The 72,089-nt window shown below is 53.8% G+C and overlaps 1 long non-coding RNA gene across 1 annotated transcript; it reads right to left on the bottom strand.

Moving 5' to 3' along the window:
* Nucleotides 1–24,018: 24,018 nt before the first annotated feature.
* Nucleotides 24,019–51,578, bottom strand: LOC144738123 (uncharacterized). Its single transcript, XR_013589141.1, has 3 exons — nucleotides 51,526–51,578; nucleotides 48,676–48,801; nucleotides 24,019–24,858 (listed from the first exon to the last, which is right to left on the bottom strand). It is a non-coding gene; the product is annotated as an uncharacterized LOC144738123 (long non-coding RNA).
* Between the last annotated feature and the right edge of the window lie 20,511 nt (nucleotides 51,579–72,089).

Genomic DNA, 72,089 nt, shown 5'->3' with positions numbered 1-72,089 from the left:
CTCCGCTCGCCTCGAGGTCGACGCTCGCGCCTCGTCCCTCTCCTCTGCGAGTCTCCCTCCTCCAGGCCGTCTCATCGCACCATCCTCCGCCTCTTGGCTCACCACCCCAGATCGCTTGGTCGCCATGGCCCTGAGGGCCTGCGAGGCTGCCACTGGCCAGGCAGCCAGGGAGCCGAGACTAGACACGACACCAGCAGAGACACAGTAGATACAAACCAGCCGCAGCCGTGGCCCTCCTCATCGGGCAATTCGCCAGAATGGTGAGGCTCTGCTCTTGCTCCCGGTCTTAAATAGAGCAGCAGCAGGAGTGACGTCATCATTTAACTCATCAGGTGCAACGCTTTGAGGCAGAGGGGGGCATTGTAATTATATACTGGATTAGTAATCAGGCAATTGTTACCATGTGAGTTGTAGATTAGTAATCAGTTGTAATGTGTGTTATTGTAATTATAAGCTACGTTAGTAATCAGTTAATTAGCATTTGTTTCCCCTAATAAGGAATTGTAATATGTATTATTTAATAATACGCTTCCAGGCTGCACAGCCTGTAGCTGTCAGAGCGATTAAATGTATTTCTGCTTCTCTCAATTTCAATAGATTTTCTAATTAGTCTTTGCCAGTAGTAATTCATTTTACACCACTTCAACGTTATCAAAATCAATTGAGTGTCCCTGTTGGCAGGCATGTTCTGCCACTGCCGACAGTTGTGTTTGAGAATATTTAATATTTATTTGGTGTTCTTACGCTGATGTTACGCCCCGTCTGTCCAATATAGCATTTGCCACATAAACAATTAGGTAATTCGTCTTTAGTGCAAGTTACTAGTTTTTGAATTTTGTGTACTGTACCAAATCTTACTGTAATGTTTTGCTTTTGCAAAACACAGCCTAATTTGTCAGTTACTCCTGAGATATATGGTATTTTAATTGATTTAGCAATCTGATCACTATCAGCAGTGTTGCTTTGCGATCGTAATTTGGCATTTAGTGCTCTGTTAATTTGAGCATCATTGTAGCCATTCTGTTGTAATGCTTCTTTAACATGTTTAATCTCTCACTAGACTTTCACCATCTAACACTGTTTTTGCTCGATGTATGAGCGTCTTGATAAGAGAGGATTTCTGACCTGGGTGATGCTGCAAATCTGCATTCAGATATGCATCGGTGTGCATTTGCTTTCTGTAAACGCTGTGTTATTTTACCATTTAGGCCATGTCGAAGTAAAATATCCAGGAACTGGGAGTGTGTTATTCACCTCTATTTCCATGGAGAACTGGATGGCCGGGTTTTGTGCATTGAGATGATTTAGAAAATCGTTAAGTGTATCTTTACCATGTGGCCAGACAACCAAAGTGTCATCCACATATCTAAACCAAAAGGATGGTTTTAATGTGCTCTAGGCAAGTGCTCTTGTTTCAAAGTTTTCCATGTGTAAGTAATAAAGGTCACGGAGGCAACTTCTGGAATCAGTGTTGTTTATTAGCTTTCTTCCACAGCTCTCATCGTACGGGCTCCTCTCCTATCTGACTCCTTCACGCTGTTGGCTGACAGCATGAGAGGGAGGGATAGAGAGTGAGAGAGATGACTGTCGCGGCCACGTGGCAGGCTCTGGACCCCGCGCTCCCGCGTGGCTTCCCCCTTCATTCGTTCCAGCTCTGACCACGTGTTGCCTGTCTCCACCCCTTTTAATCCCTGGGTCACGTGGTGCCTCTCAGCCAGTCCTGGGTAACCTCCCTGGAATCTTCCAGATCCCATCCTACGGTCCCAGGACCACGCCCCTATCTCGTCCCCCCATTGGCTGTGGCTGAAGCCAGCAGGCCCAATCCTCTCCTTCCAGGTGTCACCTTCGCATTACGTCAGGGCCACGACCCTACTCTCCCCATTGGTTATGGGCCTGGACCGGTAGAGTCGATCATTATCAATGAGGTGTGACCACTTAATCACCCAGGTGTACCCTCGCATTACACGTGTAAGTAGGTTCAATGAGACTTGGACGACGTAGTCGGAGGCACACTTATTTATTAAACGTTTCACTCAATACAGGCCAAGGTATACAACACTCGAAGGGGTATCGGCCCCTTCACCCGTCTAACAGGGAGATCCCACTAGCTCTGGCCAAGCTAGGATCACGGCACCCTTAGTCACCAGACCGGCTCTTACAAGAGCATAGGCTCTGGCTCTCGGGGTCACCCCACTGGCTTGCCCTGGTCGGTCCTTAGAAGGACAGCGATCCAGGGGAGTCCCAGGGCCTATCTAGCCGGTCTTCCTTTTTCACTGGCTTAAGCTAAACACTCAACCCCGAACCCACCGGCTCGCCACCTTTATATAGCAACTCCCGCCCCCCCCCCCCCCCCGAGGGGTGGGGCCGTGGGGGATCACAGCGCCGTTTCAGCCCCTAGGCTAAACTATGCGGACGTGGATGTAAGCATCCTTCCGCGTGCGGGCATAACCACCCCTGGTGTGTTTGTTCGCCCTCCCGTAACACCTCTACACACGTGTAGTGGTGATACGCGCTGGGTGTATACGTCGTGTGCCAGCGCGTATGTACGGGTGTGTGTGTGGTGACGCGCGCTGACGGGGAGGAGCAGGCGTCAGTGCGCGGGTGGGGGTAGTGCTGCTGATTGGCTGTGTGCCGGTGACGCGCTGAGAGGGAGTGATCGGGTGGCAGCGCGGTGTGATTGGTCGGGGAGTGGAAACACGCGCTGGGCGGAAACGGATCGTAGAGATAGCGCGTGGTGATTGGGTAACTGAGGAGCGGTGCCGACGTTGAGGTCCGCATCCGCTCCGTCTCCCGGGAAGACGAGATATATAAGGTGATGCACAGAGGAGTAGGGGGCAGAAGTGGAACCATCTAAGAATGAAGACGAAGGTGCAGAGATAGAGCCCGGAGAGGAGAGTAATGGAGAGGAGAGGAGAGTAATGGAGAGTAGAGGAGAGGAAGGTATAAGTGTGTAGCCAGAGAGAGAGAACGGTCTACACGAGCTGAGTAATGTATAGTGTGTAGCCAGAGAGAGAGAACGGTCTACACGAGTTGAGTAATGTATAGTGTGTAGCCAGAGAGAGAGAAAGGTCTACACGAGCCGAGTATGCATACGGTGTAGCCAGAGAGAGAGAAGGTCTACACGAGCCGAGTATGCATACGGTATAGCCAGAGAGAGATGCAAAGTCTACACGAGGCGAGTGGAGAGTGTAGCAGAGGCGCAGAGTCTACACGAGACGAGAGAAGAGTGTAGCCGAGGCGCGGAGTCTACACGAGGCACAGAGAGCCAGCAGCACAGAATCTAAGAGAGTCAAGAGAAGCGTAGGGCGGAGAGAAGAGGTCACGAGTTGTACCGCTGTATGGTGACCGCATTGTGAAGAAGAGAGGCCACGCGTTGTATCGTTACAAGTCAAGATTTAATAAAAGAAGTGTGTTCCCGTCAAGGAGTTTCCTGCCGTCATTTTCCAATACTTCATCTGGCGTCAGAAGTGAAACGGGCTTCCAAGCATGGAGACAAGGAAGACCCGTAGGACCCACGGGATTGACCGCGAGGAAAACCTGGACGACTCGGGGCCGCTGGTGGCGGGGGGTGAGGAGGAGGACTTGCCCACGCTACAGGATCCGTCGACGGCGCCGGCCGAGCGACCGGGGACCGACGCCGGGCTTCGTGAGGCGCACTCCCGACTGGCGGAGCTGCTGCTCGCCGCCGCGTCCATCTTGGCGGAGATCAGCTCGTCGGGAGGAGCGGGGACGGTGGGGGACATTTTACAAGGTCGCCCCGCAGATTCCCGCCAAAACGAATGGGGGATTCCCGCCATTGCGCCTGGGCCTACTTTTGGCGGGAACGGCGAGCGCCACGTGGTGGTGGGTTCCCAAGCGCGCGCATCGACGTCATCAGCGCGCGAGGGGGTCCGCCATTTTACGTCTGCTGCTGGAGCCGCCATCTTACACACCGACGGAGAGGCGGAGAGGAACCACGAGGCGGATGACTTCATTTTTCAGCAGCGCCTGCCCACGTTGTCAGCCTTCAAGGCGGAAGGCGGAGACTGGGGCCAATTTCAGCGAAGGTTTTTGGCGCATCAAGAGATGTCAGCGTGGTCCGATGCTACGGCGCTGCGGGCGTTGCCCGCCATGCTGGACGACGATGCGCTCGCGGCCTTCAGGGCTGCACGGAAGTCGGACCGCTCCACGCTGAAGGATGCGCTGGGTTTGTTGGCCAGGGTCTACGGACCTCCCTCGGCGTGCCGCCATCATTTCTACGCAAGATGGAAAGCGGCCACGGAGACCGCGCTGGCCTATCGCACGGCGTTGCTGGCTCTTGCTGATGCTGCGTTCCCTCGGATGGACGAGGAGGGCCAAGACGCGATGGTTTTGGAGCAGCTGCTTAAGTTGGCGCAGGACCTGGGGGTCCCTATCAACACAGCTGACGAGATTGATATTTCTTCTTTGAGAGTCGCCACGAGTATTCAAGCGCACGAGGCCCTACAACGGAAACAAGGCGTTGGTTGCAACGCTGCTGTCGTCGCAGCCCCGGGTTTGGTGGTCGCCGAACCCCAAGTCGTCAGCCCACGAGAGGAGGCGTTCGCCACGGGACGACCAGGGGACTGGAGGCCGGGGGCCCGGTCGCCTCTGCGATCGGGCCGAAAGTCGGAGCAACCAAGATCTACTCCGACCCTCGTCACGTGCTATAACTGCGGCCTCCGGGGCCACGTGGCGTCCGGGTGCCGCGCTCCGCGGCAGCGCGCCATGGGAGCTCGGCTGGACGACGACCGAGAGCCCAAGTCATCTCTACAATCCCCGGCAAGTCGCGGCACCTCACACGCTCGGCCTGTTTATTCGGCACACATGGGACGCCGCGTTGCGGCGGAGGAGGGCCGGTTAAGGTTCGGGGATTCGGTTCGGCGAGGGGGGTTCGGCCGGGACCAGGGAGACATTGAATGGGCGGAATTGGGGCATAGAATTGTGGCTGCTTCGGCGGGTTCGTCCGTTGTTACGGGATCTATTGATGGGGTTGAGATTAGGGTGTTAGTGGACACGGGGGCATCGGCAACTATTATATCGGACCTCATTTATAATATTCTTCCAGTCCAATGTCGTCCGCTGCTTCCAGTGGATGTGCCATTTTACGCCGCTAATGGGGGATCGTTGGGCATTATCGGTCAGGTTAGGGCGTCCATTTGCATTGGAGATATCAAATTGTCGGGGCCCGTTTTCGTTTCGTCTTCTTTGGCAGTTCCGTGTCTTTTGGGCACTGATTTTTTGGCTAAAATGCCTATTAAAATTCTTATCGATCAACGATGCATTGAACTGCCATCGGGTCGCCGGATTTCATTTTTGACGGGCCCTACTGACATTCGGACGGCGTGCGCTACGATACAAGCGGTGGCGACGCAGACCGTGCAAGTGCCCCCGGGTTCACAGATGTTGATTCCCCTCCGGTTGCGGAAACCATGGGTGAGGGAGGCTTCGGGACAAAGTATGCTTTTGGGTCCTTCTAACAAGGCTGTCGGGGGTCTTGATTTATCGGTGGCTCACACTTTGGTGCGGGCTGACAGGGATCCGTTTGTGATGGTTTTGAACGCGGGGTCGCGACCAGCTGTCATTCCGCAGGGCACCGTGCTGGCTCACGCGGCGCGGGTCCCTGTGGATGATGGGTTGGTTGCGCAGGTGGGCTCGAGCCCCGCGCGGAACGTTGAGCCAAGGGAAGACCTTGAGTGGGTCCATTCGCTATGCGCCGCCTCGGACGATTTGTCGGCGGCGCAGTTGGGTGCGCTGCGCGAGTTGCTCATTGAATTCTCTGATGTATTCAGTAAACATAAGTATGACATTGGGTGCACGGATTTGTTGCACCATCACATTGAAACGGGCGATGCGGCGCCGGTCAGGCTAAATCCCTTCCGACTGAGTCCCGTGGAGAAGGAACATGTTCAGTCGGCTGTTAACGAAATGCTAGAAGCCGATATTATTTCGCCCTCCTCTAGCCCGTGGGGAGCGCCTATTGTGCTGGTTAAGAAGCAGGACGGGTCCCTGCAATTCTGCGTTGATTTCCGTCGCCTGAATAAGATCTCTGTGGCTGACGCGTATCCGCTCCCCAGGATGGATGAGTCCCTCGATGCATTGTCTGGTGCGCGATATTTTTCGACTCTTGATTTGTTATCGGGGTTTTGGCAGTTGCCGCTCGACGAAGAGTCGAAACCTAAGACAGCATTTCGGACTCCAGGGGGGCTGTTCCAGTTTAACCGGTTACCCATGGGACTTCACTCCTCTCCAGCGACGTTTCAGCGACTTATGGAGCTGGTTTTGTCGGGCTTGCAGTGGGATACATGCTTGATTTATATGGACGATGTCATTGTTTTCAGTAAAACGTTTGAAGAACACCTCCAGCGATTGAGAGGGGTGTTCTTGCGAATGCGATCGGCTAAGTTGAAATTTAAACCGGCCAAATGTCACCTCCTTCGTAGGTCGGTTAGATACTTGGGTCACATTGTCGATTCTTCGGGGATCTCCACCGATCCCGCGAAGACGGATTGTGTCGGTTCGTGGCCGACACCTACGTCCGTTTCCGACGTGCGTAGTTTCATCGGGTTTGCTTCTTATTATCGGCGGTTCGTTGAGCACTTCGCCACTATTGCAAAACCCTTGCACGCTCTAACGGCGAAGGGAGTGAAGTTCAAATGGGGACCGGAGGAGGAGGCCGCGTTTCGCTCCCTCCGGGACGCCTTGGTGGGTGCCCCACCCTTGTGTTATCCCGATTTTGCCAGTCCCTTTTTGCTGGACACGGATGCTAGCAACACGGGCATTGGGGGGGTGCTATCCCAAGTCGTTGGGGGTGTCGAAAGAGTTGTCGCCTACGGTAGTAGGGTGTTGTCTCCGGCGGAGCAGCGCTACTGCGTCACCCGTCGCGAGCTGCTTGCCATTGTCTTTTTTGTGCAGCAGTTTAGGCCATATCTCTATGGTCGTCACTTTACGGTCCGAACGGACCACGCGGCGCTACAGTATTCATTGAGGGTCGCCCAGCCCTCGGGCCAGTTGTCGCGTTGGTTGGAAGTCCTCCAGGACTATCAGTTTACGACTACGTACCGTAAGGGGTTGCGACACACAAATGCCGATTGCTTGTCGCGGTTGTTGCCTTGTGATGAATGCGCGTGTTTGTCGGGATCGGCGTGCTGTAAACCGACGCTTGCGGGGGAGATGGGGGCACTGACTGCGACAGCGGGCGCACCGATCGTGGATGATTCCACTGCCTCTCAGGGTCGGGACTCGCTGCTCTCGCTGTCGCTCAGCGAATGGGGCCGCCTCCAGATGGCGGACAGCTCGCTGCTAGCATTGCGCCGCAAGGTTGGGGGTCCCGAGGGGGACCAGGAGCGTACCGGCTCCTATGTACTTGAGCAGGGCATGTTATTGAGATGGGACAGTTTGTCCCGGCGGAACGCACTCGTGGTGCCTTCCGCTGTGAGGGGGAGGGTTGTCTTGGCGGCACACGAACGCCTCTTGCACTTGGGAGTTAACAAGACACTTGCCCTGCTTCAGCGTGACTATTACTGGCCGGGAATGGGAAGTGATGTGGTAAATATTCTGAAGGGGTGCGTTGAGTGCGCCAGGCGTAAACCACCGCCCGTGGCAGCTAATCCACCGCTGCAATCTATTCAGGTCTCGCGTACCAACGAGCTCGTTGCACTCGATATTTTGGGGCCCTTCCCAGTCACGCCGAGAGGGAATAAATATTTGTTAGTGGGGGTCGAATACTTTACCCGATGGCCTATGGCGTGGCCTCTCGCTAACCAGTCGGCAGCGGCTGTGACGGATGCCTTCGTCCAGGGCTATGTCCTGGACAAGGGGGCTCCCGAACGCCTGCTGACCGACCAAGGTAAAAATTTTTCGAGTAAATTGTTGCAAGAGGTGTGCGATCTGTTGGGTACCAAGAAGGTGCGTACCTCCCCGTACCACCCGCAGACAGACGGGATGGTGGAGAGACTCCACAAAACTTTGACTTCCATGCTGTGCCAGCAGGTGTGCGAGGCACATGTAGATTGGGACCTGCAGGTCCCGGGAGTCCTTGCCGCGTATAGAATGGCCCCCCATGCAGCTACGGGGTTTTCCCCATTCTATTTGATGTACGGTCGGGAAGCTGACCCGCCAATGGAAACGCAACTTGGCCTGTCCGCTCCACGAACTAATTCTAATTTGGCAGAACATATTAAGTTTAATATTCACAAGCTGACAGAGGCGAGGGAGGCCGCACGGCTTAATTCGCGGGCTCGCCAAATTGCTAATGAACGGTTGCGGGCACGGAAGGTGTCCATGCACGAATGGAAACCAGGTGACAGGGCCTGGCTGCATTGCCCTCAGGCACCCTTGGCTACGTCGCCTAAATTGTTGAGACCGTGGAGGGGACCCGTGGAGGTCGTGCGCGTTGCACGGCCCCAGTGCGTTCAGATAAAGTGGGGAAAGCGCCGTTGGTACGTTCACCCCTCCCGACTGAAACCGTTCTCGCCTCCATATGGCCTCCCCTTGTGTCGTGATGGCCGGGCGTGTGACGTGACCGGCGACCCAGAGGGGGAAATGTCTCTGCCTGATCCACACGTATTTTCGCCTGATCTGCTCCCAGGTGTCTCGGAACTGACAGCTGCCGATCACCGGCGGCCGGATCTCCGCGGCGGGGCCGGCCCTTTCAGACCCGTTCCGCGCCGTCTGGAGCAGCCGGAACCGCCGGACGGTCGTCAGTGTCCCGCCCCATACGACGGACCAGCCAGACGGACTCGCGCCAGGTCGTGCTACTTTGCATGACCTGCCTCGTGAGGAGTCGGGGCAGTTGGAGCGCCTCGTCACTGCGTGTAGTCGCAGGGACGTGGGGCGCGTTCGTTTTTTGGAATTTGCTTGTATCGTGTTATTGTTGACTTTTCGTGTTCATTGTCAATCTGTACATAGTTATTCTTGTTGTTGTTGTTGTTATGTTACGGGGCACACTGGGGGGGTTACGGGTTTTTTTTTGTTGGTTGTCGTCTTATCGTTGCGGTTGGTTGTTGTTAGCAGCCGGGCCGGCTGCGAGCTATGTGGGAGGGGGTGATGTAGTGGTGATACGCGCTGGGTGTATACGTCGTGTGCCAGCGCGTATGTACGGGTGTGTGTGTGGTGACGCGCGCTGACGGGGAGGAGCAGGCGTCAGTGCGCGGGTGGGGGTAGTGCTGCTGATTGGCTGTGTGCCGGTGACGCGCTGAGAGGGAGTGATCGGGTGGCAGCGCGGTGTGATTGGTCGGGGAGTGGAAACACGCGCTGGGCGGAAACGGATCGTAGAGATAGCGCGTGGTGATTGGGTAACTGAGGAGCGGTGCCGACGTTGAGGTCCGCATCCGCTCCGTCTCCCGGGAAGAAGAGATATATAAGGTGATGCACAGAGGAGTAGGGGGCAGAAGTGGAACCATCTAAGAATGAAGACGAAGGTGCAGAGATAGAGCCCGGAGAGGAGAGTAATGGAGAGGAGAGGAGAGTAATGGAGAGTAGAGGAGAGTAAGGTATAAGTGTGTAGCCAGAGAGAGAGAACGGTCTACACGAGCTGAGTAATGTATAGTGTGTAGCCAGAGAGAGAGAACGGTCTACACGAGTTGAGTAATGTATAGTGTGTAGCCAGAGAGAGAGAAAGGTCTACACGAGCCGAGTATGCATACGGTGTAGCCAGAGAGAGAGAAGGTCTACACGAGCCGAGTATGCATACGGTGTAGCCAGAGAGAGATGCAAAGTCTACACGAGGCGAGTGGAGAGTGTAGCAGAGGCGCAGAGTCTACACGAGACGAGAGAAGAGTGTAGCCGAGGCGCGGAGTCTACACGAGGCACAGAGAGCCAGCAGCACAGAATCTAAGAGAGTCAAGAGAAGCGTAGGGCGGAGAGGAGAGGTCACGAGTTGTACCGCTGTATGGTGACCGCATTGTGAAGAAGAGAGGCCACGCGTTGTATCGTTACAAGTCAAGATTTAATAAAAGAAGTGTGTTCCCGTCAAGGAGTTTCCTGCCGTCATTTTCCAATACTTCACATGTACAGATTTGCTATAGCAGGAGATGAAGGAGAGCCTATTGCTGCTCCTTCCCTTTGTTTAAAGAAATCGCCTCTCCATAAGAAGTAAGTGTTATTTAAACAATGGTCAGCGAGTTTCGGAATATCTTTTGGTAAACCTGTATTCTTTAACAGTGTATCAAGTAATTTAAGCGACTCGCTCACTGGAACCTTAGTGAATAGCGAAATAACATCAAAACTCACCAAAAGATCATTAGGGTTACGTTTAATATATGTAATCACATTCACAAGATGTTCTGAATTTCTTATGAATGAAGATGTCATACCGATGTAGGTCTGTATTTGTTTAGTTATATATTTAGCTAATTTATATGTGGCAGAGCCAATTGTACTGACTATGGGTCATAATGGGATGCCGATTTTATTAATCTTTGGTAGCCCATACAGTCTAGGTGTTTTTGAAGCCCTTGGCTTAATTAGGAATTGCTCATTCTTCGGGATTAATGAATTTACAATGATTGTAGTAGTCTTGCGTTCCAAAGTATTAGTTGGATCTCGTTTAATTTTAATGTAGGTACTTTCCTGTAATAAATCTTTAATTTAATTATCATAATCGGCTCGGGACATCACTACAGAAGTGCGGCCCTTCCTCATCTGCCAGGATTTGAATATCTTTATTTAAACGGAGCTCTCTTAAGGCTTTTGCCTCGTTCGAGCTAATATTTACTTTTGGTACTTTACTATTCTCAATTATTTTGGCAACCTCGTGTCTAGTCATCTCTGCCTCATTATGTGGAAGGAGTCTTACTGCTGATTCTATCTCAGTAATGATCTCATCCACTGGAATTGTGCGTGGGGTAACGGCAAAGTTAAGGCCTGTAGAAAGGACAGAAATTATGTCACTGGTTAAATCAGTGTTAGTCAAGTTCATTACCGTTTTCTTTTTAAATTGTTCGTTTTTAGTAGGGATTTGTTTATTTTTCGATTTAAAGCTTTCGTGACTGCAGGGATTCATCTTCTTGGTTCTTTCGGTAAAGTCACGTCGAAGGGAAATAATAAAATACAAATAATAAAACATAATACAATAATTCTCACGACGTTTCGACCACAACGCAAACAGCCGTCCTCAGGTGAAGAATGAAACGCCACCAAGCTTGGAGCGTATATTTAAGCTGGGTTGGAGGGGGAAGAAGAGCGCCTTGACAAAATAATTTGCATATCAATAGGAATTTAGCATATTTATGGGAAATGCGTAGGAGGTGGGCGGGGGGTTTCAAAGTCATATTATGCCCGTGCATTATGCAGGTTTAGCAGCATCAAAGGGAGGGGATAGGGGTTAGCATTAACAAAGGGAAGGAATGTTAATAGTATGTAGCTGCAGTTACTAAACCACCACGTAAAAAAAACTCAAGTAGAAATAAGCTGAGCTATTAACAGTAAGTAATACATTACAATTCTATGTCGCTAAAAATATAATATGCTTCCAGCTAAACGTTTTTCTCTTACATCACACGGGTCTACCCCGTACTATATACAGTGATCCCTCGTTTATCGTGGTTAATGGGGACCGGAACCCCTCGCAATAGGTGAAAATCCGCGAAGTAGGATTGGCCCCCCTAGGAATTTCCGTATATGTGTGTGTGGGTACCAGAATGTTTAAAATATGTATATGTATACTTTATATATGCCAGCCAACCTCAGGCACATTCTCACAGAGTGTAAAACAAGCCTCACCCAAGGACGCTACACTTGGCGTCACAACCAAGTCCTTAAAAACCTTGCGTCCGCCCTGGAGGATAAGCGAGCTGCCACCAACTCCCTACCACCCCCAGCAGCATCACACCCCTTACCGACGACCTTTGTCCGCGAAGGGGCTAAACCACCGAAGAGCGGCTCTACAACATTAGAGCGAGACCAGCTGCGCTTGGCCCGCGACTGGAAAATGCTAGCTGACATTGGCCGGCAACTTGTGTTTCCTCCGGAGATCGCAACCACCACCCTAAGACCTGACATGGTGCTCTGGTCCCGTTCGCTCAAGAAGGTCTTCATCATTGAGCTCACAGTACCCTGGGAGGACTCAGTAGATGAGGCTTATGAGCGAAAACATCTGCGCTATGCCGATCTAGCAGCCGAAGCACGGTATCATGGCTGGAACACAGAAGTCCGACCAGTGGAGGTGGGCTGCAGAGGTTTTGTGGCAACATCTACAACCAGACTGCTTAGAGACCTGGGAATTAAGGGCCAGAGCCAGCGTTCGGCAATCAGAGCTGTATCGGAGGTGGCAGAAGGCAGCAGTCAGTGGCTCTGGATGAAGAGGAAAGACCCCAGCTGGGCCCCAAAGTGAGAGGGCCAGGAGGTATGCAGTCAACAATGCTTGACTCAGGGAGGAGGACGCCCCTGCCATGCATAGTCCCATGGGATGTTGACTATCACAACAACGCAACTCCTATGACTAATTGAGAATGGGACGCAAGCATAGGATTGATCACCCTGTCGCTGGCCGCCTTTGGGGAAGGTGTATAGTATGAAAGGCCGAAACACCCTAGGAACCAAAGGTTCACTACTGACGATGCGCTCCCCAAATTTCACCAAGCTCACTGTTCATGAACTCTTGGAAGTGCTTGCACAAAGGATAGTAACATCTCATCCTGTGTTCTTTGGAATCTTCCACGAAGAACTTGATAACAACAATCATTATGTCTACTTATAACATAACTACAATAATAAGTTGATACTTATAACGTGAACAAGCAGGCCTCGAGGTGCGAGGAACCACGAATAATCAGGATGGAAGCCATGTGGTGAGCTGGCACCATCGATTGCCCAAGCTCTGTGGCCCTATTGTTAAGTTGTTATTGACCAGATAGCGAGCGTTACGTTGGGGGGGAAACCGGAGCTCCCGGAGTAACCCCACAAGTGCCAGTAGGCAACACTCTACCCCATGCACGTGGAACAAGTGAAGTCCACATTTTCTTGCCACACTGTATTCCCCTCCCTGTCTATGGTTCCTCGCAGCCCATTCCCATTACAAGATCACATTATTATAAATTTTAACATTTTAATAATCTTATTCCATGATTACAACTCCCCCCCCATCCGCCCACTTTGGTGCCTCCATGGTCCAATAGTTGGTCTTCTTGGCGCCATGGTCCCAGGCCCCTAAAAGTTCTTCATGGAGCGAATCACGGCTGGGTCATTGCCTTGTCAGGGCTCATTCGCTGCTCCGGATCCCACATGAAAATGCCAGGCACAGACCCCCACATAATTAAAGCCACCTTCTGAATGATGCCATGGGTGCATTGATCCTAGACAATTCTAACTAATCAACTTTTTTTTACTCTTACCAGGCAAGGCCCACTCAGTTATACAACTCTCTTTACGAAGCAGAAATAATTACAGCTCAACAACTCGCACGAACCAGTGGTCAATAACCCTCCCAATGACCCAAATGGCACGAGGAAGCTTTCATTCAGCAGTGGGTTGGGAAAATACTTCTTCTTCCTCGTATGGCTGATGCAGGCAGACAGCCACAACTATTGTTTTACAATGAGGCAGTTAAACATTGAGGTAGTTAAACACTCACTCCCCCAACCATCCACTCAGCCACATACCCATTCACCTACTCACACTTGCCCACTCACTCAAAAACCTATCCACTAACTTAACAACCCACCCACCAAATCACCGCCCACTCACCGACTAAATCACTCACCCACTCACTCAAAACATGCAACCACTCACCCACTCACTCAGCTCAATCAAATCCCACTCATTAACCCACCTACTCACCCACCCACTCTCTCACCCCGATAATTCACACCCAACCCACCCACAGCCTCACTCACCAACCCGCTTACTCATCCACACACTTACCCACTTAAACTAGCACACTCACCCACCCACTCACCAACCCACCCTTTCATCCAACCATTCAATAACCCATCCAAACACCCACTCAACATCTCTCACCCCTACGCTCACCCACTCAATCACACAACCACCCACTCAATCTCTAACCTGCCCACCCATCCACCTACGCACTCACTCCCTCAATCACCAACCCACCCAGTCATCCAAAAATCCACTCACCCATCCACTCACCCCCTCAAACTCCTACACTCATCTACTCACCCACACACGAAAGAACTCAATGACACACACCCACTAACTCACTCACCCAACCATCCACTCAGTCACGCACCCATTCACCCACTTGTTCACCCCATGTACTCAACAATTCACCTACTCACTTAAAATCCATCCACTCACTCAACCCACCCACTCACTCACTCTCGAACCCACCCTCTCTCCACCCAATCACCATCCACTCAGACGATCTACGCAACCTCTCGATCTCTCACTCATTGAACCCACTTCCCACCCAATCATCGACGACCCACGCAATGAATCACCCACTCACCGACCCACCCAATCGCTAACGGACACACCCACTCACTCACGCACACACCCACACCCTCACTAACTCACCCATTCACTCACACAATCCCTCACTCACACACTCAACCTACCACACTCATCCACTCACCCACCCACTAACTCAGCCACACACAACCACTCAATAACTCACCCCTCTGCTCACCGACTCAAATCACACAACCATCCACGCAATCTCTAACACACCCGCTCACTGACGAGCATAGCAAACCACCCATCCACTAACTCAATCTTGAACCAAATAACTCACACACGCACAAACTCACCCACTCACTCACCCGCCCAGCCAGCCAGTCACTCAGTCACCCACTCAATCACCTTAATCATTAACTCGCCCACTGAACAACCCATCCACTCGCTCAACAACCCACTCACCCGCGCAACCACTACCTCACTCCCCCACCGACCCAACCACCCACACATTCACTCACTCACTCACACCCACACACATTCAGCCACACTCACCCATCCATTCACCCCCACCTCCCACTCATCCATATACCCATCCAATAACTCAAAACCCCACCGAGTCGCCAGCATACCCACTGTTGTATATATTGGGTCTTTAAAAATGTATACAAAATAATAACAATTAAATGAAAATTGTAAAATGTGTAATTATCCCAAATTATGCTGTGTGATTATGCAAATAACTCATGTTAATTAGGAAGGTGTACTTGTATTACGTTATGCAAGTATATGTAATTATGCTAATGTATGTTATTATAAATTTTAATAACATTTTAATAATCTTATTCCATGATTACACCCCTCCCCCCATCCGCCCACTTTGGTGCTTTTATGGTCCAATAGTTGGTTGTTATTGTTTGACTTGCATCACACTGGGATTTTGACACGCAGCTTTTTTTTTGAAGATTTGCTGGTTTATCCAGGATGTTTCTGTTGCGCGTCGTTGCTTGAAGATGTTCTCCGTTCATATTTTGTTTATTGCGGTTGCACCCGAATTAAGAGCCGCATGACTCACAGGGCTATACCAAATAAATTAAACTTGAAACTTGAGAGGACTTGCCGATGACTGGTACCAGCGGTGTCAAGATCGGCCTCTGTGAAGGAGGCTCATGAAGGACGCTACTGGGCAGTTGGAGGCAGTCGCCTTCCAACAACAACAGAGGGCAGAGGAGCGACGCTCACAACAACGAGCGGAGCACCGGGTGGCTAAAGCACAGAAAGTTGGCACAGTAGGGGGCACAGGTGGTGCATCAGCCAGTCATCTCAGTCATCTGTCAGTCGACCCGTGGCACCTGGGTCTGCCCCGTGACCTGCCAGCGGGCATTCGACACTTGACGTGGCCTAAAGGTGCACATGGCTTGGCACAAGCATCATGGTGACGTCACCGCCACTTAGTGGCAAATGGCGGTTGTTGTTTTAAGTCCCTGAGTGTCTTAGTCGATGTGTCTTTGTAAGTCCATATGTGTGTGTGTGTGTAGGTTCATGTGTGTGTCAGTCTATGTACCATCGGACACTCCACCCCCACAACTCCCAATTGGTGATGGAGCAGTTGTGGAGAGAGTGGAGAGTTTCCCATACATTGCCAGTGTGCTAATGACCAGCTCCGGTTTAACAGCAGAGGTCTCACTCCGAATAAGTCGAGCGGACCATTATCTTTTCATCGGTCGCGTAACGCTGTGTGGAAGCTACCTGGTCCATCACTCCGCACAAAGCTTCAGGTCTTCTCGGCCACGGTCATTCCCTCCCTTCACTACGCTCGCAAAACTTGGACCCTCTTAATGGAACATCTTCGCCGGTTAGAAACATTTAGGCTGGCCTGCCTACGATCCATCCTGAGTTTAACCAGGCTGGATTGTGTGAGGAGCTCACAAATCCTTGAAAGATGTGGACAAAGTCCCATCGGTGAGCTCCTCCAGCAGGCAAGTCTGCGTTGGCTGGGTCATGTAGCCCGCATGCCCAGCCACCGCATGCCTAAACAGCTTTTGTTTGGCCAGATCCAGGGGGCTAAAGAGGCACAACATGGGATAGAGAAGAGATGGAGTGATGTGGTACAGGAGGACGTGGAGCTGAGTGGACTTGCCGATGACTGGTACCAACAGTGTCAAGATCGGCCTCTGTGGAGGAGGCTCGTGAAGGATGCTACTGGGCAGTTGGAGGCAGTCGCCCTCCAACAACAACGGAGGGCGGAGGAGCGACGCTCACAATGAGCAGAGCGCCGGGTGGCTAAAGCACAGCAAGTTGGCACAGTAGGAGGCACAGGTGGTGCATTAACCAGTCATCTCAGTCAGTCGACCTGTGGCATCTCGCTCTGCCCCGTGACCTGCCAGCGGGCGTTCGACACTTCACGTGGCCTCAAGGTGCACAAAGCCTCCCACAAGCGTTGTGGTGACGTCACCGCCACTTAGTGGCGAATGGCGGTTGTTGTTGTATGTATGTGTGAGTCGAAATGTGTGTGTAACTACATGTGTGTCTAAAGTCGATGTCTGTGTGTGTGTAAGTCGATGTGTTTTAATGTGTGTGGGTCGATGTCTGTGTGTAAGTCCATGTGTGTCTGCCTTTTTCGCCCGGGCAATGCCGGGTATTTACCTCTAATATATATGTAGGGCTTGAGAAACACGCGTCACGCACTGAGGTGAGATGCGTACACGTGGCGAACAGTGAGGGCAAACGGGGACACAGGGCGATGAGCGACTTACTGTTGTCATTGTACCAATTAAGGTGGCATGATAGTTAAGGGGGGCTGCAGGTGGCCGGGGGTAATTGAGGACGCAGGCCGGTGATTGGACGAGAGGTATGGGTGTCTGGAATTGGTGCCGCGGTTTCTACAACAACGCCACGTGGCACTGGGGGCTGGGGGCCAGTGGCGAAGCGGGGGATGATCCAATTAATTAAGGGGAATTGGTTCAGGGATAAAGGCGGAGAGCGTGAAGAGAAATGGGAGATGGTGCCTGGGACGAGTGACAAACGGATGGAGGAACGGAGCAGCGGATAGAGGGGGTATAGTATAAGGTAGCAGTGGAAAAAGATAATACAGTGTACGGTAGCAGTGGACAAAGAGAATACAGTGTACGATAGCAGTGGATAGAGAGAATACAGATAGAGTAGCAATGGAAGGAGCGAGTACAGCGTAGGATAGCAGCGGAGTAACGGACCTTGGTGGAGAGAGCTACGACGGAGTGGGATGACAGTTAACAAAGAGCGACCGAGCTGGAGAGAGAGCAGAGAGGAGGGTCGCTGGAGGAGCAGAAGAAGAGCGAGCGAAGCCAGCGGAGCGGAGCGAGCGAGCGAGCGGAGGGACATTGAGTGATGTTGATGGGGAGTTGTGAGTTGAAGTGTACGGAGGGACATTGAGTGATGCCGACAGAGATGTGAAACTATGAGTTAATAAAGAACCGAGAAAGACAAGAAGCTGTCGCGTCAGTACGAGTCCTACATATAAAAGGGAAATGTGTGGATACGTGTGTCTGTTCGAAATGTTTAGCATACTTCCCAACATGCTACACACTTGAAATTTGGCATGTAGGTTCCATACTGTACACAATGTAAAAAGTATAAAAATAGACTTCTGTATTTGGGCGGGGGGGGGGGGGGAAGAAATGACCATGAAGTGTGTGCCATTAACCCGCAACACACCTTAGTTAAGCGCTCTGCAATACTTAGAGCTGTTAACAGCGTGACGGAAGATTTTAGGTGGCGCTTCGCTACTGGCCGATGAAGCCATTGGCTTCTCGGAGTTTCAATACGTATCTGTGCGAAGAACGGGTACAACTGCTATCTTAAATATGAAGCAGAAATTACATCTGTTTGTTTGTGTAAAGCAGCAAAACCTCTCCAACGCTGAGCTCTGGCGTCAGAGTGAACATCGCCATGCATCCAGAGTGAACACCGCCACACATCTAGAATGAACACCGCCACGCGTTGTCATTCACAACGCACGGGTCATTGCATGTTGTTGTCACGGTCAAAATTAGGGTAATTCCAAACATCCAGAAACTACACAACGGAGATGGCGCATCAATGATCGCCCCCTACTGACAGACTCCTGTCCATGTGCAGGCCGGTGCAGGGCCACCCTGTGGCACACAGCGCCAGCTGCCACTGTCACGTTGCCTAATCAGGACTGATGGTTGGGGTGTATCGCGCTGTGCTGGTGTTCGACCACTCAGAGCCCTGGCTGTTAGGGATGTCAGCTTTTTATTACTCCCCAAGCTGACACCGACCACCCCAGGCAGAGGAGTTATAGCCATGGAGCAGACTACCACAAAGAAAATCAACCAAATAAGAATCAACACAGGATCACCCACACACCCACGGTCCCTACCGCTTTCCCGAGACACACACAGAAGCTTTTGGGGGGGTGGGGAGAAAAAGGGGGGTCGTCCACCTCCCCTACGCAACTCTGCTTCAGAGTTCCCATGTTCCTCCCTCAGGGGTTTTCCTCTCCCCTATGCAACTCTGCTTCGCAGAGTACTCCTCTTCCAGGGTTTCCAGCTCCCCTATGCAACTCTGCTTCATAGAGTTCCCGTCCTTGGACAGTGAGAGATGTCCACGGGCAGCCCAAGCGGCCACCCTGGTAACCCGATGGCACCCGACTTCGCTCTCGGCCAGTGCCAGGCTGCAGCTCACTTGCTTCCCTGCGCCTGACGCTCCTGGCATGCCTCTTGGGGGTCTCAGACGTCCCACCGGCCCTGGTTCACTCCCCAGGTCGGCCGCTGGAAACATAACAATAATCATACTGCCACCTAATGTTTCCGATATCTATTCTATCGAGTTGGGGACAGCACTCAGCTCCTACTTACAGAGACGATCCCCTGGTCCTCACTCGTGTTGCGCCTTCAGGGTGGGAGCTCGCCCAGCCACTCCTGCTGCCGCCGCTACCGCTGCTGCTGCTTCTGAGTTGCGCGCCCCCACACTGCCTATTCGGCTCTCCTTTTATAGGGCTGCGCAGCCCATTGTTCGGTCCCTGGGCCAATCTCGTGAGAGGGGTCCGTCGATAAATAGCCTATGTTGCCTTAGAACTGGTTGGCCTGTTCTCTCCCAAAAACCGTTCCAACACTGGTCTGACCACACTCTCTCCAGCTCACGGGGTAGGCTTCACACACTATGCCACACCCGCTTTGGTGGAAAGTAAAGGTGCGGTACGGCAATATTTAAATGATGGGTGATGTTCCCACGAATGTAACAAAACGATATACGAAATGCAAATGGGATGTAGCTAAGAAAGTCCAACGTATTTAGCAGTATAACATATTAATCAGCATCACAGTACTACGTATCAGTAAATAGCGTGATGTGCGCAATCGAAACAATAGAAATTAATGGAAAAAATAAGCCGAAATAAGTGTAAATTAAAGAGCAGCAGTACGCACAGGTAAATTGAGAAGCAGGCTACAGTCTAGATTATAGATTGCCAGTACGCCGACTCAATGACATAAGCATTGCAACAGTCGACATAAAAAGCTGGTAATACGGTCAGCAGCTGAAAAAGCAGGATACAGTCGACATGAAAGGCTGGCTGTACACTGAGTGATGTAAAGAAGCAGGCAACAGATTATAAACTGGCATACACTAAATGCCCAAAAGCAAAATTAGCAGTATAGATAACAGAGTGCCAGTGCACTGACGTTAATTAATGAGCAGGCAGCAGGCAACAGCACAGACTGGCAGTACACCATCTTGGCGTCATAAAAACAAAGCTAAAAAAAAAAATTAGCAACCAAATCATGAAATATTCGTTTTCTACACACAAACATTATTGTAATATTTGCCAACTTATTTGTTTCATAATAGTTCTTAGCAAAAGATTAAATAAAATTGTACTTCACATTGCTGTGGTGAGGCCTAGTCCCATGCAGAGCCCAGCCGGAGGTGACATATTGCCAGGCTGTGGGCTGGGCCGCTCTCCCCACCCGCGCTGCAATAATGCTAAGGGCTCTAATATTACTATCTACGAACTTTATAGCAGTAACTGCACGCATTGGGGTGGGGGGGACGTAAGACTGTAAAGAATGAACCTCAGCGTTGTGTGTATATTCTTTAAGCATTGTTAATGCGAATGAAATTTTTCAGCGATCGTGTGTGGGTTGCTAGGTGCGCAGTTGTGTGCTGTGTCCCGTGGCAGGTGGCAAAACTACATAAATAAATAACGAAATATCGCAAAAAATCGCTAATTAAACTAATTTAAAGGTGATAGATGTGAAAAAGGAATAGTGCTTTCCAACCACGGGGCTTACGGCGTGGTACCTGGCAATTTTTTTTGACGTAAACCCCACCGTTAGAGAGACAAATCCCTCGCAAGCGCGTGAACACACAGACAGACAAAAATTACCTTTATATATAACGCACTACTTTATCTATCTGTGATGAACGCTGAACTTTCCGTCGTTTTTATGCAGGGGGCGCTGTAAACCTACGTGCCCCCTGCATGAACGATGGAGGCGTAGGGACAGATGTTCGATCACGTTGGAATCGATCTGCAGATGGCGGTCTTCTGGCACGGCCAGCTCTATGTCGCCTTATCTCGATCCCGCGATCCCAACCAGGTGAAAGTCCGCATCGAACCGAATCCCTGGCAAGGCCATCTACTTCACGACGAGAGAAAATTCACACGACATGTCGTTTTCAATGAAGTCTTCCAGATGTTAAATGATATGAAGAAATACAATTATCTAATTCAACACATAATACAATTCACAGTTGTTTAATTTTCAAACTTCAAAACGGAGCATCGGAAGCTTGAGTGGATGCGTCGTTCGTGTGCAATTTTTTCGTGACTTTCCTGGCCCAAGGCCGTAAATGGTTGTGAGGGGCACCGCAGGCTGTCAGCCTTGCGTGAACATCCAGACGTTAATCAGCAAGGAGCATTTCTAGTCCTAGATCGACAAAATTTATGTCAACACGTAATATAAAATTAGAATTAATGTTGTAGAGAATGTACCTCCTATACGTGTAACTTTTGAGTGGTATGCCTTGTAACTGATGAATGATCCGAGTGTGCTCCCTATTTCAAAGACAATGAGTTGCTCCAGAGGCAGACGCTTCCTGAAAACACTAAAATACCCTTTGACCTGTATCACAAGAACAACGTGTCTCACCCGAGTTATCTGTACAGGTTACTCCCAAAACACACTTTGTCCTAACATCACGTATCCAATGTTTGACCCTTATAGACACAATGTTACATGTACGTACACAATCAGGCAAGTATTCATTCTAATTATTGACGATAATTTTTACTAAATTAAATAAAATTTCGATTTAAAGTTTTCGTTACTGCAGGGATTCATATTATTGGTTCGTTCGGTAAAGTCACGTAGAAAGGAAATAATAAAAGAATACAAATAAAACAATGAAATTATCACGACGTTTCGGCCACAACGCAAGCAGCCGTCCTCAGGTGAAGAAACAGAGCTGCTAAGCTTGGCAGCGTATTTTAAGCTGGGTGGGAGGAGGAGAGCGCCTTGACAAAGGAGTTTACATATCAACAGAGGAATTTAGCATATTGATGACAAATGCAGATATGGGATTAGTCACTCCTTGTGGAATGTGTAGGCGGTGGGGGGATCGCAGTCATATTATGCTAGTGTATTATGTAGGATTAGCAGTAATAAAGGGAGGGAAATTTTAATAAAGAACTGCAACAGCCCAAACCACCGCGTATCAAGCTAGTGCATTATGTGGAAAACAAAAAAGGAGTTTCTAAAGAAATACACATACCCTACTACCATACAATAAACCGATGTGAAAAAACTAAATATAAACTACATCAATATAATCAATGTACTCAATATACTCTCCAATAAGCTGAGATACTAACAATAAGTCATTATACATTACACTTCTATGTCGAAAAAAGTGGCGGTTGTTTTCTTTAACATTAGCACCACCACGGAAAGCGGCGAGCGTTGTTCAGACGGACGAGTCCATCTATGCTCGGAACGGAGGAGGGAGGAGATAGAGTGAAACAACCACGGTGCGCTACTCTGTCCTGTGCTGCGTTATAACTATGCTATAAACTAGACTACTATACATTACAATATTATACCTTCCAATGTAAACTGCACTGTATGATATCGTATACACAGCCCAACATTATGCATTATATTGATATGCCTCCAACTAAATTTTTTTTTCTGGCTCAGCAATCATTGGAAGGACGTGATAAACCATTTCGGGTCTTGATTGATTGTGTTCACGTTCACGGTCTTTCAGACCACATTCCATTCGCTGGGAGTTGACTATATAGCTTTTTTATTCTCTTCACGGATCGGAGTCTGCTCCACTGCAAGTTTCCTGCTACCACTCTCCCACTGACATATTTATTTGCTTGCTCTTAGTACCTTTCACGTGACAGTCAATGGTATGGTGTATAGTATAATAATAAATAGTATAATAGTGTAATGTTTAATATAATCTATAATATAATATATAGTATCGTAATTGTAAGAGTGAATATACAGCAGTGTGGTATACAGTAGTGTTTATAGAATAATACATAGTGTAATATTACAATGTATAGTCTAAGGTGTATAGTAACGCAGTGTATAATTCAATGTTGGGGTTTGTTTATGGCAGTGTATATGTACGGTGTATAGTCGTGTGATGTAACAAAAAAAGTTTAGTTGGAGGCATATCAATATAATGCATAATGTTAGAGCTTATATTGGGCTGTGTATACGATATCATACAGTGTAGTTTAGATTGGAAGGTATAATATTGTAATGTATAGTAGTCTAGTTTATAGCATAGTTATAACGCAGCGCAGGACAGAGTAACGCACCGTGGTTGTTTCTCTCTATTAGGACGCTGCCTTTCCGACAGCTGTTTCTTCACCTGAGGACGGCTGCTTGCGTTGTGGCCGAAATGTCATGAGAATTTTATTTTATTTTTTATTTGTATTATTTTATTATTTCCCTTCTACGTGACTTTACCGAAAGAACCAATAATATATATTAAATTACTGCAGTGAAATATACGGAATCAGGTTACATCGTATTAACAAGAATCTATAAAAAAAAATATGCACCGTCTGCTTAACAGTGCGTGTACAACATACTATTGTGTCATTCAAAACAAGTAGGCCATTGCATGCTGGCGTCTGGGTCAAAATTGATTAAATACTATACATTACCTACAAACTCCACAACTGAGATGCCACATCAAACATCGCCCCCTACTTGACCGGCTCTTGTCCACATGCAGGCCGGTGCAGGGCCACCACCTTGTGCCACAAAGGGGCAGCTGCTACTTGGGGATGCTCTTCGAGTCTTTGAGACGAGATACAATACAAAACTCGGAATTGCCAGAGGCGATTAAGCAAGCACCATATAAATGCAATTGTTAACATAGCGAATGCTTGAGAGCTTATTGGCTCTCGCTCCTGGTTAGAGATCTACCCAACCCACAGGTCCATAAAGACTGGCCACTCTTACCCTGCAGGTTGAACCTAGGAATTGAGTGTTCAACTTCATATTATTGTCATTAAAGGCCTGTGACAAAGGTGAATCTATTGGAGCGACATCGTCTCTGGCTTACACATCTAACGGGTCTCCATTTGACTTTGTATTGTCTCGGAGGAAGTCCACCCACACCTCCACTTCCACAAACTGCTGGGAGTTGCCTCGCTCTGCCTCACAGTCAGAATTCTCCTGCTTCACGTTGCCTCCATCGATGTGAAAGTCCCATTTTGGAGTTGAATCCTCTTCACATTTTACCTCCACTTCTTCGCTCTTCACCATCACTTCTTCACATTTCACCTTCACCTCTTCAAATTTCACCTCGATACCTTTAAAAGTGTCCAAGCTGGGATTTTCTTCCGGTTCTTGTTTCATGAGGGATGGGCTCATTGCGGCACTTTGACTTTCACAAGCTGATTTCAGACTCCACTCCTTGGGGATCTTCTGATGCTTGTGTGTTCTCTGGTGTCTTTGAAGATTTGGTGAACGTGCAAACGCCTTCCCACACACAATGCACTTGAAGGGTTTCTCTCCTGTGTGTGTTCTCTGGTGTTTTGCAAGAGTAGATGAATGTGCAAATGCCTTTCCACACACACTGCACTTGAAGGGTTTCTCTCCCGTGTGTGTTCTCTGGTGACTTCGAAGATGTGTTGACCGTGCAAACGCCTTCCCACACACAATGCACTTGAAGGATTTCTCTCCCGTGTGTGTTCTCTGGTGTTTTACAAGAGTAGATGAATGTGTAAACGCCTTCCCACACACACTGCACTTGAATGGTTTCTCTCCCGTGTGTGTTCTCTGGTGTTTTTTAAGAGTAGATGAATGTGCCAACGCCTTCCCACACACACTGCACTTGAAGGGTTTCTCTCCTGTGTGAGTTCTCTGGTGCCGTGTCAAATGTCCAGGACGATTCGTGCTGTATGGACAAAGGTCGCATTGTTGCCTTGTTGTACCGAGCTGCGCCAAGTGTCTTTGCTCCATCAGACCAATTCTGCAGAGGAAGCGACAAAGGAAGCGACAGCTGCAGACAGAAAAAACTTACATCCACACCATCTACACATCAGTATCGAGGCACAGAGGAATGCATATACACAGTCACACGTGACTTACACGTCTATACTTATTCATATATTCATGATATAGTGGAAAAGTTTCCCAACTTCATCACACAGGCTGTTATGGCACACAATGAGAGGGCGAATGGCCACAATATGCCTGGAAGCCCTAGTATCTTCAAAATGAATGTTAACCCAAAACTCCGAGCACACAATTTCGGCTGTCTGGCTACAGAAGGGATATTTATAAAAGTTAAATTCAGTTGACATAGCAAGGTGTTGAAAATAATACTATTTGTGTTATGCAGAAATGAATAAATGAATGTTCAATCACAACTTAGTTGTGTGAAGCCAGCCAGGCACACAATGTCCTTGAATGCTGGGATGAACAGATCTGACTTCAGCTGCATGTGTGCGCTGTGTTAACTTCTTGACTGTTTCCATTATTACAAAGAGTTCCACAGGAAAACAAAACAAAATATTGTTTTGATATAACCTCCGTTTTCAATAGAGTTAATAGACTATACTGCAAACACAAACTTTACACTGTCACACACTGGCATGGTTAACAGGTGGTGGTGTGTCCAGACTCATGCCTGGCCACCTTCATCCGCTCAGTATCAATGCTTCCTTACTCCACCAAGTAATTCATTGAGGATGAATCAACATCCCCGAGGCTGCGTGTCTCTCTCTATCTCCCCGTGGTGAGATGTTAACTACCTCTCCTGGCATACAGGATGTCGTGGGTTCGATCCCGACCCTGACGCCTGCTGTATATTTGGAGTTTGCGTGTCTCTCTCTCTCCCCGTGGTCGCGTGGATTTCCCTCCAGATGGCCCGGTTGTCCCCACTCCACATGCAGAGAGTGAACACCGCCACGTGTTCAGAGCGAACGCCGCCACGCGTCCAGAGAGTGAACACCGCCACGCGTCCATAGAGTGAACACCGCCACACATCCAGAGAGTGAACAGCGCCACACGTCCAGAGCGAACACCGCCACGCATCCAGAGAGTGAACACCGCCACGCGTCCAGAGCGAACACCGCCACGCGTCCAGAGAGTGAACACCGCCACGCGTCCAGAGCGAACACCGCCACGCGTCCAGATCGAACACCGCCACGTGTCCAGAGACTGAACACCGCCACGCATCCAGAGAGTGAACACCACCACGCGTCCAGAGAGTGAACATCGCCACGCCTCCAAAGCGAACACCGCCACGGGTCTGGAGCAAACACCGACACGCGTCCAGAGCGAACACCGCCACGCGTCCAGAGAGTGAACACCGCCACGCGTCCAGAGTGAACACCGCCACGCGTCCAGAGCGAACACCGCCACGTGTCCAGAGAGTGAACACCGCCATGCGTCCGGAGCAAACACCGCCACGCGTCCAGAAGGAACACTGCCACGCGTCTAGAGCGAACACCGCTACGCATCCAGAGCGAACACCGCTACGCGTCCGGAGCGAACACCGCCACGCGTCCGGAGCGAACACCGCCACGCGTCCGGAGCGAACACCGCCACGCGTCCAGAGCAAACACCGCCACGCGTCCAGAGCGAACACCGCCACGCGTCCAAAGCGAACACCGCCACGTGTCCAGAGACTGAACACCGCCACGCATCCAGAGAGTGAACACCGCCACGCGTCCCGAGTGAACACCGCCACACGTTCAGAGCGAACAGCGCCACGCGTCCAGAGAGTGAACACCGCCACGCGTCCAGAGTGAACACCGCCACGCGTCCAGAGCGAACACCGCCACGGGTCTAGAGCAAACACCGCCACGCGTCCAGAGTGAACACCGCCACGCGTCCAGAGCGAACACCACCACGTGTCCAGAGTGAACGCCGCCACGCGTCCAGAGAGTGAACACCGCCACGCGTTCAGAGCGAAAGCTGCCACGCGTCTAGAGTGAACACCGCCACGCGACCAGAGCGAACACCGCCACGCGTCCAGAGCGATCACCGCCACCGTCCAGAGCGAACACCGCCATGTGTCCAGAGACTGAACACCGCCACGCCTAAAAAGTGAAAACCGCCACGGGTCTGGAGCAAACACCGCCACGCGTCCAGAGCGAACACTGCCACGCGTCCAGAGCGAACACCGCCACGCGTCCAGAGAGTGAACACCGCCACGCGTCCAGAGCGAACACCGCCACGTGTCCAGAGAGTGAACACCGCCACGCGTCTGGAGCGAACACCGCCACGCATCCAGAGGAAACACCGCCACGCGTCTAGAGCGAACACCGCTACGCGTCCAGAGCGAACACCGCTACGCGTCCAGAGCGAACACCGCTACGCGTCCAGAGCGAACACCGCCACGCGTCCGGAGCGAATACCGCCACACGTCCGGAGCGAACACCGCCACGCGTCCAGAGCGAACACCACCACGCGTCCAGAGCGAACACCGCCACGTGTTCAGAGCGAACGCCGCCACGCGTCCAGATACTGAACACCGCCACGCATCCAGAGAGTGAACACCATCACGCGTCTAGAGTGAACACCGCCACGCGTCAAAAGAGTGAACACCGCCACGCGTCCAAAGAGTGAACAGCACCACGCATCCAGAGCGAACACCGCCACGCGTCCAGAGTGAACACCGCCACACGTTCAGAGCAAACACCGCCACGCGTCCGGAGCGAACACCGCCACGCGTCCGGAGCGAACACGGCCACGCGTCCAGAGTGAACACCGCCACGAGTCTGGAGCGAACACCGCCACGCGTCCAGAGCGAACACCGCCACGTGTTCAGAGCGAACGCCGCCACGCGTCCAGAGACTGAACACCGCCACGCATCCAGAGAGTGAACACCATCACGCGTCCAGAGAGTGAACACCGCCACGCGTCAAGAGAGTGAACACCGCCACGTGTCCAGAGCGAACACCGCCACGTGTCCAGAGAGTGAACACCGCCATGCGTCCGGAGCGAACACCGCCACGCGTCCAGAGCGAACACCGCCACACGTCCAGAGCGAACACCGCCACGCGTCCAGAGCGAACGCCGCCACGTGTTCAGAGCGAACGCCGCCACGCGTCCAGAGACTGAACACCGCCACGCATCCAGAGAGTGAACACCACGCGTCCAGAGAGTGAACACCGCCACGCGTCCAGAGAGTGAACACCGCCACGCGTCCAGAGAGTGTACAGCACCACGGGTCCAGAGCGAACACCGCCACGTGTCCGGAGTGAACACCGCCACGCGTCCGGAGTGAACACCGCCACGCGTCCGGAGTGAACACCGCCACGCGTCCTGAGCGAACACCGCCACGCGTCCGGAGTGAACACCGCCACGCGTCCGGAGTGAACACCGCCACGCATCCAGAGCGAACACCGCCACGCGTTCAGAGCGAACACCGCCAAGCGTCCGGAGAGTGAAAACCACCACACATCTAGAGTGAACACCGCCACGCGTCTGGAGTGAACACCGCAACGCGTTCAGAGCGAACACTGCCACGCATCCGGCGTGAACACCGCTACGTGTTCAGAGCGAATGCCGCCACGCGTCCAGAGAGTGAACACCGCCACGCGTTCAGAGCGAACGCTGCCACGCGTCTAGAGTGAACACTGCCACGCGTGCAGAGAGTGAACACCGCCACGCGTCTAGAGTGAACACCGCCACGTGTACAGAGTGAACACCGCCATGCGTCTTGACTGTTTCCATTCTTACAAAGAGTTCCACAGGAAAACAAAAACAAACTATTGTTTTGATATAACCTACGTTTTCAATAGAGTTAATAGACTATACTGCAAACACAAACTTTACACTGTCACACACTGGTATAGTTAACAGGTGGTGGTGTGTCCAGACCCATGCCTGGCCACCTTCATCCGCTCAGTATCAATGCTTCCTTACTCCACCAAATAATTCAATGAGGATGAATTAACATCGCCGAGGCTGCGGGTCTCTCTCTCTCTTCCCGTGGTCGCGTGGATTTCCCTCCAGATGGCCCGTTATCCCCACTCCACATGCAGAGAGTGGACACCACCACGAGTCCAGAGAGTGAACACCGCCACGCGTCCAAAGCGAACACCGCCACGGGTCCGGAGCGAACACCGCCACGCGTCCAGAGCGAACACCGCCACCGTCCAGAGTGAACACCGCCAAGCGTCCAGAGAGTGAACACCGCCACGCGTCCAGAGCGAACACCGCCACGCGTCCGGAGTGAACACCGCAACGCGTTTAGAGCGAACACCGCCACGCGTCCGGAGTGAACACCGCTACGTGTTCAGAGCGAACGCCGCCACACGTCTAGAGCGTACACCGCCACATGTCCAGAGAGTGAACACCGCCACGCGTCCAGAGCGAACACCGCCACGCGTCCAGATTGAACACCGCCACGTGTCCAGAGACTGAACACCGCCACGCATCCAGAGAGTGAACACCACCACGCGTCCAGAGAGTGAACATCGCCACGCCTCCAAAGCGAACACCGCCACGGGTCTGGAGCAAACACCGCCACGCGTCCAGAGCGAACACCGCCACGCGTCCAGAGAGTGAACACCGCCACGCGTCCAGAGTGAACACCGCCACGCGTCCAGAGCGAACACCGCCACGTGTCCAGAGAGTGAACACCGCGATGCGTCCGGAGCAAACACCGCCACGCGTCCAGAAGGAACACTGCCACGCGTCTAGAGCGAACACCGCTACGCATCCAGAGCGAACACCGCTACGCGTCCAGAGCGAACACCGCCACGCGTCCAGAGCGAACACCGCCACGTGTCCAGAGACTGAACACCGCCACGCATCCAGAGAGTGAACACCACCACGCGTCCAGAGAGTGAACAGCACCACGCGTCCAGAGCGAACACCGCCACGCGTCCTGAGTGAACACCGCCACACGTTCAGAGCGAACAGCGCCACGCGTCCAGAGAGTGAACACCGCCACGCGTCCAGAGTGAACACCGCCACGCGTCCAGAGCGAACACCGCCACGGGTCTAGAGCAAACACCGCCACGCGTCCAGAGAGCGAACACCGCCACGCGTCCAGAGTGAACACCGCCACGCGTCCAGAGCGAACACCACCACGTGTCCAGAGCGAACGCCGCCACGCGTCCAGAGAGTGAACACCGCCACGCGTTCAGAGCGAAAGCTGCCACGCGTCTAGAGTGAACACCGCCACGCGACCAGAGCGAACACCGCCACGCGTCCAGAGCGATCACCGCCACCGTCCAGAGCGAACACCGCCATGTGTCCAGAGACTGAACACCGCCACGCCTAAAAAGTGAAAACCGCCACGGGTCTGGAGCAAACACCGCCACGCGTCCAGAGCGAACACTGCCACGCGTCCAGAGCGAACACCGCCACGCGTCCAGAGAGTGAACACCGCCACGCGTCCAGAGCGAACACCGCCACGTGTCCAGAGAGTGAACACCGCCACGCGTCTGGAGCGAACACCGCCACGCATCCAGAGGGAACACCGCCACCCGTCTAGAGCGAACACCGCTACGCGTCCAGAGCGAACACCGCTACGCGTCCAGAGCGAACACCGCCACGCGTCCGGAGCGAATACCGCCACACGTCCGGAGCGAACACCGCCACGCGTCCAGAGCGAACACCACCACGCGTCCAGAGCGAACACCGCCACGTGTTCAGAGCGAACGCCGCCACGCGTCCAGATACTGAACACCGCCACGCATCCAGAGAGTGAACACCATCACGCGTCTAGAGTGAACACCGCCACGCGTCAAAAGAGTGAACACCGCCACGCGTCCAAAGAGTGAACAGCACCACGCATCCAGAGCGAACACCGCCACGCGTCCAGAGTGAACACCGCCACACGTTCAGAGCAAACACCGCCACGCGTCCGGAGCGAACACCGCCACGCGTCCGGAGCGAACACGGCCACGCGTCTAGAGTGAACACCGCCACGCGTCCAGAGTGAACACCGCCACGAGTCTGGAGCGAACACCGCCACGCGTCCAGAGCGAACACGGCCACGCGTCCAGAGCGAACACCGCCACGTGTTCAGAGCGAACGCCGCCACGCGTCCAGAGACTGAACACCGCCACGCATCCAGAGAGTGAACACCATCACGCGTCCAGAGAGTGAACACCGCCACGCGTCAAGAGAGTGAACACCGCCACGTGTCCAGAGCGAACACCGCCACGTGTCCAGAGAGTGAACACCGCCATGCGTCCGGAGCGAACACCGCCACGCGTCCAGAGCGAACACCGCCACACGTCCAGAGCGAACACCGCCACGCGTCCAGAGCGAACGCCGCCACGTGTTCAGAGCGAACGCCGCCAGGCGTCCAGAGACTGAACACCGCCACGCATCCAGAGAGTGAACACCACCACGCGTCCAGAGAGTGAACACCGCCACGCGTCCAGAGAGTGAACACCGCCACGCGTCCAGAGAGTGTACAGCACCACGGGTCCAGAGCGAACACCGCCACGTGTCCGGAGTGAACACCGCCACGCGTCCGGAGTGAACACCGCCACGCGTCCGGAGTGAACACCGCCACGCGTCCTGAGCGAACACCGCCACGCGTCCGGAGTGAACACCGCCACGCGTCCGGAGTGAACACCGCCACGCATCCAGAGCGAACACCGCCACGCGTTCAGAGCGAACACCGCCAAGCGTCCGGAGAGTGAACACCACCACACATCTAGAGTGAACACCGCCACGCGTCTGGAGTGAACACCGCAACGCGTTCAGAGCGAACACTGCCACGCATCCGGCGTGAACACCGCTACGTGTTCAGAGCGAATGCCGCCACGCGTCCAGAGAGTGAACACCGCCACGCGTTCAGAGCGAACGCTGCCACGCGTCTAGAGTGAACACTGCCACGCGTGCAGAGAGTGAACACCGCCACGCGTCCAGAGAGTGAACACCGCCACACGTCTAGAGTGAACACCGCCACGTGTACAGAGTGAACACCGCCATGCGTCTTGACTGTTTCCATTCTTACAAAGAGTTCCACAGGAAAACAAAAACAAACTATTGTTTTGATATAACCTACGTTTTCAATAGAGTTAATAGACTATACTGCAAACACAAACTTTACACTGTCACACACTGGTATAGTTAACAGGTGGTGGTGTGTCCAGACCCATGCCTGGCCACCTTCATCCGCTCAGTATCAATGCTTCCTTACTCCACCAAATAATTCAATGAGGATGAATTAACATCGCCGAGGCTGCGGGTCTCTCTCTCTCTTCCCGTAGTCGCGTGGATTTCCCTCCAGATGGCCCGTTATCCCCACTCCACATGCAGAGAGTGGACACCACCACGAGTCCAGAGAGTGAACACCGCCACGCGTCCAAAGCGAACACCGCCACGGGTCCGGAGCGAACACCGCCACGCGTCCAGAGCGAACACCGCCACCGTCCAGAGTGAACACCGCCAAGCGTCCAGAGAGTGAACACCGCCACGCGTCCAGAGCGAACACCGCCACGCGTCCAGAGCGAACACCGCCACCGTCCAGAGTGAACACCGCCAAGCGTCCAGAGAGTGAACACCGCCACGCGTCCAGAGCGAACACCGCCACCGTCCAGAGTGAACACCGCCACGCGTCCGGAGTGAACACCGCAACGCGTTTAGAGCGAACACCGCCACGCGTCCGGAGTGAACACCGCTACGTGTTCAGAGCGAACGCCGCCACACGTCTAGAGCGTACACCGCCACGTGTCCAGAGAGTGAACACCGCCACGCGTCCGGAGCGAACACCGCCACGCGTCCAGAGCGAACACCGCCACGCGTCCAGAGCGAACGCCGCCACGTGTCCAGAGCGAACGCCGCCACGTGTTCAGAGCGAACGCCGCCACGCGTCCAGAGACTGAACACCACCACGCGTCCAGAGAGTGAACACCGCCACGCGTCAAAAGAGTGAACACCGCCACGCGTCCAAAGAGTGAACAGCACCACGCATCCAGAGCGAACACCGCCACGCGTCCAGAGTGAACACCGCCACACGTTCAGAGCAAACACCGCCACGCGTCCGGAGCGAACACCGCCACGCGTCCGGAGCGAACACGGCCACGCGTCTAGAGTGAACACCGCCATGCGTCCAGAGTGAACACCACCACGCGTCCGGAGCGAACACCACCACGCGTCCAGAGCGAACACGGCCACGCGTCCAGAGCGAACACCGCCACGTGTTCAGAGCGAACGCCGCCACGCGTCCAGAGACTGAACACCGCCACGCATCCAGAGAGTGAACACCATCACGCGTCCAGAGAGTGAACACCGCCACGCGTCAAGAGAGTGAACACCGCCACGTGTCCAGAGCGAACACCGCCACGTGTCCGGAGCGAACACCGCCACGCGTCCAGAGCGAACACCGCCACACGTCCAGAGCGAACACCGCCACGCGTCCAGAGCGAACGCCGCCACGCGTCCAGAGACTGAACACCACCACGCGTCCAGAGAGTGAACACCGCCACGCGTCCAGAGAGTGAACAGCACCACGGGTCCAGAGCGAACACCGCCACGTGTCCGGAGTGAACACCGCCACACGTCCGGAGTGAACACCGCCACGCGTCCAGAGCGAACACCGCCACGCGTCCGGAGTGAACACCGCCACGCGTCCGGAGTGAACACCGCCACGCATCCAGAGCGAACATCGCCACGCGTTCAGAGCGAACACCGCCAAGCGTCCGGAGAGTGAACACCGCCACACATCTAGAGTGAACACCGCCACGCGTCTGGAGTGAACACCGCCACGCGTCCAGAGAGTGTACAGCACCACGGGTCCAGAGCGAACACCGCCACGTGTCCGGAGTGAACACCGCCACGCGTCCGGAGTGAACACCGCCACGCATCCAGAGCGAACACCGCCACGCGTCCGGAGTGAACACCGCCACGCGTCCGGAGTGAACACCGCCACGCATCCAGAGCGAACACCGCCACGCGTCCGGAGTGAACACCGCCACGTGTCCAGAGCGAACACCGCCACGCGTCCGGAATGAACACCGCCACGCGTCCGGAGTGAACACCGCCACGCATCCAGAGCGAACACCGCCACGCGTTCAGAGCGAACACCGCCAAGCGTCCGGAGAGTGAACACCGCCACACATCTAGAGTGAACACCGCCACGCGTCTGGAGTGAACACCGCAACGCGTTCAGAGCGAACACTGCCACGCATCCGGCGTGAACACCGCTACGTGTTCAGAGCGAATGCCGCCACGCGTCCAGAGAGTGAACACCGCCACGCGTCCGGAGTGAACACCGCCACGCATCCAGAGCGAACACCGCCACGCGTTCAGAGCGAACACCGCCAAGCGTCCGGAGAGTGAACACCGCCACACATCTAAAGTGAACACCGCCACGCGTCTGGAGTGAACACCGCAACGCGTTCAGAGCGAACACTGCCACGCGTCCGGCGTGAACACCACTACGTGTTCAGAGCGAATGCCGCCACGTGTCCAGAGAGTGAACACCGCCACACATCTAGAGTGAACACCGCCACGCGTCTGGAGTGAACACCGCAACGCGTTCAGAGCGAACACTGCCACGCGTCCGGCGTGAACACCGCTACGTGTTCAGAGTGAACACCGCCACGCGTGCAGAGAGTGAACACCGCCACGCGTCCAGAGAGTGAACACCGCCACACGTCTAGAGTGAACACCGCCACGTGTACAGAGTGAACACCGCCATGCGTCTTGACTGTTTCCATTCTTACAAAGAGTTCCACAGGAAAACAAAAACAAACTATTGTTTTGATATAACCTACGTTTTCAATAGAGTTAATAGACTATACTGCAAACACAAACTTTACACTGTCACACACTGGTATAGTTAACAGGTGGTGGTGTGTCCAGACCCATGCCTGGCCACCTTCATCCGCTCAGTATCAATGCTTCCTTACTCCACCAAATAATTCAATGAGGACGAATTAACATCGCCGAGGCTGCGGGTCTCTCTCTCTCTTCCCGTGGTCGCGTGGATTTCCCTCCAGATGGCCCGTTGTCCCCACTCCACATGCAGAGAGTGGACACCACCACGAGTCCAGAGAGTGAACACCGCCACGCGTCCAAAGCGAACACCGCCACGGGTCCGGAGCGAACACCGCCACGCGTCCAGAGCGAACACCGCCACCGTCCAGAGTGAACACCGCCAAGCGTCCAGAGAGTGAACACCGCCACGCGTCCAGAGCGAACACCGCCACCGTCCAGAGTGAACACCGCCACGCGTCCGGAGCGAACACCGCCACGCGTTCAGAGCGAACACCGCCACGCGTCCGGAGAGTGAACTCCGCCACACATCTAGAGTGAACACCGCCACGCGTCCGGAGTGAACACCGCTAGGTGTTCAGAGCGAACGCCGCCACGCGTCTAGAGCGAACACCGCCACGTGTCCAGAGAGTGAACACCGCCACGCGTCCGGAGCGAACACCGCCACGCGTCCAGAGCGAACACCGCCACGCGTCCAGAGCGAACGCCGCCACGTGTCCAGAGCGAACGCCGCCACGTGTTCAGAGCGAACGCCGCCACGCGTCCAGAGACTGAACACCACTACGCGTCCAGAGAGTGAACACCGCCACGCGTCAAAAGAGTGAACACCGCCACGCGTCCAAAGAGTGAACAGCACCACGCATCCAGAGCGAACACCGCCACGCGTCCAGAGTGAACACCGCCACACATCTAGAGTGAACACCGCCACCGTCCAGAGTGAACACCGCCACGCGTCCAGAGAGTGAACACCGCCACGCGTCCAGAGCGAACACCGCCACCGTCCAGAGTGAACACCGCCACGCGTCCGGAGCGAACACCGCCACGCGTTCAGAGCGAACACCGCCACGCGTCCGGAGAGTGAACTCCGCCACACATCTAGAGTGAACACCGCAACGCGTTTAGAGCGAACACCGCCACGCGTCCGGAGTGAACACCGCTACGTGTTCAGAGCGAACGCCGCCACGCGTCTAGAGTGAACACCGCCACGCATCCAGAGCGAACACCGCCACGCGTCCGGAGTGAACACCGCCACGCATCCAGAGCGAACACCGCCACGCGTCCAGAGCGAACACCGCCACGCATCCAGAGCGAACACCGCCACGCGTCCAGAGTGAACACCGCCACGCGTCCGGAGTGAACACCGCCACGCATCCAGAGCGAACACCGCCACGCGTTCAGAGCGAACACCGCCACGCGTCCGGAGAGTGAACACCGCCACACATCTCGAGTGAACACCGCCACGCGTCCGGAGTGAACACCGCAACGCGTTCAGAGCGAACACTGCCACGCGTCCGGCGTGAACACCGCTACGTGTTCAGAGCGAATGCCGCCACGCGTCCAGAGAGTGAACACCGCCACGCGTTCAGAGCGAACGCTGCCACGCGTCTAGAGTGAACACCGCCATGCGTGCAGAGAGTGAACACCGCCACGCGTCCAGAGAGTGAACACCGCCACACGTCTAGAGTGAACACCGCCACATGTACAGAGTGAACACCGCCATGCGTCTTGACTGTTTCCATTCTTACAAAGAGTTCCACAGGAAAACAAAAACAAACTATTGTTTTGATATAACCTACGTTTTCAATAGAGTTAATAGACTATACTGCAAACACAAACTTTACACTGTCACACACTGGTATAGTTAACAGGTGGTGGTGTGTCCAGACCCATGCCTGGCCACCTTCATCCGCTCAGTATCAATGCTTCCTTACTCCACCAAATAATTCAATGAGGACGAATTAACATCGCCGAGGCTGCGGGTCTCTCTCTCTCTTCCCGTGGTCGCATGGATTTCCCTCCAGATGGCCCGTTGTCCCCACTCCACATGCAGAGAGCGAACACCACCACGCGTCCAGAGCGAACACGGCCACGCGTCCAGAGCGAACACCGCCACGTGTTCAGAGCGAACGCCGCCACGCGTCCAGAGACTGAACACCGCCACGCATCCAGAGAGTGAACACCATCACGCGTCCAGAGAGTGAACACCGCCACGCGTCAAGAGAGTGAACACCGCCACGTGTCCAGAGCGAACACCGCCACGTGTCCAGAGAGTGAACACCGCCACGCGTCCGGAGCGAACACCGCCACGCGTCCAGAGTGAACACCGCCACACGTCCAGAGCGAACACCGCCACGCGTCCAGAGCGAACGCCGCCACGTGTTCAGAGCGAACGCCGCCACGCGTCCAGAGACTGAACACCGCCACGCATCCAGAGAGTGAACACCACCACGTGTCCAGAGAGTGAACACCGCCACGCGTCCAGAGAGTGAACAGCACCACGGGTCCAGAGCGAACACCGCCACGTGTCCGGAGTGAACACCGCCACACGTCCGGAGTGAACACAGCCACGCGTCCAGAGCGAACACCGCCACGCGTCCGGAGTGAACACCGCCACGCGTCCGAGGTGAACACCGCCACGCATCCAGAGCGAACACCGCCACGCGTTCAGACCGAACACCACCAAGCGTCCGGAGAGTGAACACCGCCACACATCTAGAGTGAACACCGCCACGCGTCTGGAGTGAACACCGCAACGCGTTCAGAGCGAACACTGCCACGCGTCCGGCGTGAACACCGCTACGTGTTCAGAGTGAACACCGCCACGCGTGCAGAGAGTGAACACCGCCACGCGTCCAGAGAGTGAACACCGCCACGCGTCCAGAGCGAACACCGCCACCGTCCAGAGTGAACACCGCCACGCGTTCAGAGCGAACACCGCCACGCGTCTGGAGAGTGAACTCCGCCACACATCTAGAGTGAACACCGCAACGCGTTTAGAGCGAACACCGCCACGCGTCCGGAGTGAACACCGCTACGTGTTCAGAGCGAACGCCGCCACGCGTCTAGAGTGAACACCGCCACGCATCCAGAGAGTGAACACCACCACGCGTCCAGAGAGTGAACACCGCCACACGACCAGAGCGAACACCGCCACGCTTCCAGAGCGAACACAGACACCATCCAGAGCGAACACCGCCACGTGTCCAGAGACTGAACACCGCCACGCCTCCAAAGTGAAAACCGCCACGGGTCTGGAGCAAACACCGCCACGCGTCCAGAACGAACACTGCCACGCGTCCAGAGCGAACACCGCCACGCGTCCAGATAGTGAACACCGCCACGCTTCCAGAGCGTGAACACCGCCACGCGTCCAGAGACTGAACACCGCCACGCGTCCAGAGAGTGAACACCATCACGCGACCAGAGAGTGAACACCGCCACGCGTCAAGAGAGTGAACACCGCCACACGTCCAGAGCGAACACCGCCACGCGTCCAGAGCGAACACCGCCACGTGTTCAGAGCGAACGCCGCCACGTGTTCAGAGCGAACGCCGCCAAGCGTCCAGAGACTGAACACCACCACGCGTCCAGAGAGTGAACACCGCCACGCGTCCAGAGATTGAACAGCACCACGGGTCCAGAGCGAACACCGCCACGCGTCCGGAGTGAACACCGCCACGCGTCAAAAGAGTGAACACCGCCACGCGTCCAAAGAGTGAACAGCACCACGCATCCAGAGCGAACACCGCCACGCGTCCAGAGTGAACACCGCCACACATCTAGAGTGAACACCGCCACCGTCCAGAGTGAACACCGCCACGCGTCCAGAGAGTGAACACCGCCACGCGTCCAGAGCGAACACCGCCACCGTCCAGAGTGAACACCGCCACGCGTCCGGAGCGAACACCGCCACGCGTTCAGAGCGAACACCGCCACGCGTCCGGAGAGTGAACTCCGCCACACATCTAGAGTGAACACCGCAACGCGTTTAGAGCGAACACCGCCACGCGTCCGGAGTGAACACCGCTACGTGTTCAGAGCGAACGCCGCCACGCGTCTAGAGTGAACACCACCACGCGTCCAGAGAGTGAACACCGCCACACGACCAGAGCGAACACCGCCACGCGTCCAGAGCGAACACTGCCACGCGTCCAGAGTGAACACCGCCACGCGTCCAGAGAGTGAACACCGCCACGCGTCCAGAGCGTGAACACCGCCACGCGTCCAGAGACTGAACACCGCCACGCGTCCAGAGAGTGAACACCATCACGCGTCCAGAGAGTGAACACCGCCACGCGTCAAGAGAGTGAACACCGCCACGCGTCCAGAGCGAACACCGCCACGTGTCCAGAGAGTGAACACCGCCACGCGTCCGGAGCGAACACCGCCACGCGTCCAGAGCGAACACCGCCACACGTCCAGAGCGAACACCGCCACGCGTCCAGAGCGAACACTGCCACGCGTCCAGAGCGAACAGCGCCACGTTTCCAGAGCGAACGCCGCCACGTGTTCAGAGCGAACGCCGCCACGCGTCCAGAGACTGAACACCACCACGCGTCCAGAGAGTGAACACCGCCACGCGTCCAGAGAGTGAACACCGCCACGCGTCCAGAGATTGAACAGCACCACGGGTCCAGAGCGAACACCGCCACGCTTCCGGAGTGAACACCGCCACGCGTCCGGACTGAACACCGTCACGCGTCCGGAGTGAACACCGCCACGCATCCAGAGCGAACACCGCCACGCGTCCGGAGTGAACACCGCAACGCGTCCGGAGTGAACACCGCCACGCATCCAGAGCGAACACCGCCACGCGTCCAGAGTGAACACCACCACGCATCCAGAGCGAACAACGCCACGCATTCAGAGTGAACACCGCCACGCGTCCGGAGTGAACACCGCAACGCGTTCAGAGCGAACACTGCCACGCGTCCGGCGTGAACACCGCTACGTGTTCAGAGCGAATGCCGCCACGCGTCCAGAGAGTGAACACCGCCACGCGTTCAGAGCGAACGCTGCCACGCGTCTAGAGTGAACACCGCCATGCGTGCAGAGAGTGAACACCGCCACGCGTCCAGAGAGTGAACACCGCCACACGTCTAGAGTGAACACCGCCACGTGTACAGAGTGAACACCGCCATGCGTCTTGACTGTTTCCATTCTTACAAAGAGTTCCACAGGAAAACAAAAACAAACTATTGTTTTGATATAACCTACGTTTTCAATAGAGTTAATAGACTATACTGCAAACACAAACTTTACACTGTCACACACTGGTATAGTTAACAGGTGGTGGTGTGTCCAGACCCATGCCTGGCCACCTTCATCCGCTCAGTATCAATGCTTCCTTACTCCACCAAATAATTCAATGAGGATGAATTAACATCGCAGAGGCTGCGGGTCTCTCTCTCTCTTCCCGTGGTCGTGTGGATTTCCCTCCAGATGGCCCGTTGTCCCCACTCCACATGCAGAGAGTGGACACCACCACGAGTCCTGAGACTGAACACCGCCAAGCATCCAGAGAGTGAACACCGCCACGCGTCCAAAGCGAACACCGCCACCGTCCAGAGTGAACACCGCCACGCGTCCGGAGCGAACACCGCCACCGTCCAGAGTGAACACCGCCACGCGTCCGGAGCGAACACCGCCACGCGTTCAGAGCGAACACCGCCACCGTCCAGAGTGAACACCGCCACCGTCCAGAGTGAACACCGCCACGCGTCCGGAGCGAACACCGCCACCGTCCAGAGTGAACACCGCCACGCGTCCGGAGAGTGAACTCCGCCACACATCTAGAGTGAACACCGCAACGCGTTTAGAGCGAACACCGCCACGCGTCCGGAGTGAACACCGCTACGTGTTTAGAGCGAACGCCGCCACGCGTCCAGAGAGTGAACACTGCCACGCGTTCAGAGCGAATGCTGCCACGCGTCCAGAGATTGAACACCATCACGCGTCCAGAGAGTGAACACCGCCACGCGCCAAGAGAGTGAACACCGCCACGCGTCCAGAGAGTGAACAGCACCACGCATCCAGAGCAAACACCGCCAAGCGTCCAGAGTGAACACCGCCACACGTTCAGAGCAAACACCGCCACGCGTCCGGAGCGAACACCGCCACGCGTCCGGAGCGAACACGGCCACGGGTCTAGAGTGAACACCGCCACGCGTCCAGAGTGAACACCGCCACGCGTCTGGAGCGAACACCGCCACGCGTCCAGAGCGAACATGGCCACGCGTCCAGAGCGAACATGGCCACGCGTCCAGAGCGAACACCGCCACGTGTTCAGAGCGAAAGCCGCCACGCGTCCAGAGACTGAACACCATCACGCGTCCAGAGAGTGAACACCGCCACGTGTCAAGAGAGTGAACACCGCCACGCGTCCAGAGCGAACACCGCCACGTGTCCAGAGTGAACACCGCCACGCGTCCAGAGCGAACACCGCCACGCATCCAGAGCGAACACCGCCACGCGTCCAGAGCGAACGCCGCAACGCGTCCAGAGCGAACACTGCCACGCGTCCAGAGCGAACGCCGCCACGCGTTCAGAGCGAACGCCGCCACGCGTCCAGAGACTGAACACCGCCACGCATCCAGAGAGTGAACACCACCACGCGTCCAGAGAATGAACACCGCCACGCGTCCAGAGAGTGAACACCGCCACATGTCTAGAGTGAACACCGCCACGTGTACAGAGTGAACACCGCCACGCGTCTTGACTGTTTCCATTCTTACAAAGAGTTCCACAGGAAAACAAAAACACACTATTGTTTTGATATAACCTCCGTTTTCAATAGAGTTAATAGACTATACTGCAAACACAAACTTTACACTGTCACACACTGGTATAGTTAACAGGTGGCGGTGTGTCCAGACCCATGCCTGGCCACCTTCATCCGCTCAGTACCAATGTTTCCTTACTCCACCAAATAATTCAATGAGGATGAATTAACATCGCCGAGGCTGCGGGTCTCTCTCTCTCCCCGTGGTCGCGTGGATTTCCCTCCAGATGGCCCGTTGTCCCCACTCCACATGCAGAGAGTGGACACCGCCACGAGTCCAGAGACTGAACACCGCCACGCGTCCAGAGAGTGAACACCGCCACATGTCTAGAGTGAACACCGCCACGTGTACAGAGTGAACACCGCCACGCGTCTTGACTGTTTCCATTCTTACAAAGAGTTCCACAGGAAAACAAAAACACACTATTGTTTTGATATAACCTCCGTTTTCAATAGAGTTAATAGACTATACTGCAAACACAAACTTTACACTGTCACACACTGGTATAGTTAACAGGTGGCGGTGTGTCCAGACCCATGCCTGGCCACCTTCATCCGCTCAGTATCAATGCTTCCTTACTCCACCAAATAATTCAATGAGGATGAATTAACATCGCCGAGGCTGCGGGTCTCTCTCTCTCCCCGTGGTCGCGTGGATTTCCCTCCAGATGGCCCGTTGTCCCCACTCCACATGCAGAGAGTGGACACCGCCACGAGTCCAGAGACTGAACACCGCCACGCATCCAGAGAGTGAAAACCACCACGCGTCCAGAGAGTGAACACCGCCACACGTCCAAAGCGAACACCACCACGGGTCCGGAGCAAACACCGCCACGCGACCAGAGCGAACACCGCCACGCGTCCAGAGCGAACACCGCCACCGTCCAGAGCGAACACCACCACCTGTCCAGAGACTGAACACCGCCACGCCTCCAAAGTGAACACTGCCACGGGTCTGGAGCAAACACCGCCACGCGTCCAGAGCGAACACTGCCAAGCGTCCAGAGAGTGAACACCGCCACGCGTTCAGAGCGAACGCTGCCACGCGTCTAGAGTGAACACCGCCATGCGTGCAGAGAGTGAACACCGCCACGCGTCCAGAGAGTGAACACCGCCACACGTCTAGAGTGAACACCGCCACGTGTACAGAGTGAACACCGCCATGCGTCTTGACTGTTTCCATTCTTACAAAGAGTTCCACAGGAAAACAAAAACAAACTATTGTTTTGATATAACCTACGTTTTCAATAGAGTTAATAGACTATACTGCAAACACAAACTTTACACTGTCACACACTGGTATAGTTAACAGGTGGTGGTGTGTCCAGACCCATGCCTGGCCACCTTCATCCGCTCAGTATCAATGCTTCCTTACTCCACCAAATAATTCAATGAGGATGAATTAACATCGCAGAGGCTGCGGGTCTCTCTCTCTCTTCCCGTGGTCGTGTGGATTTCCCTCCAGATGGCCCGTTGTCCCCACTCCACATGCAGAGAGTGGACACCACCACGAGTCCTGAGACTGAACACCGCCAAGCATCCAGAGAGTGAACACCGCCACGCGTCCAAAGCGAACACCGCCACCGTCCAGAGTGAACACCGCCACGCGTCCGGAGCGAACACCGCCACCGTCCAGAGTGAACACCGCCACGCGTCCGGAGCGAACACCGCCACGCGTTCAGAGCGAACACCGCCACCGTCCAGAGTGAACACCGCCACGCGTCCGGAGCGAACACCGCCACCGTCCAGAGTGAACACCGCCACGCGTCCGGAGAGTGAACTCCGCCACACATCTAGAGTGAACACCGCAACGCGTTTAGAGCGAACACCGCCACGCGTCCGGAGTGAACACCGCTACGTGTTTAGAGCGAACGCCGCCACGCGTCCAGAGAGTGAACACTGCCACGCGTTCAGAGCGAATGCTGCCACGCGTCCAGAGAGTGAATACCATCACGCGTCCAGAGAGTGAACACCGCCACGCGCCAAGAGAGTGAACACCGCCACGCGTCCAGAGAGTGAACAGCACCACGCATTCAGAGCGAACACCGCCACGCGTCCAGAGTGAACACCGCCACACGTTCAGAGCAAACACCGCCACGCGTCCGGAGCGAACACCGCCACGCGTCCGGAGCGAACACGGCCACGGGTCTAGAGTGAACACCGCCACGCGTCCAGAGTGAACACCGCCACGCGTCTGGAGCGAACACCGCCACGCGTCCAGAGCGAACATGGCCACGCGTCCAGAGCGAACATGGCCACGCGTCCAGAGCGAACACCGCCACGTGTTCAGAGCGAAAGCCGCCACGCGTCCAGAGACTGAACACCATCACGCGTCCAGAGAGTGAACACCGCCACGTGTCAAGAGAGTGAACACCGCCACGCGTCCAGAGCGAACACCGCCACGTGTCCAGAGTGAACACCGCCACGCGTCCAGAGCGAACACCGCCACGCATCCAGAGCGAACACCGCCACGCGTCCAGAGCGAACGCCGCAACGCGTCCAGAGCGAACACTGCCACGCGTCCAGAGCGAACGCCGCCACGCGTTCAGAGCGAACGCCGCCACGCGTCCAGAGACTGAACACCGCCACGCATCCAGAGAGTGAACACCACCACGCGTCCAGAGAATGAACACCGCCACGCGTCCAGAGAGTGAACACCGCCACATGTCTAGAGTGAACACCGCCACGTGTACAGAGTGAACACCGCCACGCGTCTTGACTGTTTCCATTCTTACAAAGAGTTCCACAGGAAAACAAAAACAGACTATTGTTTTGATATAACCTCCGTTTTCAATAGAGTTAATAGACTATACTGCAAACACAAACTTTACACTGTCACACACTGGTATAGTTAACAGGTGGCGGTGTGTCCAGACCCATGCCTGGCCACCTTCATCCGCTCAGTACCAATGTTTCCTTACTCCACCAAATAATTCAATGAGGATGAATTAATATCGCCGAGGCTGCGGGTCTCTCTCTCTCCCCGTGGTCGCGTGGATTTCCCTCCAGATGGCCCGTTGTCCCCACTCCACATGCAGAGAGTGGACACCGCCACGAGTCCAGAGACTGAACACCGCCACGCATCCAGAGAGTGAAAACCACCACGCGTCCAGAGAGTGAACACCGCCACACGTCCAAAGCGAACACCACCACGGGTCCGGAGCAAACACCGCCACGCGACCAGAGCGAACACCGCCTTGCGTCCAGAGCGAACACCGCCACCGTCCAGAGCGAACACCACCACCTGTCCAGAGACTGAACACCGCCACGCCTCCAAAGTGAACACTGCCACGGGTCTGGAGCAAACACCGCCACGCGTCCAGAGCGAACACTGCCAAGCGTCCAGAGAGTGAACACCGCCACGCGTCCACAGCGAACACCGCCACGTGTCCAGAGGGAATACCGCCACGCGTCCTTAGGGAACACCGCCACGCGTCTAGAGCGAACACCGCTATGCGTCCAGAGCGAACACGGCCACGCGTCCGGAGCGAACACCGCCACGCGTCCAGAGACTGAACACCGCCATGCATCCAGTTGAGTGAACACCATCACGCGTACAGAGAGTGAACACCGCCACGCGTCAAGAGAGTGAACACCGCCACGCGTCCAGAGAGTGAACAGCACCACGCATCCAGAGCGAACACCGCCACGCGTCCAGAGTGAACACCGCCACACGTTCAGAGCAAACACCGCCACGCGTCCGGAGCGAACACCGCCACGCGTCCGGAGCGAACACCGCCACGCATCCAGAGCGAACACCGCCACGCGTCCAGAGCGAACGCCGCAACGCGTCCAGAGCGAACACTGCCACGCGTCCAGAGCGAACGCCGCCACGTGTTCAGAGCGAATGCCGCCACGCGTCCAGAGACTGAACACCGCCACGCATCCAGAGAGTGAACACCACCACGCGTCCAGAGAGTGAACACCGCCACACGTCCAAAGCGAACACCACCACGCGTCCGGAGCGAACACCGCCACGCGTCCAGAGCGAACACCGCCACGCGTCCAGAGCGAACACCGCCACGTGTTCAGAGCGAACGCCGCCACGCGTCCAGAGACTGAACACCGCCATGCATCCAGTTGAGTGAACACCATCACGCGTCCAGAGAGTGAACACCGCCACGCGTCAAGAGAGTGAACACCGCCACGCGTCCAGAATGAACAGCACCACGCATCCAGAGCGAACACCGCCACGCGTCCAGAGTGAACACCGCCACACGTTCAGAGCAAACACCGCCACGCGTCCAGAGCGAACACCGCCACGCGTCCGGAGCGAACACCGCCACGCGTCCAGAGCGAACACCGCCACGCGTCCAGAGCGAACACCGCCACGTGTTCAGAGCGAACACCGCCACGCGTCCGGAGCGAACACGGCCACGCGTCTAGAGTGAACACCACCACGCGTCCAGAGTGAACACCGCCACGCGTCCAGAGAGTGAACAGCACCACGCATCCAGAGCGAACACCGCCACGCGTCCAGAGTGAACACCGCCACACGTTCAGAGCGAAAACCGCCACGCGTCCAGAGCGAACACCGCCACGTGTTCAGAGCGAACACCGCCACGCGTCCGGAGCGAACACGGCCACGCGTCTAGAGCGAACACCGCCACGTGTTCAGAGCGAACGCCGCCACTCGTCCAGAGACTGAACACCGCCACGCATCCAGAGAGTGAACACCATCACGCGTCCAGAGAGTGACCACCGCCAAGCGTCAAGAGAGTAAACACCGCCACGCATCCAGAGAGTGAACAGCACCACGCGTCCAGAGCGAACACCGCCACGCGTCCAGAGCGAACACCGCCACGTGTTCAGAGTGAACACCACCACGCGTCAAGAGAGTGAACACCGCCACGCGTCCAGAGTGAACACCGCCACGTGTCCAGAGCGAACACCGCCACGTGTCCAGAGAGTGAACACCGCCACGCGTCCAGAGCGAACACCGCCACGCGTCCAGAGCGAACGCCGCCACGTGTTCAGAGCGAACGCCGCCACGCGTCCAGAGACTGAACACCGCCACGCATCCAGAGAGTGAACACCACCACGCGTCCAGAGAGTGAACACCACCACGCGTCCAGAGAGTGAACACCGCCACGCATCCAGAGAGTGAACAGCACCACAGGTCCAGAGCGAACACCGCCACGTGTCCGGAGTGAACACCGCCACGCGTCCGGAGCGAACACCGCCACGCGTCCAGAGTGAACAACGCCACGCGTCCGAAATGAACACCGCCACGCGTCCAGAGCGAACACCGCCACGCATCCAGAGCGAACACCACCACGCGTCCAAAGCGAACACCGCCACGCGTTCAGAGCGAACGCTGCCACGCGTCCAGAGAGTGAACACCGCCACGCGTTCAGAGCGAACGCTGCCACGCGTCTAGAGTGAACACCGCCACGCGTCCGGAGCGAACACCGCCACGCGTCCAGAGTGAACAACGCCACGCGTCCGGAGCGAACACCGCCACGCGTCCAGAGCGAACACCACCACGCGTCCAAAGCGAACACCGCCACGCGTTCAGAGCGAACGCTGCCACGCGTCTAGAGTGAACACCGCCACGCGTGCAGAGAGTGAACACCGCCACGCGTCCAGAGAGTGAACACCGCCACACGTCTAGAGTGAACACCGCCACGTGTCCAGAGAGCGAACACCGCCAGGCGTCCAAAGCGAACACCGCCACGCGTCCAGTGAGTGAAGACCGCCACGCGTCCAGAGAGTGAACAGCACCATGCGTTCAGAGCGAACACCGCCACGCGTCCAGAGAGTGAACACCGCCACGTGTCCAGAGACTGAACACCGCCACGGGTCTGGAGCAAACACCGCCACGCGTCCAGAGTAAACACTGCCACGCGTTCAGAGCGAACACCGCCACACGTCCAGAGAGTGAACACACCACGCGTCCAGAGAGTGAACACCGCCACGTGTACAGGGAGCGAACACCGCCATGTGTTAGGAGAGTGAACACCGCCACGCATCCAGAGAGTGAACACCGCTACGCGTCCGGAGCGATCACCACCACGCGTCCAGAGCGAACACCGCCACGCGGCCAGAAGGAACATCGCCACGCGTCTTGACTGTTTCCTTTCTTACAAAGAGTTCCAACAGGAAAACAAAAACAAACTATTGTTTTGATATAACTTCTGTTTTCAATAGAGTTAATAGGCATAACTGCAAACACAAATTTTACACTGTCACACACTGGTATAGTTAACAGGTGGTGGTGTGTCCAGACCCATGCCTGGCCACCTTCATCCGCTCAGTACCAATGTTTCCTTACTCCACCAAATAATTCAATGAGGATGAATTAACATCGCCGAGGCTGCGGGTCTCTCTCTCTCCCCGTGGTCGCGTGGATTTCCCTCCAGATCGCCCGTTGTCCCCACTCCACATGCAGAGAGTGGACACCACCACGAGTCCAGAGACTGTACACCGCCACGCATCCAGAGAGTGAACACCACCACGCGTCCAGAGAGTGAACACCGCCACACGTCCAAAGCGAACACCGCCACGCGTCCGGAGTGAACACCGCCACGCGTCCAGGGAGTGAACACCGCCACACGTCCAGAGAGTGAACAACACCACGCATCCAGAATGTGACACCGCTACGCGTCCAGAGCGAACACCGCCACGGGTCTGGAGCAAACACCGCCACGCGTCCGGAATGAACACCGCCACTCCGGAATGAACACCGCCACGCGTCCAGAGCAAACAACACCACGCATCCAGAGTGAACACCGCTACGCGTCCAGAGCGAACACCGCCACGGGTCTGGAGAAAACACCGCCATGCGTCTGGAGCAAACACCGCCACGCGGCCAGAGTAAACAACGCCACGCGTCCAGAGTGAACGCCACCACGTGTCTAGATTGAACACCGCCACACGTCCAGAGTGAAAAACGCTATGCATCCAGAGTGAACACCGCCACGCGTCCAGAGTGAACGCCGCCACGCGTCCGGAGCGAACACCGCCACGCATCTAGAGCGAACACCGCCACGCGTCCAGAGTGAACGCCGCCACGCGTATAGAGTGAACACCCCCACGCATCTAAAGTGAACAGCGCCACGCATCTAGAGTGAACACCGCCTCACGTCTAGAGTGAACACCACCACGTGTTTAGAGAGAACACCGCCACGCTGTTGACAAGCCTTACCTTGTTGTTTTTGTGGGCAGGTCGCTTCTGAAAACTAGAGCAGTATAGCAGCTCAAGCGCACTTGGCCTGGTAAAATTTTTTAATACAAACTGTACGAATATTTAAAGTAAAACAAAGTTACAAAGTGGTGAGCCGTGTGAAGACAAATTAAACTTACGCGAGAGAATTGAAGCAAACGCGATCAGGTGAGGACAGGAAGCAAGGCCCCGCATTGCTAGGCCCCGCGTTGTAAAGTTCCAACCAGGACATCGCTTCCATGCTCGCTGCTACTCAATTGACATCCCTACGAGAGAGAGAGCGAGGCTCTACCTTGGTAAACAACAACCACAACCACCACTACCACCACAACCACCGCCACAACAACCACCACCACCACTACAACCACCACCACAACCACCACAACCACCACCACTACCACTACAACCACCACCACCACAACCACCACCAACAACAACCACTACGATGTAATGCTTTCGTGACTGCAGGGATTCATCTTCTTGGTTCTTTCGGTAAAGTCACGGAGAATGGAAATAATAAAATAATAAAAAATAAAACATTATAAAATAATTCTCACGACATTTCGGCCACAACGCAAGCAGCCGTTCTCAAGTGTAGAACAGGTCTGTCGAGAAAACAGAGTCTGAATGACACGCCCCAGGCTTGGAGCGACTATTTAAGCTGGGATGGAGGGGCGAAGAGCGTCTTGACAAAATAATATGCATATCAAGGGGAATTTAGCATATTTATGGGAAATGCAGATATGCGATTAGTACTACTTGTGAAATGCGTAGGAGGTTGGCGAGGGGTAATAATGCATAATGCACGGGCATAATGACTTTAAACCCCTCGCCAAACCTCCTACGCATTTCACAAGTAGTACTAATCGCATATCTGCATTTCCCATAAATATGCTAAATTCCCCTTGATATGCATATTATTTTGTCAAGACGCTCTTCGCCCCTCCATCCCAGCTTAAATAGTCGCTCCAAGCCTGGGGCGTGTCATTCAGACTCTGTCTTCTCGACAGACCTGTTCTACACCTGAGGGCGGCTGCTTGCGTTGTGGCCGAAACGTCGTGAGAATTATTTTATTTTTTATTATTTTATTATTTCCATTCTACGTGACTTTACCGAAAGAACCAAAAAGAACAACAACAACCACAACCACCACCACCACAACTACCACAACCACCACCACAACCACCACCGCAACAACCACCACAACCACAACCACCACTACAACAACCACCACAACCACCACCACAACAACCACCACCACCACAACCACCACCACAACAACCACCACAACCACCACAATCACCACAAGCACCACCACCACAACCACCACAACCACCACAACCACCACCACAACCACCACCACAACCACCACCACAACCACCACCAAAACCCCCACCGTCACAACCACCACCATCACAACCACCACCACCACCACAACCACCACCACCACAACCACCACCACAACAACCACCACAACCACCACCACAACAACCACCACCACAACAACCACCACCACAACCACCACCACTACCACAACCACCACCACTACCACAACAACCACCACAACAACCACCACCACCACAACCATGACAACCATGACAACCATCACAACCATCACAACCATCACAACCACCACCATCACAACCATCACAACCACCACCACAACAACAACCACCATCACAACCACCACCACTACCACCACCACTACCACAACCACCACAACCACCACCACAACCACCACCACAACCACCACCACAACCACCACCACAACAACCACCACCACAACCACCACCACAACCACCACCACAACAACCACCACAACCACCACCACAACCACCACAACCACCACCACAACCACAACAACCACCACCACCACCATCACCACAACCATCACAAACACAACCATCACAACCACCACAACAACAACAACCACCACCACAACAACCACCACAACCACCACCACAACAACCCACACCATCACAACCAACACCACCACAACAACCACCACCAACAACAACCAAAACCACCGCCATCACTACAACCACCACCACCAGCACAACCACCACCACAACCACCACCACAACCACCACCACCACAACCACCACCACAACAACCACCACCACCAGTACAACCACCACCAGTACAACCACCACTACCACCACAACCACCACCACTACCACAACCACCACTACCACAACCAAAACCACCACAACCACCACCACTACCACAACACCACCACAACCACCACCACCACAACAACCACCACCACAACAACCACCACCACAACCATCACAAACACCACCATCACAACCACCACCACAACAACCACCACCACAACAACCACCACAACCACAACAACCACCACCACTACCATCACCACAACCATCACAAACACAACCATCACAACCACCACCACAACAACAACCACCACAACAACCACCACAACCACCACCACAACCACCACCACAACCACCACCACAACAACCCACACCATCACAACCAACACCACCACAACAACCACCACCAACAACAACCACAACCAAAACCACCGCCATCACTACAACCACCACCACCAGCACAACCACCACCACAACCACCACAACAACCACCACCACCACAACCACCACCACCACAACCACCACCACCACAACCACCACAACCACCACTACCACCACAACCACCACCACAACCACCACTACCACAACCACCACCACCACCACTACACCACCACAACCACCACCACCACAACAACCACCACAACCACAACAACCACCACCACTACCACCACCACAACCATCACAAACACCACCATCACAACCATCACAACCACCACCACAACAACAACCACCACCACAACAACCACTACAACCACCACAACCACCACCACCACAACCACCACCACAACCACCACTACCACAACCACCACAACCACCACAACCACCACAATCACCACCACAACAACCACCACAACCACGATGAGAATTTCTCACCTAGGATTTTAGTGCACGGGCGGAACGGCCGCTTCCTGTTATCTCGTGACGTCACGCGGCAGCAGGAGGTGACATGACGTCACTTGCGGGGTACGATAATACTCCCTCCCACAACTGTGACTTAAATAAATTATGGTAATGAGCCCGGCCCAAACGTGCAGGGATGGGGCGTAGGTGCCATACCCCTTCGCAAGAAACTCGCGACGGTTTTCACGAACACATTATGTTAATGAGCCGCCAGTCACTGGCGTGACTTTGCCCAAATAAGGATTGTATTTATTCTAGATTTGAAGCTTTCGTGACTGCAACCATTCATATTCTTAGGTTTTTTCGGTAAAGTCACGTAGGTAAAATATTAAAATTAATAAAAGTAAAATAAAATAAAAATCACGACGTTTCGGAGGCAATTCAAGCTTCCGTCTTCAGGTGGAACCGTCACAGCACGATTGCTGATACAGCTGTGACGGTTCCACCTGAAGACGGAAGCTTGTGTTGCCTCCGAAACGTCGTGATTTTTATTTTATTTTTACTAATTTAATTTTTTACCTACGTGACTTTACCGAAAAAACCTAAGAATATGAATATAAGGATTGTACTTGAACAGATATCGGCAGTGGCCCAGGCAAAGGTGACGTCACGCTAAAGGGCGCGGTGTGGACGGGGTGGGGTGAATACCTTGGTGACATGACGTCACTAGGGGTACACCTCCCCCTGGCGTTTCACACCGATGAGGTATGGCTGAGTGGTGACGTCACAGAGCGGGGTTGGAGTTTAAGTTGATTTAGATCCATTTTCCATTGCTCCCTCCCTTGAACAGAGACCCCTTGGGAGCGTGAGCTCAGCAACAACGTGGTAATTATTGTGTACACAGTGTGTGTGTGTACACACTGCACGTCGAGAGATGCCTGGGTGTCTGATGCGTACCAACTTGCCTGCCCGAGGTTGCGGCCTGTCGACGGAGGAGCTGGAGCTGGAGCCGGAGCTGCGAGAGGCGCCGGAGAACGAGGGTGAATCCGGCAATCCCGGGCGAAGTGGCCCAAGTGGCCACACTTGAAGCACGTAACAGGAGCCTGCCGAGCAGCCCCCTAGTCGCCCCCGCGCGAACCGTAGGACCCCCAGCGACGTGAATCAGGCCCCCGCCGTGAGTCCCAGCGAGGAACGGCGGCCGTCAGATCCCCGTCCCCCGCGTCGTTTGGAATGTGGACGACCTTTAACGGCGACTATCCTTTAGGCTCACCGTCACGAGCCGGGTCTCCCGTCCAAGCAGCCATCTGCGCCCAATGCTGTAAGTTGTCTTGCGCGTTCAGGCACCTGGCAGCCCACCAGGACGTCAGTGGCTCATGACCACACACCGGCAGCGTAACCCCCATGTCCTTTGCCAACTCCAGCATCTTACCCAAGATGAGAGGATCGAGCGTTTCAGGCTTGGCGTCGGGATAAGCAGCCACCGCCAGCGCAAGCTCATTACACCCGCGCCTATGCATGAACTTCCGCTGGGTATCCGAAGACAGCTCATAAACCTCTGCCATCTCGGCATACACGTCCTTCAATGTCTTCTTCTTGTCCGGAGGAATCGAGCGAAACACCGCTAGTGCCTCGTCATCGAGCATGGTCAGTAATGCACCCAAGGCCTCCTCTTCTGTCCATCACACTGAACGGAATGCCGACTCAAACAGCCATGTCAAAGCACTCGTCGCCGCCTACCGTGACAAATTCCTTGATCTGAGGAAGACGGTGGCTGCACCCCACTTGCTCTTGTCCCACCACATTGATGCCGGGGAGACTGAATTCACACCGTTTGAGCCCCTCAAAGAGGGATCATGTGCGCTGCGCAGTGGATGAGATGCTGGCCGCTGACATAATCTCTCCATATAATAGCCCCTGGGGAGCACCTGTTGTTATTGTTAAGAAAAAAGATGGTTACCCCTCCGGTTTTGTGTTGTCCGCAGTGGCAGATTCCGTAGAGCATGCAGCCCGGGGTCGGCTGACGGTGCGTTGCACTTGCCGCGCTCGGTATGGGTACGCGAGCAACGATTAGACGACTCGTTGGTTTAGTTGCGGTGTCGGGCTGATGGGTCGCATGAGTCCTCAACGAAGGATGACTCACCGCAAGCGCCCTTCCAGGACGGTCTGCTGATGTGGAGAGACGATCTGTTGGGCCGTTGGCGTGTGGTGGTTCCCGTCACGCTTCGGCACGAATTGATTCGGGTGAGAAATTATTACACCTGGGCGAGCAGAAAACCTTTCTCACAATACAGAGAGATTATTTTTGGCCTGGCATGACGGCCGATGTCGCTAATGCTACAGTGAGGGGAAAAAGTATTTGATCCCCTGCTGATTTTGTACGTTTGCCCACCGAAAAAGAAATGATCAGTCTATAATTTTAATCGTAAGTCTATTTGAACAGTGAGAGACAGAATGACAACAACAAAATCCAGAAAAACGCATGTCAAAAATGTTAGAAATTGATTTGCATTTTAATGAGGGAAATAAGTATTTGGCCCCCTCTCAATCAGAAAGATTTCTGGCTCCCAGGTGTCTTTTATACAGGTAACCAGCTGAGATTAGGAGCACACTCTTAAAGGGAGTGCTCCTAATCTCAGCTTTGTTACCTGTATAAAAGACACCTGTTCACAGAAGCAATCAATCAGATTTCAAACTCTCCACTATGGCCAAGACCAAAGCGCTCTCCAAGGATGTCAGGGACAAGATTGTAGACCTACACAAGGCTGGAATGGGCTACAAGACCATCGCCAAGCAGCTTGGTGAGAAGGTGACAACAGTTGGTGCGATTATTCGCAAATGGAAGAAACACAAAAGAACTGTCAATCTCCCTCGGCCTGGGGCTCCATGCAAGATCTCACCTCGTGGAGTTACAATGATCATGAGAACGGTGAGGAATCAGCCCAGAACTACACGGGAGGATCTTGTCAATGATCTCAAGGCAGCTGGGACCATAGTCACCAAGAAAACAGTTGGTAACACACTACGCCGTGAAGGAATGAAATCCTGCAGCGGCCCGCAAGGTCCCCTTGCTCAAGAAAGCACATATACATGCCCGTCTGAAGTTTGCCAATGAACATCTGAATGATTCAGAGACAACTAGGTGAAAGTGTTGTGGTCAAATGAGACCAAAATGGAGCTCTTTGGCATCAACTCAACTCGCCGTGTTTGGAGGAGGAGGAATGCTGCCTATGACCCCAAGAACACCATCCCCACCGTCAAACATGGAGGTGGAAACATTATGCTTTGGGGGTGTTTTTCTGCTAATGGGAAGGACAACTTCACCACATCAAAGGGACGATGGACAGGGCCATGTACCGTCAAATCTTGGGTGAGAACCTCCTTCCCTCAGCCAGAGCATTGAAAATGGGTCGTGGATGGGTATTCCAGCATGACAATGACACAAAACACACGGCCAAGGCAACAAAGGAGTGGCTCAAGAAGAAGCAAATTAAGGTCCTGGAGTGGCCTAGCCAGTCTCCAAACCTTAATCCCATAGGAAATCTGTGGAGGGAGCTGAAGGTTCGAGTTGCTAAACGTCAGCCTCAAAACCTTAATGACTTGGAGAAGATCTGCAAAGAGGAGTGGGACAAAATCCCTCCTGAGATGTGTGCAAACCTGGTGGCCAACTACAAGAAACGTCTGACCTCTGTGATTGCCAACAAGGGTTTTGCCACCAAGTACTAAGTCATGTTTTGCAGAGGGGTCAAATACTTATTTCCCTCATTAAAATGAAAATCAAGTTATAACATTTATGACATACGTTTTTCTGGATTTTGTTGTTATTATTCTGTCTTTCACTGTTCAAATAAACCTTGCATTAAAATTATAGACTGATCATTTCTTTGTCAGTGGGCAAACGTACAAAATCAGCAGGGGATCAAATACTTTTTTCGCTCACTGTAAACCCAAAACCCTATAAACCCCTTTATCCTTAAACCGCTTTACCCTGAAAACTCTAACCCTCTAAAACCCTAAACCTCTAAACCCTTCACCCTTTAAACCCCCTATACCCCAAATAGCCTAATCATCTAAACACCTAACCCTCTAAACCCCTTTACCCTTAAAACCCTAACCCTCTAAACCCCTAACTCTTGAATCCCCTCAACCCCTAACACTCTCAACCCCTAAACCCTATAACCCTCGAAATCCCTAAACCCCTTATACCTGAAATAACCCGAAACCTCTAAAACCTTAACTTTATAAATCCCTAACCCTCTAAACCCCTAACCCTTTGTGTGGAATGTGGTGGGGGTGGGATCATGGGGTGGGTGGGTGCAGGGTGTGTGTTGTGTGCGGTGGGTGGTGGGTATCACAGGGGGGTGAATGGGTGCAGGGTGTGTGTGGTGGGTATGGTGATAGTGGTCGTGGTTCACAACGATCCGTGACCACCACCACCACCTCTACTGTGTGGTGGACCGGCCACCACACAGCAGCACGCGTCGGAGGAGTGAACGGATGGTTCTCCCTATGCGGGCCAGACTCCCTCGCTTCCTCTTCTCCTCCTGCATCATCATCACCTGATCCTCTTTCCTTGTCATCTCCTTCTCCACCATCTTCTCCACCAATGTCTCCTCCACCTGCACCACCATCTCCTGCACCACCATCTCATCCTCCTGCTCCTTCGTCCATTCCTCCTCTGTCTCCCCCCTCATCTCCTCTTCTTCCTGCACCACCAGCTCCTCCACCAGGGTCTCCTCCTCCTGCACCACCAGCGTCTCCTCCTCTTGCACCACCAGCTCCTCCACCAGGGTCTCCTCCTCCTGCACCACCAGCTCCTCCACCAGGGTCTCCTCCTCCTGCACCACCAGCTCCTCCACCAGGGTCTCCTCCTCCTGCACCACTAGCTCCTCCACCAGGGTCTCCTCCTCCTGCACCACCAGCTCCTCCACCGGAGTCTCCTCTTCCTCCACAACAACCGTCAGCCATTTAGAGGCCTGGGCGAGCGCGGAGGATGGGGGCAGCGCCGGCTCCGCTCTGTAAAGAGATGCGCACAACACCGTTCCAACTTCCTGCTACAGCAGAGATCGCACTCCCCCCCCAACCATCGTGCGGAGATAGATTAACCAGGTTAATAACGATGCTGCAGTAACGCAGCATACCTTTGCCCATCGTGGGTCTGGTTACAAAATGGGCATTAGTCTTGCGATATCACACTGGATGAAAGGCTACATGGCAAAGATATGGCTGCTACATTATTTGTCCTCACACAGAAACCAATTCTAAAAATACATACGTATATAACCAAATGTACACGTGGTGTTTGAACTGTACATGTGTTCGTTTGCAGGCGGCAGGGCTGGAACTCACAGTCAGAAGGACCTGGGTTTGATGCCCAAACTTGGGCCACTTTCTCCGTGTGGAATGTGGAGTGTGTTCTACCCCCCCCCGTTTTATCCTGCATTGGTTTCCAAAATCAGAATAAATTATTTATACTGAATGAAGAGGAATCCGATAAGCTATGAAAGCTCTTCTTTCACAGATATGCAGTCGAGGCACAGGGTCAGCAAGTTACAACAACAAACAAAAGAAAATGAGTGCAACGTGTAAAAATGTAAGCAAGTCACAAAATAATTGAGCATATAAGCACAAAGTACGTAAAATCCTGCCAGTTTTTTAACACTAAATACAAACTTGGGCAAGGCAGCAAAACATCAACAAAAACAGCCCCAGACCTCACCAAGACAACACAGTCCCTCAATAAAATTGTACATTAAAATGTAACTTTCATTCCTTGGGGTTTGGCATTTTCCTCCACGTAACCGAACCCTGACACACACGCCACACAACCAGTGTTGGATGGACATCCTCGGCAGTGTTAGAAATTGAACCCCCAAATCACTCAATAGGAATCGCATAGCAGCAGTAGCAAAAGCAAATTTGTTCTGTACTGCAAACAACTTGGCAGGACTCTAATTAAAAAGAGTCTTGAGACTGAGTGAGGCTCATGCTGGCTAAATAAGGGTAGTAGTAATCAATATAGAGCCGGGTACGGTGTACTGGGGAAACCGCCCCGGGCACCGTGCTTCTGGCGGCCCTGTGCTTCGATGTCACGGTGTCAGACGTAATGTCTTTTTAACACGTAGGCTTTCATACCAGATTGGCTCACAAATGATGACATCACATGTGTAATAACAGCTATAGTGGGTTCACGTGGGGGATTGGCTTGCCGGTCCTGCTTGTAGCCAATAAGGGTCGAGATAGGGAGCGTGGGGCCGGCGTGATCACGGCATGTCATCAGGGGTGATTGGCCCAGCCATTGGGGCCCCAGCTAATGGGGATCCGGATAAGAGGCGTGGTCCCGGGAGTGACAGGGAACCATCGAGAACGGTCGAGATTGCCCATGGAGGATTGGCTGGGGGGACCACGTGACGAAGGGATTAAGAGGGAGGAGAGAGGGATGATCGAGAGGAGACGGGGAACTGAACGGGGTGAGAGCCACGCGCGAAGGGGGCTCCGGGTGCCACGTGCGCGGTGGGAGTTGTGGGAGTCTGCCGCTCTCCGTTGTCTGCCAGCAACGGAGCGTGTGGGAACAAGTGTACCGTGAAGTGAAAATAAAGAAGACCGATTCCGAATCCGTCTCCGGAGAATTATTACATTGGTGTCAGAAGTACTTCTGCGACTGTTTGGACGATCGTCAAGATGTCCAAGCACCCCAGAAAAAAGAACCTACCTGTGCCTCTATCGGAGGAGGAGGTCGAGACGGATGAAGATGAGCTGTTGGGAGCTACAGCCCCTATGCCGCCTGCTGAAAATGTACTTCTCGACGTCTCTCAGCGTCGACCGACGGAAGATGCGTCTGCTGCAGGAACAAAAGGCGAGTGGCGGCTGATGGCGGAGCAGATCGAGTCATTACGCGCCATTCTGCTTAGTCTGGTGACCGCGGTGGCATCCTCACCAGCCGCGGGCCGCCAGATTGCCGATCAACTGGACGCCGCGGGAAGGAGTCCGGTGAAAGAACCTGCGTCCGCCATTCCTTCTGCTACGCGGGAGGACGCCGTCATTCTGGGTGGAGCGGCTGCGCCGGAGCCGTCGGCCGCCATTTTGGGCGCGCCTACCGCCACGCGGCCGCCGGCCGCCATTTTGCCTGATACGGGTGGAGAGCGGGAACGTCAGTCGGAGACGCCCGCGGCGCGCGCTTGCCACCGCGGGCATCGCCTTCCACAAATCAAAGAATTCATCGCCGGGGGTGATTGGAGTGCTTTCACATGGCGCTTTGAATCGGCTTTTAGATCCGTCAATTGGACGGAGGATGAAGCGCTGGGAGCGCTACCTACACTGCTCGACGATGTTTCTCTGGGGGTCTTCCGTTCCATCCCGGCGGCCAAGAAGAAGACACTGCGGGACGCGTTCGCGGAGATGGCGGAATTCTATGACCCACCGACATCGGCCACCAGAAAATTTATGTTACGTCGCCGACCATCGGAGGAATCGCCGTTGGCCTATCGTGGGGCGTTGATGGCGCTGGCCATGGCTGCCTACCCCGACGCGACGGCCGACCATTTGGATCCTCTCATCCTCTCCCGTATGCTGGAGTTGGCTCAGGAACTCAAGATTTCGCTGCCAGTTTGCGGCCACGAACCACTTACATCGCGATGGGTGGCGCGCTGCCTGGACGCAAAATTTAATATCAGGCGTTGGGACCAGATGGCGGCGTGGACGGGGAAACCAGAGATCGACGGGCCACCTTTGGGGTGGTCTCCACGACTGGTGGTCCACTGCTCCGACGACTCGGGCGACGACGACATGCTGGCTGCTGCTGTTTCGCACGGGATTCCGGGACGGCGGCTGCGTGACCAGCGTGGCAACTACATGGGCCGTCCGCGTGCAAGGGCCGGGTCGTCCGACCGCCGGCCGACGTCGGCGGCGTGCTTCAAGTGCGGCAGACGGGGCCATTTCGCCCGTGACTGCCGCTGTCGACCTCTACTGTCGCCTCCTCCGACGAGGGGACCTCCATCTCCTCCACCTACTGCGGAGCCGCAACAACCTCGGGCGAGTCGGCACACATCGGACACCCGGCAGGTCCTGTCACATCACCCATCCATTCGCACTCATTCTCACACTCCTCAGGAAAAATTTACTTCCCCCGCTACAGTTACGCGCTCTGCTACGCAGTGGAAAAAATTGGCTCGCAGGGTTGTAGCTGCGGCTTCGGGCTCGTCGACGGTACGCGGTACCATCGACGGCGTTGATGTGCGCATCTTGGTGGACACGGGCACGTCGGCCACCATCATTTCTGATGTTATTTTTCATTTGTTGTCCATCCCTGCGTCGCAGATACGCAAGGTTAATGATGCGTGTGTCGCCGCGAATGGGGGAAGCATGGGTATCTGTGGCCAGGCAGATGTGAGCATCACTATCGGGAATATTACCACCGCAGGACCTGTATTGATCTCTCGCTCGCTAGCTGTTCCATGCTTACTCGGTACTGATTTCCTGCGTCGGATGCCGCTGAAAATACGAGTCGACCAGGACTGTTTGGAAATGCCGGGGGGTCGTCGAATGGCGTTCCTGCCTTCCTTGCTGGCCAGCGCGCCTGCAAGTAACGCAGTTACTGCCGTTGTTGCTGCTACGGTAGAAGTACCACCGGGAGCACAGATGCTAATACCGTTGCATTATCGTAAACCCCTTCGAATGGGGAAGGGTGCAGAAGGCGTGCTGCTATCCCCATCGAATTCGGCATCTAAATCCTTTTCTTTAGCGGCGGCACAAACGATCGTGCGACCGGTCAAGCACCTTTTATACAGGTGTTAAATGGGGGACCTGACCGCGTTATTGTTCCGGAGGGGTCGGTGTTGGCTCACGCCACTACCGACTTCGCCTCTTGCAACGCAGCGCCGCGCGCACGAATGCCCGCTGGTAGGCCCCCACACGATCGCTCTCAAGAACGTTGGATCGCTGATTTGTGCGGAGAAAATTCTTCCTTGTCGAACGAACAAAGGAACGCCCTGCGTTCATTATTGATACAGTACACTGATGTTTTCAGTAAAAATGATTTGGACCTCGGCCGCACGTCGCTTTTGTCGCACCATATTGACACCGGTGCGACGCCTCCCATCTGTATGCACCCTCATCGCATGAGCCCAGCGGAAAGGGATCACGTGCGCGGAGCGGTAAATGAATTGTTGGCGGCGGACATCATTTCGCCGTCCAACAGCCCTTGGGCCGCGCCCGTCGTTCTGGTAAAGAAGAAAGATGGTGGTACAAGATTTTGTGTTGATTTCCGCCGGTTAAACAAAGTTTCGGTGGCAGATGCATACCCCTTACCGAGGATGGATGATTCGTTGGACGCTTTATCGGGTGCTAAGTTTTTTTCCACCCTTGACCTGTCCTCGGGGTTCTGGCAGCTTCCCCTCGACGATGAGTCGAAGGCGAAAACGGCGTTCCGCACGCCGCAAGGTCTCTTTGAATTTAATCGGTTGCCTATGGGCTTGAATGCGGCACCGGCGACGTTTCAGCGGCTCATGGAATTGGTGTTGACGGGACTGCAGTGGGAAACGTGCCTCATATATCTTGACGATATAATTGTTTTCAGCCGCACGTTCGAAGAACACCTCCAACGTCTAGAGGCGGTTTTTCAAAGAATGCGTACGGCTGACCTTAAATTTAAACCTAAAAAATGCCACCTTCTGCAACACTCTGTCCGTTACTTGGGTCATATTGTCAGTTCGGTCGGCGTATCCTCTGACCCTCTGAAAACGAAATGTGTACGAGAGTGGCCCACACCCACTTCGGTGGGAGATGTTCGGCGGTTTATTGGGTTCGCTTCCTATTATCGCCGCTTCGTTAAAAATTTTGCGACGTTGGCAAAGCCATTACACGTTCTGACTGGCAAAAATCAAAGGTTTAAATGGGGAGCGGAAGAGGAAAAATCTTTTATGGCACTTCGGGACCACCTCGCCACGGCGCCAACGCTGGATTACCCAGATTTCTCACAGCCGTTCATCCTCGATACGGATGCTAGTGATATCGGCATTGGGGCCGTTTTGTCGCAACGTAAGGACGGGGTAGAGCGAGTAGTGGCGTACGGCAGCCGGGTTTTGTCCCCTGCGGAAACACGCTATTGTGTGACAAGACGGGAACTTTTGGCAATTGTTCACTTTGTCCGATTGTACCGGCCGTACCTGTATGGACGGAAATTCCTAGTTCGCTCAGATCATGCGGCTTTACAATACTCCTTGAAATTAGATCAACCGTCAGGCCAATTGGCTAGGTGGTTGGAATCGCTACAGGAATTTTCCTTTGATATTACATACAGGAAGGGGACCCGTCACACGAACGCTGACGCGCTCTCACGGCTGCCGCCCCTTCCTCAGTGCACTTGCCTGACGGGCACGCACCGCTGTGCGGCACCAGCCACCTCGCCTTGTCCGGTTATGGGGGCGATAGCGGATGAGGATGCAGGGGCGAAAGCGAAGGAGGACGACCAGCAAGGGTCGGTGGACACGGATGATATCTTACGGCTACCACACGCGGTCTGGCTACGTGAGCAGGAGGCTGATGCCTCGCTGTCTCCGCTACGGAAATTGATAGGGAAACAAAAATCTCAATTGGCGGGTTGGAAATGGCAGATGTTCCGAGGCAAGTCGGGATTGTTAATGTGTACTGACGGGTTGTCTGACCGACCACGCTTGGTGGTGCCTACTTCGCTTCGCTACGACCTGCTTCGTGCTCTGCACGCTGATAAGTTGATGCACCTCGGTGTCCAAAAGACTTTGGCCGCGCTGCAGAAGGATTTCTTTTGGGCCGGTATGACGGCAGACGTCAAGGACTTTATTCGCTCATGCCAGGACTGTGCAAAGAGGAAGCCGCCTCGGAACCCCTATGTACCACCGTTACGTTCCATTGAGGTGTCCCGCATTAACGAATTGGTTGCTCTCGATATTCTGGGCCCGTTTCCCCCGTCGGCGAGGGGCAATAAATACCTTCTCGTCGGGGTGGAATATTTTTCTCGATGGCCGATGGCCTGGCCTCTGCCCGACCAGACGGCAGCATCCATTACCGACGCTTTCTTGAACGGGTATGTCATGGACAAGGGGGCACCTGAGAGGCTGCTCACAGATCAAGGGCGGAATTTCTCTTCCAAATTGCTTAAGGAAGTTTGTGACGCGTTGGGTACGAAGAAAATTCGCACTTCTCCTTACCACCCACAAACAGATGGTATGGTGGAACGATTCAACCGCACCCTCTCGGCTATGCTTTGTCACACGGTCAGTGAAAAGCAAACCGATTGGGACCTGCACATACCAGGCGTCTTAGCGGCTTACCGCATGGTTCCACACACATCCACGGGATACTCACCATTCTTTTTGATGTATGGCCGTGAAAATGTTCCACCCATCGATGTGCAATTGGGTGAGCCGAGTAAGCGACCATCCCGTTCCTTGCCTGACCACGTGCGTGACTCGCTTGAACGAGTGACGGAGGCGCGAGAGGCTGCCCGGTGTGCGACGGCCCATGCTCAGGCAAGGAACGAACGTTATGCGCGTCAATCGCATACTCACATGTCTTGGTCAGTGGGGGACCGGGCGTGGCTCCACTGCCCCCAGGTACCGGCGGGCACATCCCCCAAGCTGCATAGGCCGTGGCGAGGGCCTGTGACACTAGTGGATGTTCGGAACTTGCAGAGTATCCGTGTTCAGTACGAAAATCGGCGGTGGTATGTCCACTCCTCACGGCTTAAACCCTATGTTGACGCGCGTGTCGGCCCTTCATTCCCACTAGTTGACCTGCCGGGTTCCGTCGAGCCGACCACGCCGATTGTCACATCCATTGATCCCAAGGGGGACTGTGTTGTGCCTCCTACAGATGAACAGGTTCTGAGGGCTGAGGCGGCCCCAGCCGCCCCCCCTCCAATGAGACCTGCCCTGGACGTGACCGAGCATCAACAACCTACTTCTTCTTCGAGCCTACCACCTCCTGTCCATCCGGAAGCAAGGGGATCATGCGCTGGAAGCGGAGGGGGTCCCGCGTCGCGTACGCGGTCGAAATCTCTTCCGTTTCGTTAACGTTTGATCGTTCGTTTATTTCCCTGTTGTTACTGCGCTGCAGGGGCGCCCTAATGTATGTGGTGATTCTTGTTGTATGGGTGACTTTTTTAAATGTTGTTGGGCGCAGGGACGCTGGTTCACCCTCGTATCGTTAAATGCACCTTGGTGCCCTAATAATGTGTTCGGAATTGGTTTATCACCCTTTCCCAGCCGAGATGGCTACTTTTTTTCACCGGGGGGGGGGTGATGTAATAACAGCTATAGTGGGTTCACGTGGGGGATTGGCTTGCCGGTCCTGCTTGTAGCCAATAAGGGTCGAGATAGGGAGCGTGGGGCCGGCGTGATCACGGCATGTCATCAGGGGTGATTGGCCCAGCCATTGGGGCCCCAGCTAATGGGGATCCGGATAAGAGGCGTGGTCCCGGGAGTGACAGGGAACCATCGAGAACGGTCGAGATTGCCCATGGAGGATTGGCTGGGGGGACCACGTGACGAAGGGATTAAGAGGGAGGAGAGAGGGATGATCGAGAGGAGACGGGGAACTGAACGGGGTGAGAGCCACGCGCGAACGGGGCTCCGGGTGCCATGTGCGCGGTAGGAGTTGTGGGAGTCTGCCGCTCTCCGTTGTCTGCCAGCAACGGAGCGTGTGGGAACAAGTGTACCGTGAAGTGAAAATAAAGAAGACCGATTCCGAATCCGTCTCCGGAGAATTATTACACATGTATCACTATTTAAGACCGAAACAGGAGTATTTCTCCACAATTCTGGCCGTCACCTTATGAGGCTGGTTGCAATCCCCGGCAAAATGTCGTACTCGAATTGTAAATGTGGTGGGTTTACTTTCCAACACACTGGTGTGCTGATCTAGTAACTAATTGTCACATTTTGTTTACATGATACACCTTACTAATTGACTGTGTTGGGTGATGGTGGGTTTAACAACACACGTATATCTACGCGATCTAACCGAAACAAACCTGTATTATTAGTAATACTTCCGGTTTAATTGGGACTTGCCCCGGGCTCCACACCTCCCTATGGACTGTCTTGAACATTTGACAAGCAGATCGTGGCTTACCGTCGCTCAGCAGCTCCAAAACACTGTACACTGCCAGGAGTAGCAGTGGTGGTGGCGTTGCTGGTGGTGCTGGTGGCCGCGGTCCGGAGCCAGCTGTGACCCAGCGCCTGCGCTGGCGTCATGCGACAATCCGGATCCCATCTGTTGAGAGGCACACGGGGGTCACACGCGGCGCACATGGTGAGAGAGGCGTGGTGAGAGCATTGACGTTCCTTCCCTTCTCCCACGAGGTCTAGGAACGCACGGCAGCAGCGGTAGTCGTGGTAGCAGCGGAAATCCTTCAATACGCAGTACTCTAAAAATGCCCTGAGCCTCGCACTGCCGAGTAGAATCTTTAATGAACCTCCAAAGAGGGCGATCTTAACACCGGTGGTACTGGTCATCGGCAGGTTCACTCAGCTCCACATCTTCCTGGTGGTCGGAGGAGAGCGATCGTTGATCACCTTGGTGGGGGAAATCCTCATGGGGAGGGGGTGGGGGATGATTCTTACCGCAGGCAGGAGCTGACGAAATCAACAAACTCCGGGTCGTGGCTATTGAGTGCCCCGTGAAGTGACAAGCTCCCTGGCATCCTTCTCTTGACTGGGCAGAACATCATGCCCACACGATCTGCAGGAGACATGCACAGCAGGAGAGACACACAGTCACCAACCACCACTTTGCCTACCTACCCACTTACCCACCCACCCACTCTCCTACACACCCATTTACCCACCCACACCCAAGGAATTGAAAGTACAAAGAGGCCCCCCCCCCCCATGGCCACCCCAACAGCTCCAGGCCACACCCTAACACTGAATCCGGTCGGTTGCTCGCCCCACCCTTCAACTCACCAAAGTAGTGCATTCCGTCAGGAGCTGCATCCATCATACATCTTGGAGGCAACCCGAGGATCTGCACATGGTGGAGATAAAGGCAAAGGTCACCCGTGTAGGCGCAGCAGACTGTAGGGGCAAGTGCTTTTAGTAGTGAGTAGAAACAGCAGCAACAGCAGCGGCACTTGTTGAGGGCCAGGACTGTGGCACACACAGAGAGGGGATGGTTGGCCATATTGAAGCAGGTACACACCGCACCAGGTATTCATTTGAGGCTGAGTCGAACTCGAGGATGCCCAGTACCGGTTCAGATAATCCTCACTGATGTTGGCCATGATTTGGAATCAAACTCGCATTACCGGGTTTGTAGCTGAGCACGCTAACCCCTGCACCACTGCTTCCCCCACACGTACAAGACACACACGTGTACACACATACAACATACGATGGCTGCCATTCGCCAGGTCACCAAGTACCCAATCGACCCCCCCCTCTCCTACCGCCCCCCCCCCAGAGCCTACAACTTCAAGGAAGGGGAGGGGGGAATCACGAGTGGGTGAACGCCCAGTTGGAAATACCTCCATGCAGCACGGGAGGTGGTCGTCGCGGCTGTCCGACTGGAATAATTCCCTGCCGGTCACCAACTCCGCCACCGTGCAGCCCAGTGCCCACATGTCCACTGCAAAGGTCAATCTGTAGCCTAGCAATACCTCCGGAGATTGGAATGGCCGAGTCCCACCAACATAAAGAGCTGCACAACAACCACAACAACAACAAATATATATGTATGTGTGTTCTCACTATGTCATGAACAGCATCCTTGTCACACACTGTCACATGTACAGACACTAAGAGACTTGCACACACACTGGTACACAGACACACCCACACGCAGAAACTCACACCCAGGTGAGGTTACTCACGTTGACTTTTCACAAAAAAGCTGGTGCCAAAGTCTGTGACCCTGATGGTGCAGGTCACGGTGTCCTTGATTAGAACATTTTCCTAAAGCAAGAGAGGCAGAAGAAATTCACACTCGAAGGTTACGCCAATAGCATTCAGCCATCAGTGGATCAATCACGTACCACAGTACATACTAAACGGTCGTCAACCTTTAGTCAAGTGCAACATTCCCTGTTTTCTGACAGCTGCCACTGGGGGTGCCCCTTTCAAATGCGTCAAGACGAGCGATGTTCGTCGAGGCTCATCACATGTAAAGCTCTCTGAAGCACCATCTAAGTAAAAGGGTGCGGCTCTATAGACAACTCATCCTAGTTGCTCACAGCTGCCCGTTAACGAGTTACGAATCAAAAACCACGGATTTAGTGACGATTTGGGAAGTTTTCTATTCACAACATGGAAGCCGACAATGGGCACCTGTCAGTTCAAACGCGTGCTTGCCACGTTTTGAAAATCATTCTTTTCAGCTCCGGTTTGTGTTTGCCAAAGTTTGTGGCAACGCTGTGATCTACATTGCTGGTTTTCTCTGTGGTGAGTCCCCCAATAGCGACACGACTCTACACGACAGTTTAATTCATACCGGATCATCACCAGAGGTAACATGACCCTGTCTCCTTCCAGATAGACGGACAGAGCTAACACATCGACCCTGTGACCAACGTGGGCGGTTTTCTCTATGGTCCGAGTCCCCAATAATGACACAACTCCGGAACAAAGTCGCGCTGAATGCTGTGTCCACTCACTGGCTTGATGTCCGCATGGATGATGCTCCTGGCCTTGGTGTGGCAAAGGAACTTGAGGATGCCCCTGGTGTAAGTTTTCACCATCCCCATGTGCAATTGCCGGAGCCCCGCTTCCTTAATCACATCATGGAGGCTCTCCCTGTGAAAGAGGCAGAAGCAACAACAACAATTACAACAACGACGCAGTGTCAGTGTCATACCCTGCAATACTACGTGGATTATGATAACGACAATATTAATATCATATTTGCACATTCACGACTAATATGAGTCATAGCTCCGTGTGGATTTAGGTCATTGGTTTGCTGATAAACCGAAGCAGCTAGCACATCTGACCACTTGCTTTCATTGGCTGTTTCCGGGTGGTGGAGTTATCTATTAGGAGATACAAACTCCACACAGAAAGGCGTCCGTGTTGAGAATCAAACTCAGGGATTTTCACCGAGGGGCACAAGCGTCACAACTGCGCTGCAGCCAACCTGCTGATCGAGTGGAGGCGTGGCTATATAAAAGTGGGCGGCGCTGATTGAGAAAAGAGGAATGGCCTCCAGTGCACCTGGGGCATATGACAGCTCCACAGTATCGCAATGCGAGGTTGGCACGGGAATCCCAAAAGTAACATCTAGCCCCGGTGGTGTGATGTTATCACCCCCCCTGGTGTGGAAGAGATCGGGGCTTTGATCCTGACCCTGACGCATGTATATTCTGACTTTGCATGTTCTCCCCCTGGTCACGTAGATTTTTCTCCGGGTCCTCTGGTTTTTCCCTACACATTTAGAAACATGTGTTTAGAGTATTTGGCTGCCATACATTTCCACATCAGCCACTTTGTTGAGCTATCATTTGTAGCCAGGCCGCTTGTGAAAAATAACTAATAGGGCAGTGGGCTTTACCTGCTAAATAAAATAGTTTTTGTTTAGCTAATGAAGTTAACCACGCCAAGGGGGGGGGGGGGAGGGGAGCGGTGGGAACACATGGTACATACTTCAACAGCTCCAGGATAATGCAGTGGTGTCCTCTGAAGTCAAAATGGTTCAGGACTTTGACGACGTTGTAGTCCTCATCACTGCCCTCGCCCTGAAGTTCCAGAGCCATCTTGATCTCCATTCTCTGAGATTTATCACGCTTGGAGCTGTGCAGAGAAAATCCACAAATGAATCATGACTTAGACTTGTTTAAGGAATGACCAGAAACAAATTATATTCAGAATTAAATATAATTTCCCCAATTGTAATGTCATTGTGAGTTCCAGTAGCGCGCTCATGGAAGGTTCCAGAAAGGATAGGGAAGAGGATAAAATAAGCAAGGGATAGAGGGGGGTTTGGGGTGCTGCCTTAACGTAGTGATTCCCTAATGTGTGAATTGAGCCGACTCCGAGCATGGCCCCAGCCACACTCAGGATTTCCAGGAGCTGAGCCAAGCCACGGCTGAGCCACTCGTGTATCTTTATCAGCAGCTGAGTGGCTCAAGCCTGAGCCAAACCACGGCTGAGCTGGAGCTGAGCCTGAGTTTTAGAGACTGAGCCATAGCTGATTCGTGACTGAACGTGGCTCTCACAAAGCAAGGCATTATAACGTGGAACATCATGGGACCTCCTTTGCCAATACCAAAATATGAGAATAGATTTTCCCCTTTTTCCTGGCAACAAAACAGGTGTTAAGATGTAAAAAAAAAACTGAAACCTTTTACAAGGAATCATGTCTGAATTAACCACAATACTTGTGGTCAGTATGCAAAAAAAAACATACTCTGATAATATATGCATTGTCTTTTAAACTGATTGGTCCACACCAGACAGCTTTCTGTTGAGTCTAGTCTCAAAACGGTGTTAAACCAGAGGATGCCAAAAGGCGTACAGCACAAAGACAAACACTATCAGAGGAATGAGAGGTCGGGGTGAGCAGCTACATCATGCGACCTCCTTTGCCAGTATATCTTTGGTACTGGCAAAGGAGATCCCATGATGTAGCTGCTATAACGCAGAACGCACATGTTATAACACGGAACGCGCCCGTTATGACATGGGACAACCTCATTAAAGCGTGGAACGTGCCTTTTATTGCGTGGAACGTGCCCATTATAACGTGGAAGGCTCCCGTTATAACGCGGACCACACCCATTATAATCCGGAATGCATCTGTTCTAATGCAAGAAAGTGCCGATTATAACGTGGAATGTGCCCGCTATGAAACTGCACGGCTGAGCGGTATGATACAGTAGGCGGAATGCGGAATGATAACGTGACGTGACAGCATACCCTCCATTATTGGTATCTTCATATCACTGTGTGCGTGTATTATATCTTGCAAAACTTTATCGTTACATTATATACGGGGATATTATGTTTGCTTAATGTGCTTTCCCTTAACGCGGCACTTTTCAGGAATGCATCTACCAGGTGAAATGAAGAATTTATGTAATGTAAGAGTGAGCTGATCCAGAACAGGGGGAGAACATACAAACTCCACACAGGAGGGCACCCGAGTCAGGAGTCGAACCGGGGACCCTCTGTGAGGCACGAGTTGTCACCACCTCATCACACGGCCGCCCACAGCAAAGGACTGAACAACAACGTCGTCCTTGTGACAACACCGCTCTGAATTCTTACCTCAATGGTGATACCAAGATCTTCACGGCCACCAAGGTGTTCCTCATGTGGTCAAGGCACCGGATCACCTGGCCTTGACCTCCGTACCCAATCTTCTTCAGCACCTCATAGCGGTAGTGGAGGTGCTCATGCTGGACCTGCACCAAATTACAATCATTTAGACTGACTATATTTTGAAAATCACAACATGTAAGAAGTGTGAGCATTATTTTACGAAATAATTGTTTTATTAAGTGTTTGGTTTTCTTAAATCTGTAATTGTGGAATGCTCTGATGTCTGCTGGCTGAGACACCCTTAAAAAGCTCATTAGCTCAATGGGCTTAGCTTGTGAAATAAACTTGATTGTGAAGTGTGTGGGAGAGTGCATGTGTGCTGTCTCTGTTTGGTTGGTACTTCAGGTGCAATGACAAGAAGCCACGAACCTCGCGACCGCTGCGCCCGTGACCGCCCCCACGGCGCGGGGGCTTTGTGGGGAGTCTCACCGGAATGTAATGATGTTCGTGGTCGTCGTTTCCATCGTTGTTTGGTCCCCGGGATCTGTTGCGGAGCGCAAAGTACCATACTTCCTGTATGGCAACAAGCTCCAGCTTCTCCCGGTGGGTCATTTGAGGGCCAAAGAAAGCCAGGATTGCTGCAGGCAAGAGAATAACAACAACAGCTGTCGGTGATCATTTGTTTAGATTCCTTTTCAGGAGGTTCCTGCAGATGATTTACAGAGAATGGGGGTGACGCTGCTGCCATTACGTCTGCTGTGTGATGCCAATTTGAGGAGTTTGCAGGGGATTTGGATGTTTTGGCCAATTCCAGTTATGTCTGTATGTTGAACTTATTTTGCACCGTGCTTCGGCAACCCTGCTAATCAGAAGTGAGGGGGAAGGACAATAAACTAAAAAGTTCGCAAAAATTATAGATTTAAAAGAGCATCGCTCCAGTGGCTTCCTAATGTCGGAAGAGCATTCCAGATGACTGCAGAAGCACATCTGAAAACGTGCGATGCAGTGACCATCTTCGTTCGATGTCCAGCTATATGCAGCTTTGATGACGTCTTAGGTTGCTTGGATTTGACAACGGGGTTAATGAATTAGATAAATATAACACAGATATGCCAAGGATTTTATGAAATAAGAATAGCTTTTACCCTTTCTGGCACAAAAACAGGTGTTAATATGTTCAAACACCAAATAGATACCCTTTGCAAGGCATCAAGTCTGCATTTACCACACATACTTGTGGAAAAATATGCAAACAAACATGCTCCGATAATATATGCAGTCTTTGAAATTGACTGGCCTGCACCAGAGACAGCCTTCTTTATGACCTTGTCTCGCCGGTGTGAGACCAGAGAACGGCAAAAGTCGAACAGTACATCACCCATGCAACATGGCCACCATGAAGTCCCCCATGCATCATGGTCACTGTCGCATCCCCCTTGAAACATGACCGTCGTGATGTCCCACCATTCAGTGTGGCCATCTTGACGTCACTCATTTCTGTTCTTACCTTGTGGCGATTTGCTGCGGATGGAGGCGGTACGCGCTGAGGACAGCGCACTCCACGTGGTGCAAGACTCGCCGTTACTCCGAGCCTCTCCAGCTCGGCTGATCTACACACACACACACAAAAAAGTCCACCACTAGGGCTTGAGGAGTGAGTGGGACTCGGGCAGGACGAGCCATGGCCAGGATGGACAACAATGGCTGACAGTCAAGAATAATAACAGCGACAACCAAGGAACGGAACACATCAGAGAGGAGAGCCGCCAGAGAGATGGTGCGACGAAACCGGCGCTTGGCGGATTATTCCATCACAGGATGTGAGGGGTAGCAGGGTCTCAGGGAGCAAGGCGTTCATCCATCAGTGGATAGATAACAGTGCTGTAGATGCTCACGCGTAGACGGGCATGTACACCAACAGGATCTCGGAGAGACACTGATAGACGCACACACACTCAGGCGGGCAAGGAGAAGCACATCCAGGTATACAGGTCACAGGTAGGCACACGCAGAGGGCAGAACACACGTCCACCCATACTTCACCACACAAGTCGAGGAGCCACATGTTACCTCCATGGTAGCAACTTGCAGACGAGGGTGCTCAGAGCTCACGGTGTCTCTCGCGCGGTCCGGGTCTCTGCGTGGAGAGCGGGAGACAGAGGCGAGGGTCACAGAGTCGAAGGGGCGTGACAAACCCACGTCTAAACACACGTCACTTCACAATGCGGACTCTCATCATCAACACAGACTCACATCCTCACCAGTCACCCATAATACGAAAAACAAAAAGCAACAACTGCCTTTCCTCAGCATGCCTGGCAAGGCGGTGTTGAATAATCCTTGCCAGGACCTTTCCCGGCACACTGAGGAGTG

Source organism: Lampetra planeri, chromosome 78 (genome assembly GCF_965212315.1).
Source record: "Lampetra planeri chromosome 78, kcLamPlan1.2.h2, whole genome shotgun sequence".
NCBI classification, from domain to species: domain Eukaryota; kingdom Metazoa; phylum Chordata; class Hyperoartia; order Petromyzontiformes; family Petromyzontidae; genus Lampetra; species Lampetra planeri.
This window is presented reverse-complemented; position numbering and strand designations above follow the sequence as displayed.